The sequence below is a fragment of the Budorcas taxicolor genome, chromosome 15 (genome assembly GCF_023091745.1).
Source record: "Budorcas taxicolor isolate Tak-1 chromosome 15, Takin1.1, whole genome shotgun sequence".
Taxonomy (NCBI): Eukaryota; Metazoa; Chordata; class Mammalia; order Artiodactyla; family Bovidae; genus Budorcas; species Budorcas taxicolor.
In genome coordinates this window covers 46,662,475-46,734,563 of record NC_068924.1, presented here as the reverse complement: position 1 = coordinate 46,734,563, position 72,089 = coordinate 46,662,475, and the positions used below count along the sequence as shown (strand labels likewise).

Below are 72,089 nucleotides of genomic sequence, written 5' to 3'. Positions count from 1 at the left end.
TAAAATGTGTTTGGATTTGCCATTAATTTATAAATTCATTTAATAAGTTATAGCCTTTAAATAGTTGTGCTGGATTCCCTTGTGGTACAGTGGATAGGAGTCTGCCCGTCAATGCAGGGGAAATGGGTTCAATCCCTAGTCCAGGAGGATTCGACATGGCTTGGAAAAGCTGAGCCCGTGTGCCACAGTTACTCAGTCCATGGTCTAGAACATTTGAGCTCCAACTGTTGAGTCCAAGTGCCACAAACTACTGAAGCCCAAATGCCCTGGAAGCTGTGCTCCACAAGACAAGCCACCACATTGTGGAACCCTTGCACCACAACAAAGAGTAGTGCCTGATCTTGGCAACTAGATAAAGCCCATGTGCAGCAATGAAGACCCAGCGCAACCAATAAATAAATGAATAAATAAATTGTTTTTAAAGTTTTGCTTTTGGTGTCTGTATATATGGAAAACAAAAGCAAGTAAAATTTCACAAACTAGGATACATATTTAGCTAATATTTAAATGACACTATTTGCTTATTCATTCATTCATTCATTTGGCAATTATACCCACTATGTACCATGAAACTAGAGATCTCTTCAAGAAAATTAGAGATACCAAGGGAACATTTCATGCAAAGATGGGCTCGATAAAGGGCAGAAATGGTATGGACCTAACAGAAGCGGAAGATATTAAGAAGAGATGGAAAGAATACACACAAGAACTGTACAAAAAAGAGATTCACGACCCAGAGACTCACAATGGTGTGATCACTCACCTAGAGCCAGACATCCTGAAATATGAAGTCCAGTGGGCATTAGAGCGCATCACTAAGAACAAAGTTAGTGGAGGGGATGGAATTCCAGTTGAGCTATTTGAAATCCTGAAAGACGATGCTGTGAAAGTGCTGCACTCAATATGCTAGCAAATTTGGAAAACTCAGCAATGGCCACAGGACTGGAAAAAAGGTCAGTTTTCTTTCCAGTCCCAAAGAAAGGCAATGCCAAAGAATGCTCTAACACACAATTGCACTCATCTCACATGCTAGTAAAGTAATGCTCAAAATTTTCCAAGCCAGGCTTCAGTAGTATGTGAACCGTGAACTTCCAGATGTTCAAGCTGGTTTCAGAAAAGGCAGAGGAACCAGAGATCAAATTGCCAACATCCGCTAGATCATCGAAAAAGCAAGAGAGTTCCAGAAAAACATCTATTTCTGCTTTATTGACTATGCAAAGGCCTTTGACTGTGTGGGTCACAATAAACTGTGGAAAATTCTGAAAGAGATGGGAATACCAGACCACCTGACCTGCCTCTTGAGAAATCTGTATGCAGGTCAGGAAGCAGCAGTTAGAACTGGACATGAAACAACAGACTGGTTCCAAATAGCAAAAGGAGTACGTCAAGGCTGTATATTGTCGCCCTGTTTATTAACTTCTATGCAGAGTACATCATGAGAAATGCTGGACTGGATGAAGCACAAGCTGGAATCAAGATTGGGAGAAATATCAATAACCTCAGATACGCAGATGACACCACCCTTATGGCAGAAAGTGAACAACTAAAGAGCCTCTTGATGAAAGTGAAAGAGGAGAGTGAAAAAGTTGGCTTAAAGCTCAACATTCAGAAAACGAAGATCATGACATCTGGTCACATCACCTCATGGCAAATAGATGGGAAAAAAATGGAAACAGTGACAGATTTTATTTTGGGGGGCTTCCAAAATCACTGCAGATGGTGACTGCAGCCATGAAATTAAAAGATGCTTGCTCCTTGGAATAAAAACTATGACCAACCTAGAGAACATATTAAAAAGCAAAAGCATTCCTTTGCCAGCAAAGATCCATCTAGTCAAAGCTATGGTTTTTCCAGTAGTCATGTATAGATGTGAGAGTTGGATTATAAAGAAAGCTGAGCACTGAAGAATTGATGTTTTTGAACTGTGGTGTTGGAGAAGACTCTCAAGAGTCCCTTGGACTCCAAGGGGATCCAACCAGTCCATCCTAAAGGAGATCAGTCCTGAATATTCATTGGAAGGACTGATGTTAAAGCTGAATCTCCAATCCTTTGGCCTTCTGATATGAAGAACTGACTCAGAAAAGACCCTGATTCTGGGAAAGGTTGAAGATGGGAGGAGAAGGGGTCAACAGAGGATGATTTGGGTGGATGACATCACCTACTCAATGGGCATGAGTTTGAGTAAACTCTGGGAGTTGGTGATGGACAGGGAGACCTTGTGTGCTGCATTCTGTGGGGTTGCAGAGAGTTGGACACGACTGAGCGACTGAACTCACTAATGTGCCATGTGCTGTGCTGTGCTTATCTCAGTCGTGTCTGACTCTTTGCAACTCCATGGACTGTAGCCCACCAGGCTCCTCTGTCCATGGAGATTCTCCAGGCAAGAATACTGTAGTGGATTGCCACGCCCTCCTCAAGGGGATCTTCCCAACCCAGTGATTAACCCAGGGCTCCAGCATTGCAGACAGATTCTTTACCATTTGCACCATCAGGGAAACGCAAGAATACTGGAGTAGGTAGCCAATCTCTTCTCCAGGGGATCTTCCCAACCCAGTAATTGAGCTGGGATCTCCTACTTGCAGGCAGATTCTTTACCAGCTGAGCTACCAGGGAAGCCTACTATGTGGCGTATATGATGTTAATGAGAGGGACACACTATTTGCAGAGAAATCAGATGGGGCTATTATCCCAGAGTGGTGGAATTATCCAGAAAGTTAAGATGAAAAGTTTTGACTAAAATAAAAATCCTCTGGTTGATAATAGAAGGTGCTTTTGGAATTGGGGGCATACTATGAAGAAAGGTTTCTTTAGTAATTGTGTTCAGGTATTTGACAGGCCTGAGGATAAAATAATGACAGGCCCAAGACTAGGAAGAAATGGTTATTTTTGGTTATTACCTGTCATTCAGGACCACCATGGGACATAGAGAAAAACAAATGACTGAGCTCAAGATTTCTGCATGTTATTAGAGTCACAGCTTTCTGTAGGGGAAGCTGTGTGGATCTGTCTATGAGCAGGTGCGTCTATGTTTGCCCTTAGGGTGATGCAGTGGTAAAGAATCTGCCTGCCAATGCAGGTGATACAAGAGATGTGGGTTAGATCCCTGGGTCAGGATGATTTCTTGAAGTAGGAAATGGCAACCCACTCCAGTATTCCTGCTTGGAAAATTCCATGGAGAGAGGAACCTAGTGATCAACAGTCCATGGGGTCGCACAAAGTTGGACATGACTGAGCAACTAAGCACATAAGTACGTTGATGTACTCTTTCTACTGATGTACTACTGACCCAGCACATTAATTTTGTCACTCACATTCCTCTGCCGTTGTTTCACTCTTGTTGACACCTGACTGTGAACAAAGTCTCCCTGCAGAGCCTGTCTGCAGGCAGAACTTGCACCTCGTCAGGATTTAGAACCTGGCTCCCTGAGCCCCATTTCTGATACATCTTTGAAAGATTTTTATGATGGTTTTGTTCTGTCTTGTGCATTTTGCAATGGACTTGGAGAGATACTTTTGAAGACTTTAATAATTTGCTTTCTTTGGAACCATGAGAAAGGAAACACGGTCACATCTGGACTCAGAGATTGATAGGATACTGAGACAGAAGAGGCTGTGGGTGCTGAGCGAAGGAGGTGGTATCGAAGAAAATGCCCTGGAGACTGTTTGGATCAAAACTATTAACCTGAGAAAAAAGTTAGAGTGAAGTCAGAAAGCACTGAGGGACAGACAGAACTTGAGACTACTAACACCATTTTACCAGGGTCTCAACAACAGGGTTTGTGCCTCTGGCTATTTCATGCGCTTGAATACTTGAGCCAGGAAGCAAAGTCTCCCTGGTTCTCAAATGCTCACATGTGTGGGGTATCCAAACGGCAAAGCCCTAATCTAGTTCCAGATTCAGATTTAACTTCACCCCCCATCTCCAAGATCCCTTGGAGAAGGGAATAAGGACCCACTCCAGTACTCTTGCCTGGGAAATCCCATGGATGGAGGAGCCTGGCAGACTATACTCCATGGGGTCGCAAGAGTCAGACACAACTGAGTGACTTCACTTTCACTTTCCCCTCTCTCAAGCTCCTCTAGCACTGCCAAAAACAGGGTTATTCCCAACATCCCTAAGGTCTACCAGCATTATCTTTTGGGAGTTCAGGGCAACCTCCAGCATCAATCTTACAATTAACACCAATAGTGTGCATGTTTAGGGGATGAAGGAGTAACGAAGAGCTAATTTTGGACACCCTGGGGTCCTTTACTTAAATTATTTAATGAGACACACCATGGATTCTGGGTGCCTGAAAGAGAGGAGTGGAGAGATGCTGGGCCATGAGTGTGCTCTTCAAGAGGCAAATGAATGTTTGCTAAGACATGACTGCATACATGTGTATGTACTCACAAACAGACATTTGAAGACAGTGTGTGGGACTAGCTTTCCACTCTCTGATTGCCTCACATTCAGGTAAGTGATTCTAGGTGACTATGGACTTTATATTCACATTCTGGTGGCCTCATCTCAGAGACTCCAATGATCAGAATCTTACTGCCTGCTTTATTCTAATTCAGCTTTAGACAGTTGCCATGATTCCTAAGCCTGCAATAAATGTGTATTATTTAGCTGGATAAGAATTCTGCTATAAGTTTTCAAGTTCTCTTATTTTATAAACAGTTTTTTGTTGACCTGCTTATTTGGCCTTTGGTTTGTAGAGAAAGGAATGTGATACTTCATCAATTTTTCTCTGTATTTCTATCTACGTCTGTTTCATACACTTTGAGTTATAGTCTTTAAGTGAAAATACATTCAAAATATATGCAATGTATTCTTGTAAATTTAATGACATGTTTTGGTAATTATGAATCTGTCTGTCCTTAATAAAATAGTTACTATAAAATATATTCTCTCAGATATTAATTTTATGCCACATTATTACTAATCTATGACCGTAGTATATAATTCTTTTCTATTCTAATAAAAATCAGAATTATTTTTGTGTATCTTAAAATTCCAACTTTTATTTCTACTTTGAAAATCTTGATTCTTTTTAAAGTCCGGGCTCAGTTGTTTCTGAATCGCTCTTTTCAGGTGCTCCACCAGGGGGCCAGCATGACTGAGTGCAATGCCTCCCAGGGCCACCCCTCCTTCTTCCTTCTCCAAGGCATTCCTGGGATGGAGGACAAACACAAGTGGATGTCTATTCCTTTCTCTTCCATGTACTTTGTCACCATCCTGGGGAATTGCACCATCCTCTTCACCATCTCCACAGAGCGCTCCCTGCATAAGCCCATGTTCCTGCTCCTTGGCATGCTGGCCCTCACGGACCTGGGCATGTCCACAACCACCATCCCCAAGGTGCTGTGCATCTTCTGGTTTGACCAGAGTGGCATCAGCTTTGAGGGCTGCCTGGTCCAGCTGTTCTTCCTCCACTCCATCTCTGCCTTGCAGTCTGCCATCCTCATGTCCATGGCCTTTGACCGCTATGTGGCCATCTGTGAGCCCCTGCGCTATGCCACCATCCTTTCCAACAGCCGCATCGGGCTCATCGGCCTCGTGAGTTTAGTGAGAGCTGTCCTGCTCATTCTCCCCATGCCCATCCTCCTGCAGAAGATGCCCTTTCATGCCAAGCATGTCATCCCCACCACCTACTGTGAGCACATGGCCGTGGTGAAGATGGTGTGTGTGGACACCACGGTCAACAGGGTGTATGGTCTGGTGGTGGCCTTGTTGGTTGTTGGGGTAGACATCTTAGCTATTGCCTCATCTTATGTGCTGATCATCCGGGCTGTAATGCGGCTCTCTTCTGTGAAAGCTCACCAAAAAGCAGTAAATACCTGCACCACACATATCTGTGTCATGCTTACCTCTTATACTCCCTCACTATTTTCTTTTCTCACTCATCGCTTTGGCCAGGGAATCCCACCTCATGTGCACACAATTCTTGGCAGCCTCTACTTCCTTGTACCTCCAATGCTCAACCCTATTATTTATGCAGTGAAAACCAAAGAGTTTCGGGACAAATTGACAAAATATGGGTGCTGGAGGAAGGAGCCCATAAATATTACCTATGGTCAGAAACCTGTCTGATTATCAGGCACTGCTGGTTATAAGAAAATAAAAAATATCAACATAAATGAAGTTCCTTGAGGAATTAGCTCATGGAAGAAATACATCATATTACAAATTATCTGCCAAAATTCTTAAATTGAGAGTCTAAGACACAGGAGAACTTACTCTCACTATTTCCAAAGCAAGGCTACAGTCTCACATTAAATGAAAAAATCACATATTCTCTCCATCCTGACATGGTAATTGGGAAAACTGAATGCGACGATGTACATAAGAGAACTTTGAACAACACACACTGAATGCAAGTAACATGAGGTGGAATGTTTCCAAATAAAGAGAATATTGGTAGAAGAGAATAGTGGTAGAGCTTGTCTACCACTTTGCCAGGAGAAGGAAAGGGAAACCCACTCCAGTTTTCTTGCTTGGGAAATCCCATGGACAGAGGAGCCTGGCATGCTGCAGTCCATAAGGTCACAAAGAGTCAGACATGACTTAGTGACTAAAACAAAAACAACCACTTTGCCAAGGCTGGTCAAGTTGTGTGGGAAGAGGTTAAGATTATTTGAGGGTGAATGAGTAGGTCAGGGAAAGTACACTAATTTATTATACCTGTTGCAGGAGACTTAATGTTTGGTTTACAGGACTTGCTTTTTTGTATAACTAGGGGGAATATGAACAAGAAACATAATTCCCAATTCCTAGAGAAATTCCAGTGGAAAAGGAGAAATGGGAAGCTCCTAAGCTTAAAAGGTGAATGTGCCTTTAAGCTAATTTCATATTTTAAAAGATTCTTGTTGTCAACTCTCTTGCTTGTCTCTACTAATTCCAGTGTTTCTTAAGAATCTCTTACTGAGAAAATTTTGAGAATGTTTTGTTACTGCTTGTAGTTATGTCAGTTTTATACTGGAAGTCATTGGCTATAGACCTGTGAAAGACAATTTCTCTGGGAACATGGAAACAAGTTCTTGGACAGTTTGTAGAGCTCAGATTTTGTGCCCAAACAGGAATTCATAAAGTTCAGAAGAAATTATTCATCACTTTCAGACAATGATTTAGGATATAGTGCACGTCTTTCAAGATGTATGAAGTCCCCAAATTCTAGGGTTGGTCATTTTATTGTAGAACTAATATTTAAAGACAAAGCTCAGTGAAAAGACACCCTTGAAGCCACATAGCTACCATTTAAAGGAGACTTTTTTTTTTGGCCATGCCTCGCAGCATTTGAGATCTTAGTTTTCTGACCAGAGATTGAACCCATACCCTCTGCAGTGGATGCGCAGAACCCTAACCAACGGATCACCAGGGAATTCCCTAAAAGGAGACTCTTAAAACACTAATCTAGAGGGAAATAAATGATACTCCTCCAGAGGGTGATACCAGCTATAATAAATACTAATAAATTATTTATTGAACAATTATACATATTGTTCTTTGAACAATTCATTATATTGTTCAATCCAGTATATTGAACAATTCATTAACAAGGGCTGTGAAAGATGGAATATTTCAAAGCTTGAAATAATGGGTGCAACCTTCAGGAAGAAAAAAATATGAGGCTTACTAGGAAATATTTCTTCTACAAATGGAGAACTAGAGATGAAGGAAAGCTTACAGGAGAAAAAATGGTTGAGGTACAGAGTACTGCCCATCTGACACCACAAACTTGAGGAATAAACACACACATGCACAAATTACTCAGCATAATATTTTATGATTAAACATTTAATTGACAAATAAGTAGCAGTTTGTGAAGGAACCTGAGGTACTCATTAGCTGGAGGGGCTGTGGTAGCACAAAACTTAATTTTGCTGAGATCTCTGTCTGATTTAATGAGTTACAGAAGCAGAGATCTGCATAATAAAATATTGCTTATCTCTCATATTTATTTTCTTCCTTTTGCTTTATGACTCGATAGTTTATAAAAATAAGAAGTCTGTTTTTACTGAAATTATGAGCAAAACATTTATTAACTTGGGAATAAAATGCATATTGGGAAAACTGTGGCAGGAAAGCTGTCAACAGCAGATGATTCTGAGAAAACAGAGAGAGCTGAGAAACTCAGAAAAACAAGCAAGTCTGACTCGATCTGTGTTTTTTCTCTTGGCCTGTTTTCTTCTTATTTAAAAGTGTTTTATTGTTTCTACTGTAAGATCAGCTTGATTCATCTCCTGTAGACTTGCTAACAAGATAGTATATCACATAGATATAAACTATTATTTTTCTCATGTCTATAGAATTGTTCCTAGCCATGCAAAGCTAGAAAAATGTTCACATGTTTTGTATCATGGTCAAGTTTAAATCACTTTCTGTCTGCTAGGTATTCGGATTTGAGTTAATACAGAGATGACTACTCTTCTATCATCTCCATTTTATGGAGAACTTAAGGTAAAAAATCTGCCTGCAATGCAAGAGACTTCAATCCCTGATATGGGAAGATCCGCTGGAGGAGGAAATGACAACCCACTCCAGTATTCTTGCCTGGAGAATCCTATGGACAGAGGGTTCTGGTGGGCTACAGGCCATGGAGTCACAAAGTCAGACACAATTGAGTGACTAAACAGCAAATATTCCCAGTAACAGTCTCAAGCTCCTAAAATATAAACAATTAGAAAATAATTATATAATAGTAAATGTATAAATAAGTATCTTGTAATAAGTTTTCATGGAGGCAACACCTGACTAGACTTTCAGGTATTGGAGCAAAAGATTTTGTAACATTGGGGAATATAAATCTAGATTCCCCAGAAAACAGGCCTGAGACAAAAGCTTGCATATTGGCAGCTCATTTAGATATGTAGTCACAAAATATGGGCCTTTGTAAAATAGAGTGAAACAGGAAAGAGGAAAAGCCAGGATTTTTTGGTCCTGTTGCACACTGTTAGTGGAGACTATTGTCCAGCCCTGCCAGAACCATCTAAAGAGCCTTCTGAAATACATCTCAGAGTGTTTCATCCCCAGGGGATGAAAGGACTTCTCTCAATGGCTCAAACAGGGTTCCTGGCCTGCGCAACAGGTGTTAACTCCAGGTACTTACGCATGACAGCAGAGTTGTTTGCTAGGGGTATCCATGGACTTGGGGAAGCCCCATGGCAAGATGTTCCACATTACTAGGCATGACCTGAGCTTGACTGGCTGATTATACCTGCTAGGAACTGGTCACAGCAGCACTGCTTGAATGAATACAAGAAGATTGTGGATGGTGTGCAAGAACTGTCTAACGTAAAAATCTGCATGACCAAGGTCTCACAGGCTTCCCAGGTGGCACAGCAGCAAAGAATCTGCCTGCAATTGCAGGAGACACAAGAGATGCAGTTTCAATTCCTGGGTCAGAAAGATCCCCTGGAATAGGAAATGGCAACCCACCCCAGCATTCTTTCCTGGAAAACTCCATGACAGAGCAACTTGGTAGGCTACAGTCTATGGGGTCACAAAGAGTTGAACACAACTGAGCAAGTGAGCATGCAGGCGGCCTCACCATAAGCTGTGAAGTATCTTTGAGATTAAGAAGGGCTCACACCTTGAGTTCATCCAATAGATTCATTATTTTAATTTTTCAACTTCAAATAAAATTTTATCTCATTAGCATGGTTCAATGTCCATAACTATAGCTACTAAAAAGTATTCTTCTTAAAATATTTAAAAGCGTTCCTGGAAAGAAAAGAGCTTCTATAGATGTGTATAGTTCTTCTCAATTCTTACTTCTTTTTGTCTTCTCTTTTACACAGAATGAAATAAAGATTGCTACTTACTGTTGTTGTTATTTCTATTTTTGTTGTTAAAATAATACATACACTTTGTAAAGCAAACAAATGTGATAAGATACACAATAAAGTGTAAAAGTCTTCCTTCTCCTTTTACATGAAACTGGTCCCTGGAAGTAAGCCCTTTAAATAGATTTTATGCATAATTAACTAACTGTAATTACTTTGCTGTTTAAAGTAAACATAGCATCTAGATATGATTCCTCTTTTCATAAATACAGTTCAGTCACTCAGTCATGTCCAACTCTTTGCGACCCCATGAATCGCAGCACGCCAGGCCTCTCTGTCCATCACCAACTCCCGGAGTTCACTCAGACTCACGTCCATCAAGTCAGTGATGCCATCCAGCCATCTCATCCTCTGATGTCCCCTTTTCCTCCTACCCCCAATCCCTCCCAGCATCAGAGTCTTTTCCAATGAGTCAACTCTTTGCATGAGGTGGCCAAAGTACTAGAGTTTCAGCTTTAGCATCATTCCCTCCAAAGAAATCCCAAGGCTGATCTCCCTCAGAATGGACTGGCTGGATCTTCTTGCAGTCCAAGGGACTCTCAAGAGTCTTCTCCAACACCACTGTTCAAAAGCATCAATTCTTCATATTTATTTAACTTTGAACTTTTATGTGCAGCAGGATTTTAAAAATTTCTCTCTTTGTTGCCAATTGTGAATTCCCTTTTTCTGCCTCTTGACAAGACCAAGGAGCATTTTTCTTTGTTTTCATTTGGTTCATGGAGTCCTGAACTTTTCTACTTTGGCTCTTTGGTCAGCAACACTTCCCTATGTATAATTCATTCTTCTTCACCATACATGAGACAAAAACAGACCTACTTCAAATGAAAATTAAAGACAAATAAGTCTATAGTTTCCCTTCCCTTTGTATTATCAGGTTGCCAGTCACAGACTTCCTGTATTGAGCAGGACAATGTTTCCTCCACTGCTGCAGGGTTCTTTTACCTGAAGTGCTTTTTGTATTTTTCCTCCATTGAGAAATCTTTCCTAGTTGGAGCTCATGCTCCATTTTGATAAAATAAAAATGCCATTCCACATGCCTCTCCTGAGAATCTCCCATGTATATGCAGGAGAGCTGATTTCTTTGTTGGATGCTTGATGGTATTCTCTTCCTCCTATCCAATAGTGTCAAATGAAGCTTTCTAAGTTTACTGGTTTTAGTTTGTAGTTTAAAATAATAGTTTATTTCTGTTTGTGAGGTATCAAATTTCATATCATGCAACTGAATGTGCTTTTTCCAAACAAACCTATCATCAGTTTAACATAGATTTTTAGATAGGTTTTCTATGCCTTTACTTAAAATAATACTGCTCAGAAGTTCTTTTCTTAAAATGTTAGTCCCTGTTGTTGTTTTAATAAACCAACACATCTGAGAATAATCTAGCATATTCATAACTTCTCAGCTTTACTTTATTTAACTTTAGAGAAAAATATGTATTTATCTAGCCATGTATCTCATTGCATTCTTTGTTAACAACTCTATCAAAACATTTCAATATCCAATTCTGTGTCAATGATGTCTGCAGGTAGGTCTGTATATTTAGATCTAAATTTCAGAGTCTGATACTTTACATATGTGCAACTGACTGAGGGCCTATTATTCAGGTGGTGAATACTTCAGCTTCAGACAAACATTGTTTTATTTTTCTTTGTTTCTTCATTTGTTCACATTTATAAGGCTTTCAGTGATCAATGCAAAGAAATAGAGGAAAACAATAGAATGTGAAAGACTAGAGATCTCTTCAAGAAAATAAGAGACATCAAGGGAACATTTTTTGCAAACACAGGCACAATAAAGGACAGAAATGGTATGGACCTAACAGAAGCAGAAGGTATTAAGAACAGGTGGCAAGAATACATAGAAGAACTATTCAAAAGAGATCTTCATGACCCAGATAACCACGATGGTGTGATCACTCACCTAGAGCCAGACATCCTGGAATGCAAAGTCACATGGGCCTTAGGAAGCATCACTACGAATGAAGCTAGAGGAGGTGATGGAATTCCAGTTGAGCTATTTCAAATCCTAAAAGATGATGCTCTGAAAGTACTGCACTCAATATGCCAGGAAATTTGGAAAATTCAGCTGTGGCCACAAGACTGGAAAAGGTCAGTTTTCATTCCAATCCCCCAAAAAAGGCAATGCCAAAAATGTTCAAACTACCACACAATTGCACTCATCTCACACACTAGCAAAGTAATGCTCAAAATTCTCCAAGCAAGGCTTCAATAGTACGTGAACTGACAACTAAAAAGCAAGAGAATTCCAGAAAAACTTCTGCTTCTCCTTTATTAATTATGTCAAAGCCTTTGACTGTGTGGATCACAACAAACTGGAAAATTCTTCAAGAGATGGGACTACCAGACCTCCTTACCTGCCTCTTGAGAAACCTGTATGCAGATTTAAAAAAGCTACAGTTAGAACTGGACATGGAACAAGAATGGTTCCAAATAGGTAAAGGGGTACGTCAAGGCTGTATATTGTCATTCTGCTTATTTAATTTCTATGCAGAGTACATCATGCAGAATGGATGATGGATGAAGCACAAGCTGGGATCAAGATAGCCTCAGATATGCAGATCATACCACCCTTATGGCAGAAACTGAAGAGGAACCAAAGAGCCTCTTGATGAAAGTGAAAGAGGAGAGTAAAAGAGTTGGCTTAAAACTCAGCATTCAGAAAACTAAGATGATGGCATTTGATCCCATCACTTCATGGCAAATAGATGGAGAAACAATGGAAACAGTCACAGACTGTTTTTTAGGCTCCAAATCACTACAGATGGTGACTGCAGCCTTGAAATTAAAAGACGCTTGCTTCTTGGAAGAAAAGACACAGATGTGTATAGCGGACTTTTGGACTCAGAGGGAGAGGGAGAGGGTGGGATGATTTGGGAGAATGGCATTGAAACATGTATACTATTATGTAAGAATCGAATCACCAGTCTATGTCCGATGCAAGATACGGCATGCTTGGGGCTGGTGCACGGGGATGACCCAGAGGGATGTTGTGGGGAGGGAGGTGGGAGGGGGGTTCATGTTTGGGATCGCATGTACATCCGTGGTGGATTCATGTCAATGTATGGCAAAACCAATACAGTATTGTAAAGTAAAATAAAGTAAAAATAAAAATTAAAAAAAAGAGAGACAAAAAAAAAAAAAAAAGAAAGAAAAGCTATGACCCACCTAGACAGCATGTTGAAAAGCAGAGACATTACTTTGCCGACAAAGGTCAGTCTAGTCAAAGCTATGGCTTTTCCAGTAGTCATGTATGAAAGTGAGAGCTGGACTATATAAAGAAGAATTGATGCTTTTGTACTGTGGTGTTGGAGAAGACTCTTGAGAGTCCCTTGGACTGCAAGGAGAACCAACCAGTCCATTCTAAAGGAAATCAGTTCTGAATATTCATTGGAAGGACTGATGCTGAAACTGAAACTCCAATACTTTGGCCACCTGATGTGAAGAACTGACTCATTGGAAAAGACCCTGATGCTGGGAAAGATTGAAGGCAGGAGGAGAAGAGGATGACAGGATCAGATGGTTGGATGGCATCACCGGCTCAATGGACATGAGTTTGAGGACGCTCTGGAAATTGGTGATGGACGGGGAAGCCTGGAGTGCTGCAGTCCATGGGGTCATAAAAAGTCAGACACAACTGAGTGACTAAGCTGAACTGAACTGATGAAGATCTATCCAAATAGACGTCCTATTATAATTCTGGGAATTATTAGCAAGTTTTCAGAGTTTATATATTATTGCTCTATGGAAGAAGCTACAAATTTGATTCTTTGTCAAGAATGGGCAGAGGACCACAACTGAATATGTAAATATTAATTCAAATAGTTGATATCAGAAGAATAAGAGGAATATTCACATAGGTCATGCAAAACACTGCTGACCGCAATGGAAGGAAACCACATCCGAGCTTGGTAGATTTTGTGGTCTGTCAACATCAGTTGAACTGTTGTTGAGCTATTTCAGAAGTGGCCTGATTTCAGGGAAGTTCCACTATGGATTTCTGAGCTGTATACCTGGAATTTCATCAGAAAAAGTTTCAGTAATGGCTGATAGGTGAAAAATAAAAATGATTCCAATTTGAATTGTCTCCTTACCCTACATATTTGAAGAGTCTGCTCTTGCTTAAATATAGTAATGGTAAAACCAATTAATTTTGTGTTTAAATAGTCCAAAGATATTATTTTTATTTTTAATACCACAAAGCATCACAATACTCTTGTCCACTATACTGTAACCAGATTGTGTTGTTTAGATAAATTGGAATCTTGAAAACTAGGATCAGGACATGAAAATCTGGATAGATGTTACAGCTCAGCAACCACCATAAATCTGTTGGTAGAATATTCTAATTTTAGCTATTTACTAAATGAACTTAAGAAAAATGCATTTTAAGAAAAGGTGTCACTATATGTAACTTTGTTCTGTATTTTCCAAGTCTTCTGTAAATGTGTTATCATACTTTCATAACTTAAAAAATAAAAAAGAAAGGAAAAAGATAAGACAGGTATCTTTACATGTCTTCTATGGAAGAAATATATGCATTGGGAAAACTAAACTAGAGATAACTTGTTGACAGCATTACAGATGAAAAACATAAATGATAACACATTAGTATGTTTTTAAAATTTGTTTATTTAATATCTCTTAGCAATCATTCCATATGAGCATAGGTAGACCTATTTTATTCCATTTCATGATTCTATAGCATTCCTGTAGATGTTTGTCAGCATTTATTTCAGCAGTCATCTATTGATAGACATATATTTGTTTCCAGGATCTTGTTATGTATTGTGTTTTTAGAATTTTAAAGTGGCAAATGTTGTTGCCATTAGCTGTTTGGTGGCTCAGCCATGTCTGACTCTTTGTGACCCCATGGACTGTAGCCTGCCAGGCTCCTTTGTCCATGGGATTTCCTAGGCAGGAATACTAAAGTGGTTGCCATTTCCTTCTCCAGGGGATCTTCCCAGCCCAGGGTTGGAACCTTCAGCTCCTCCTGGGTAGGAGATAGACAGGCTGCAGGTTGAAAATTCCCAATCAGCTAGCCTCTTCTTTGCATTTCCTGAGATAAGAGATATGTGTGCTCCAGCTGAGGAATTTACAACCAGCTCCACATTTGGGAATGAAAGTAACAACAGTTCAGTTCAGTTCAAGTCAGTCACTCAGTCGTGTCTGACTCTCTGCGACCCCATGAATCGCAGCACACCAGGCCTCCCTGTTCATCACCAACTCCTGGAGTTCACTCAGACTCATGTCCATCGAGTCCGTGATGCCATCCAGCCATCTCATCCTCTGTCATCCCCTTCTCCTCCTGCCCCCAATCCTTCCCAGCATCAGAGTCTTTTCCAATGAGTCAACTCTTCACATGAGGTGGCCAGAGTACTGGAGTTTCAGCTTTAGCATCATTCCCTCCAAAGAAATCCCAGGGCTGATCTCCTTCAGAATGGACTGGCTGGAACTCCTTGCAGTCCAAGGGACTCTCAAGAGTCTTCTCCAACACCACAGTTCAAAAGCATCAATTCTTCAGCACTCAGCCTTCTTCACAGTCCAACTCTCATATCCATATATGACTACTGGGAAAACCATAGCCTTGACTAGATGGACCTTAGTCGGCAAAGTAATGTCTCTGCTTTTGAATATGCTATCTAGGTTGGTCATAACTTTCCTTCCAAGGAGCAAGCGTCTTTTAATTTCATGGCTGCAGTCACCATCTGCCATGATTCTGGAGCCCCCCAAAATGAAGTCTGACACTGTTTCCACTGTTTCCCCATCTATTTCCCATGAAGTGATGGGACCGGATGCAATGATCTTCGTTTTCTGAATGTTGAGCTTTAAGCCAACTTTTCACTCTCCTCTTTCACTTTCATCAAGAAGCTTTTTAGCTCCTCTTCACTTTCTGCCATAAGGGTGGTGTCATCTGCATATCTGAGGTTCTTGATATTTCTCCCGGCAATCTTGATTCCAACTTGTGTTTCTTCCAGTCCAGCGTTTCTCATGATGTGCTCTGCATAGAAGTTAAATAAGCAGGGTGACAATATACAGCCTTCATGTACTCCTTTTCCTATTTGGAACCAGTCTGTTGTTCCATGTCCAGTTCTAACTGTTGCTTCCTGACCTGCATACAGATTTCTCAAGAGGCAGGTCAGGTGGTCTGGTATTCCCATCTCTTTCAGAATTTTCCAGTTTATTGTGATCCACACAGTTAAAGCCTTTGGCGTAGTCAATAAAGCAGAACAGGGTAAATAGCTAGTCTTTGTCCCTTGTTTACACCTCAAGGGAATAATCATGGCAAGGACAAAGAGAGGCACAGATTCTTCTGAGTAAAAGGTAAGGGAGACAGTATACATGCACAGAAAGGCTCCTTGGAGTCAAAAGCCAAGGCATAATGCCAGGCCATAATGAGTCTTGTTCCTGCCAGAAGTCTTCACTTCGAGATCCATCTTGGCTTAGGGGTGCATGTGCACCCTAAGAGAGAGTCCCAGGGCAGGGCAGGTGCGGAAAAAGAAACCAGATAACTGGCCTGAAGGAAGGCAAAGTCAGAGGAATTGCCTTATACTGTTGTAGCCGTGTTCATTCCGGGAAACAAACACTCAGAAGGACAGTGCAGATAGTGGAATGCAGTTTATTATACCGGCGGGCCCAAGGCAAAGTCTCCTCTTAGCCAAGGACCCCGACCAGTTTTTGTGAAAACCTTATATACCCTAAGTGTACGTGCCCAAACCCACCTCTCCAAATTCCCTGAAACTAGTCTGAACAAAGGAAAAACAAATAGCAGTAGCATTGAATGCTGTGGGAGTCAACCCAGGCCTATGACAGTGGATGGCGCAGCGCTAAGTCATGTCCGACTCTTTGTGACCCCATGGACTGTAGTCTGCCAAGTTCCTCTGTTCATGGGAATCTCTGGGCAAGAATACTGGAGTGGTTTGCAATGCCCACCTCCAGGGGATCTTCCCAACCCAGGGATTGAATCCACGTCTCTTACATCTCCTGCATTGGCAGGTGGGTTCTTTTACCAGTAGCGCCACCTGGGAAGCCCCATGGAAAAGAAAGATACAATCAAAGTTAACCCATGAGTCAATGGCACCCCACTCCAGTACTCTTGCTTGGAAAATCCCCTGGGGGGAGGAGCCTGGTAGGCTGCAGTCCATGGGGTCCCGAAGAGTTGGACACGACTGAGCGACTTCACTTTCACTTTTCACTTTCATGCTTTGGAGAAGGAAATGGCAACCCACTCCAGTGTTCTTGGCTGGAGAACCCCAGGGACGGGGGATCCTGGTGTGCGGCCGTCTATGGGGTCACACAGAGTCGGACACGACTGAAGCGACTTAGCAGCAGCAGTAGCAACAAGCCTAGGTAGTTAACAATGGAGAGTTATCAGTAGGTCTGTGGTCATACCTCAATAAGCATAATAGAATTTATGACTGTATTCGATTACACAGATAATTAAGGTATTTTTTTTAGGCTACAGAGAGTCTAGGTATAAGCCCTGGGGCTCTTCCATTTGAGGGGGTCTGGTTTTCCAGTTGGTATGTTGCTTCCATAGATACTGGGCATATAGCTCAAAGTCCACAGTCCGGCCCAAGATGGAGGCCTGCTTTCAAGATGGAGCCTGTTCTGTCTGTTTCCTCCTTCAATATAAAAGACTTAACTGTCTCTTTGCTATGTTCTTCCTCACTAGAGGGGACACCTACACCCTTTCTCTCCAGGTATGCATCTCTGCCTTGCTTCTACTTCACCTAAACAAACTGCTTCTCTGTGTGCTCTCCTACTTGCTCTTGTGCTGTGTCTCTTATAATAAACTTTGTACCAGCATTTACAGTTTCTGTCTTCATGATAACTGCATTTTTCTCTGGGGGCAAAGATCCAGGGAAAATTAGCCTCTAGCTTCTAGCCCTTGTTGGTTTGGTGGCGAGGATTCCTGGTTTTCATCCAGGTGGACCCAGGTTCAACAACTGGACAAGGATTTAATCTCTCGCTTCTTGCCACCACTCACTGCTGCCTCACAGAGATCACTGCCACATCTCCTACATTGCAGATGGATTCTTTTACCACTGAGCCACCACAGCACTGTTGTGTACAAGGGCTATGTGAGTTAGACTACTATCATCTGAAGCATGGCCTTATTCAAAGATCTACTGGGAGAGTAGCACTGAAACATATGCATTACCGTATGTAAAATAGAAAGCCAACGGGAATTTGCCGTATGACGCAGGGAGCTCATCCTAGTGCTTTGTGACAACCCAGAGAGGCGGGGTGGAGGGGCAGGTTGGCGGGAAGGTTGAAAGGGAGGGAACATATGTATGCATACCTGTTGCAAGGAAAAGTCAGTTCAGACTCCAAGTTGGAACAGTTTCTTTGACTTGCTTTTGTTATTATAATCATATATAATGACTTACCTCAGAGAATCCTGCCCCTCTGCCTTGGTGTTAAGCTTAAGAGCCTTGGTTCAGGACTTTGTCCACCTGTGGATGTCAGGAAGGAAGGAATTAACACATCTCCTGCCTAAAGCTTGCCATTCTAGGAGATATTTGCAAGATTCATGGCCTTTTTACTTTGTTTCCTCACCTCCCTTCCATCTCTGATCATAAAGAAAGAGCACTTCTAGACCTCAATAAGATGCTTTTTTTGCGACATTAATCATCTGGCTCAGGATGAAGTAGTATTCCTTGCCTCAATATTTCATCTCTGATTCAATTCATTGGCCTCTTATGTGGTGAGCAGAATGAGCTTAGTCTTGTTGATACCTATGACTGATTCTTTTAATGTATTGCAGAACCCAGTACAACACTGTAAAGGAATTATCTTCCAATTAAAAATAAATATTTTTTAAAGAAATAGCAAAGAAGTCTATATTAAAAAGCTAAAGCTCTATCTGTAGGCATCCACCAAATTGAGGTTAAGTCATACAAAACCAACATTACATAAAAACTGGGAATGGTCAAAATTATCTCTTTTCCCCTGAGAGTTGCTTTTCAGGTTATGTTGTTCTTTGAATGAATCCAGCCCAGTGGGATACTCTAATGAACTAGTTTGTTTTTGTTTTGTTTTGTTTTTTTTTTTAACCCTCCCTCTTTCTTTGATCTCTATAGAATCAGGCTGTACCTAAGATCTTGGATGATGAAATCATAGAGTCCAAAATTTTCCTTATATTGTGTCAGAGCCTTAGTCCATGTAGAAAGGACGCTATATGTTGTGCCCCAAGAAAAAGAAACAGGAGGAGACCCAGGCTGGCATGGATCCCTTTCCCAGGGGCTAAAATTGACTCAGCGAAAAGAAAAATAGTGTTCTATGAAACATGAAATAGGCAGACTCAAACTGTGACTTTGGAATGACAAGCTCTGGTTATCAGAAGAAACGAAGCTGGTAAGACTATGGGAAAACTTTTTCAGGTAAGTTCTGATGTAAATCATTAGAACTACTCCTAAATCCCTTTCTTTTAATCAGACTGTCTTCTGTAAGTGCCTTCCATCTGTAGCACCCACTACTTTGAACTGGCCATTCATCTGCTAGTCACTTAGCAACCTCTACCCCAGATATCTGAAAGTAGTGCCTCACTTCAGAAAAGTAAACAGGTTTACAGGGTACATAGGAGGTAACAGAATAAAAGTTTCAAGAATCAGATGGCTTTCAAATAATGTAGAAATGTATTTATATATGAGCATGTAGGGCTGATTTATAAGTCCCAGCTCATTGTTATCATACAGTCAGTAAATTGTGTCTGACTCTTTGTGAGCCCATGAACTGCAGCATACCAGGCTTCCCTGTTCTTCATTAACTCTCAGAGTTTGCTCTAACTCATGTCTATTGAGTCGGTGATGCCATCCAACCATCTTATCCTCTGTTGGCCCTTCTCTTGCCATTAATCTTTCCCAACATCAGGGTCTTCTCCAATAAGTCAGCTATTCTTATCAGGTGGCCAAAGTATTGGAGCTTCAGTTTCAGCATCAATGCATATTCAGAACTGATTTCCTTTAGGATTGACTGTTTTGATCTCCTTGCAGACCAAGAGACCTTCAAGAGTCTTCTCCAGTACCACAATTTGAAAGCATCAGTTCTTTAGTGCTCAGCCTTCTTTATGATCCAACTCTCACACCCATAGACAACTACTGGAAAAACCATAGTTTTGGCCCATAATATACTTAATATGTATTACTTAAGTAGAGAAATTGCTTAAGAAAAGAAAACTTAGCTTAAATGCTACACAATAGGGCAGAGATATGGACAGAAGCATGATGTGGTTTCCCTGGTAGCTCAGTTGGTAAAGAATCTGCCCACAATGCAGGAGACCAGAGTTTGATCCCTGGGTCAGGAAGATCCCCCGAAGAAAGAAATGGCAACCCACTCTAGTACTCTTGCCTCGAAAATATTATGGACAGAGAAGCCTGGCAGGTTAGAGTCCATGAGGTTGCAAGGACCCAACTTAGCAACTAAACTCACCCCATGATGTGAGCAACAGGAGGAAAGGGAAGGTAACTATGAGGCGAGGATAATTCTTGAGTTTTCAGGAAAAAATGAAAGAAATTTTAGGTAAATTTTAGGAAAGCATTTTAGGTAATAGGAACTATCAGTCATAGATCCACTTCTAACCTTGTCTCCAGAACTCCACTCACTTGATAGCAAGGTCACACTGAATTTCTCACTATTCCTTAATATACCTAAGTTTCCTAGGAATCAGAAGCCTACAAACTTTTCAGATTCTCCTAATATGCAACCAAGACTGGGAACCACTCTTTTGACTCTATGAAGTATGAAAATAAGCCAGGAGAGGGAATAGAGAAGAATGGCTGCTTTAGAAGATGATATACAGTTATTGTGATAAAAACAGAAGTTTAATAAACCAGTATTTTTTTTTCTTTTTTTTGCAGACCTACATAAGGGTAGGCAGTGGGTCATGTGAAAGTACACAGAGAAGTTGAACAGTAAGGGCAAATACCCTGAAGCAGGAACAAACTGATCATGCTTCAGACACTTCATGATATGGCTGAAGAATAAATTAGTAGCCCAGTGGACTAATTTGAATTAAACTAGTCATGATTAAAGGCAATTCATGAGGGCTGACTGTAATGAAAGAAAGATGCACAAATCAGGAGAAAAACCACAGAAGACTGTCCATCAAGTGCATAAATACATAGCTTGAGAGAGAGAGTAGGAGATTGTTTTGTACTTGACACTACCTGTGGATAACCAGTGTGGTAGCTGGACCTGTCCTTGTAGCTCTTGGCATAAATGGAAGATGCCCTCAGCAATAGCCATCAGGAAACTTTGCAGCAAGTGGGGAAGGAGAAGAATGTTTATTACTAAGAAATGCTAGAAATTATATAGCAAACTTGGGACGACACAGTGAGGTCATGAGTAGCACCTAGATCTTGGGTTCTTCTTTTATTGGAGTCAAGTGTGTGGGCTTAAGATTTTGTAGGCTCACTGTTTGTTGATGAATTTAAAACATAGGAGCAAAAAAATAAATAAATAAAATAAAATAAAAAAATAAAACATAGGAGCAGAAATCTAAAGTGTGGGGATAGGGAAAACAAAGGACCCAAATGGCCAGATATCAAAAACAACCAAGAACTCTAAAATAAAGGAACCTGGCCTCCCTATTCATCTAGTCCTCTGGCTGCCAAGGTGTTTATGTGAGATAGCCATCTCTGAAGTGTATGCCTAGACAATCAAAGCTCAAGGCAAACACATTACAAAAAAAGAGAAAATCCAATTGTCAGGGCTTATCCTACAAAAGGAGCAAGCTGATGTTGTCTTCATTTAGATAACATATCTATGACATTTTGTCCAAAAAAAAAAAAAAACAAACAGAGGAATCCAGTGGGAAGAACAGAATCATAACCAGAGACTAGATTTCTGAAAGAAGGATAACATAAAGAACATGGAGACTCCCGACAACTCATCACTCTTGCAATAAAGGGTAAGCATATTTCCTCTCTGTAGGAAGCTTCCCAATGGGAATATTACAGTTCTTCTATCATGTTCTTCCATCTTTTAATCAAGGTTGAAAATCTTTTCTCCTATTCTTTCAGAATTTCAGACAAAATTTTTGATGTAGAGAATTGCTGAACTGAAAGAGGTGAGAGTCAAAGTCCTTACAACATTCCTTATACAGAAAAGAAGCTTGAGGCTCATAAAGAAGTGAGTGTGAAAATGATGTTGTGATAGAACTGAAGCCATGTTGAAAACTCCATGTTTCCAAAGGGGTACTCTTCCATCTTTCTCTGAACCCCAACTCAAGTGAGTCATTGAAAGCCAAACTGATATGAAAAAACAGCACACTGCCATGTCTCATTGGGAAGTGTCAAAACTTCCTTTATCAACCACCACCAGTTTCTACTATGCTGTCTTCAACCGCTCCAACTTTATGACCTTCACTTTGATGGGCATACCTGGCTTAGAGGCACAGCACTTGTGGTTATCTCTTCCTTTCTTCTCCATGTTTTTGGCTATCCTAACCAGCAATGGCGCCATCCTTTACATACTGGCCAGGGAGCCCACCCTCCACACACCAATGTACCTGCTCCTGGCTCTGCTGATGGTGGCTGACATTATATCCGCTCTAGCTCTGTTGCCTAAGCTCCTCTGCCTCTTCTGGTTCAATGATCGGGACATAGCTGTTACTGCCTGTTTCACTCAGATGTTTTTCATCCATGGAACATCCGTGGTACGATCAGCCCTACTTGTTGCAATGGCCTTTGACCGATATGTGGCTGTGTGTGAGCCACTACGCTACCACACAGTTCTGAGCCATTCCCTAGTTGGACGCCTGGGACTGATGGCTTTAGCCAAGGGGGTGATTCTTATCCTGCCCATGCCTCTTCTTCTGCAAAGGTTGACCTTCTGCCACATGGTCATTCCTCATACCTACTGTGACCACATGGCTGTGGTGAAACTGGCCTGTGATGACACCAGGCCTAACCTGGGCTGTTTGTGATTCTGCTTGTGGTGGGGCTTGATTTAGTGCTCATTGGCTTCTCTTATGGTCTCATCTTGCAGGCTGTGATACGTCTCAATTCTCGAGATGCCATCTGCAAAGCCCTTAACACCTGCTCAGCCCACCTCTTTGTCATCCTTATCACTTATGTCTCATCTTGCAGGCTGTGATACGTCTCAATTCTCGAGATGCCATCTGCAAAGCCCTTAACACCTGCTCAGCCCACCTCTTTGTCATCCTTATCACTTATGTGCCCGCACTCTTCTCTTCTCTCACCCACCGCCTTGGTCACAATATCCCACCTCATGCCCACATTCTTCTTGCCAATCTCTACCTTCTTCTACCCTCAATGTTCAATCCCATCATATATGGCATGAAGACAAAGGATATAAAAATCAAGGTGGCCAAATGCCTGTGTGGAAGACATTCATAGGTTATAAGTCTTGATCATGTACCTGTGAGTAAGTGAACAATGAGGACGATTATATATACCTTTGCCCAACCACCCAAGGTCCAGTTGTATCTCCAGATGAACTGTGGAGACCATGAAGAAGTGTGTGTTGCATGTGCTGGCTTATATGAAGAACAAATATGATTGCACTTTCATTGATTTGTCAACTAGAAAGGGGAAAGCCAAGATAGCTCTTTCTATGTCTATTTAACAGCACCACCCTTATGACATGGGTCTCTTTATAATTTTTACATATGTGTTCATGTTTGCTAACTGCAGACAAAATTTTTCTGTGAATGATCCAAGGTAAACTTTTTCTATCTTGTGGAAGGTTTGTATTTGTTTCAATTTTTTATTTCTCTAATTCTATGCCTGTTTTTAAATAGTATTGTATTGTTGCAAGGGACTTGACATACTCATTATCTTAAATATCACCTTAACATGTAATATTTCTGAACTTTTTACTGCAATCAACCTGGAGGGTACTTTGCTTAGTGAAATAAAGCAGAGAAAGGCAAATACAGTGTTATCAATTATCATGAATGAATATCATGAATGACTAGCAAAACAGAAAGAAACTCCCAAACATAGAGAACAATCTAGACCAGGCTTGATCACTCAAGAGCTTTTGTGTAGCAGTTTTATTAAAGTGAAAAAGGATAGAAAGCTTCTGCCATAAACATCAGAAGGGGGACAGAGGATGCCCCCCTCGCTAGTCTTTGGAAAGGGAATTACATACTTTTTCAACTGGTTATTACAATAAATCAAAAGAATGTCTCAAGGTTGTAAAGATCTTACTAGACCTCCCAGAATTTACATTTTAAGATGACAGGATTAGAGTTAATAATAGAAAGATCTTACCAGACCCAATCCCATTATATACATTTTAGGATAATAGGATTAGTCTGAAATTTCTCAAGAAGGAGAAATGTGTCCTCAAGCAGGATACATTGTTGTTATACAATCCTTACTAAGACTAAAGTGAAAGTGAAAGTGAAGTCTCTCAGTCGTGCCTGACTCTCTGTGACCCTGTGGACTGTAGCCTACCAGGCTCCTCTGTCCATGGGATTCTCCAGGCAAGAATACTGGAGTAGGTTACCATTTCCTTCTCCAGGGGATTTTCCCGACCCAGGGATCGAACCCAGATCTCTCACATTGCAGGCAGATGCTTTAACCTCTGAGCCACCAGGGAATCCTTAGACTAAGGATGTAGAAAAAAAGTTTGTCCTTTCCTTCTCCTTGAGAATTCCAGACTCCTGTCTCCTTTAGAGCTCTAGACCTCTTTCTCCTCCTCAGGTACCCTGGACCTCTTATCAACCTGCTTTGGAATTGACTCTCTCAACTTTCATGACCCACCTCTCAGAGTAATGGAAATAAAAGCAAAAATAAACAAATGGGACCTAATTAAACTTAAAAACTTTTGTACAATGAAGGAAACTATAAACAAGGCAGCCTTCAGAATGGGAGAAAATAATAGCAAATGAAACAACTAACAAAGAATTAATCTCCAAAATATACAAGCAGCTTATGCAGCTCAATTCCAAAAAAATAAACAGTGAAATTTAAAAAATGGGCCAAAGAACTAAACAGACATTTATCCAAAGAAAACATACAGATGGCTAACAAACACATGAAAAGATACTTAAAATTATCATCAGAGAAATGCAAATCAAAACCACAATAAAGTGCCATCTCATGCCAGTCAGAATGACAGCCATCAAAAAGTCTATAAATAATAAATGCTGGAGAGGATGTAGAGAAAAGGGAGCTCTCTTACACAGTTGGTGGGAATGCAACTAGTACAGCCACTATGCAAATGAGTACAGTGTTCAGTTCAGTCGCTCACTCGTGTCCGACTCTCTGTGACCCTATGAATTGCAGCACGCCAGGCCTCCCTGTCCATCACCAACTCCCGGAGTTCACTCAGACTCGCGTCCATCGAGTCAGTGATGCCATCCAGCTATCTCATCCTCTGTTGTCCCCTTCTCCTCCTGCCCCCAATCCCTCCCGGCATCAGAGTCTTCCAATGAGTCAACTCTTCGCATGAGGTAGCCAAAGTACTGGAGTTTCAGCTTCAGCATCATTCCCTCCAAAGAAATCCCAGGGCTGATGTCCTTTAGAATGGACTGGTTGCATCTCCTTGCAGTCTAAGGGACTCTCAAGAGTCTTCAACACCACAGTTCAAAAGCATCAATTCTTTGTGGAGATTCCTTAAAAATGGAGATAGAGCTGCCATATGACCTAGCAATCCTCTTGCTGGGCACACACACTGAGGAAACCAGAATTGAAAGAAACACATGTAACCCAAAGTTCACTGAAGCACTGTTTACAATAGCTGGACAAGGAAGTAACCTCTATGTCCATCGGCAGACGAATGGATAATGTTGTGGTAATGTATACACAATGGAATATTACTCAACTATAAAAAAGAACGCATTCGAGTCAATTCTAATGAGGTGGATGAAACTGGAGCCTATTATATAGAGTGAAATAAGTCAGAAAGAGAAACACCAGTACAGTGTATTAACGAATATATATGGAATTTAGAAAGATGGTAACAACGAACCTATATGCAAGACAGCAAGAGACACAATGTAAGAACAGACTTCTGGACTATGTGGGAGAAGGCAAGGGTGGGATGATATGAGAGAATAGCATTGAAACATGTATATTACCATATGTAAAATAGATGACCAGTGCAAGTTTGATGCATGAAGCAGGGCACTCAAAGCTGGTGCTCTGGGACAACCCAGAGGGATGGGGTGGGAAGAGAGTTGGGAGAGGGGTTCAGGATAGGAGGACATATGTACATCCACAGCTGATCCATGTCTATGTATGGCAAAAACCACCACAATATTGTAAAGTAATTAGCCTCCAATTATAATACATAAATTAAAAATAATAAAGATGGATCTCAAAAAGAAAAAAAAAAAAAGGAAAGATATATACTTTAACCTTCTTCTCTCCCTCCATGAGAGCAAATAATAAGTTTCTCATGTCAAAAAGACAACCTCCTCACCAGAGACAGGATGTTGGGGCCAACCAAGAAGCCTGTATAAAGAAATGCTGTTCCTTTTCTAATTTACTACTTCAAGCCCACACTCTGTTTAGATTCCTCATTAATTATTTCAAGTTTCTTTGTCTTATCAATTCTTCACAAATTTAGTTTCCTTCTCTAAATGTATAAAAACTTCCTGCTTTGCCATTTGTTAGGTTCTACTTCTACAAAACCTCAGTGTGCATGGATTAAATTTGTTTCCTTTTCTCCTAATCTTTATGTGCCAATTTTATTATTCATCTGGCCATAAGAACTCAAGAGGAATAGAAGGGACAATTTTCCCCTATCAAACCATAGTTTAGACTATCCAAGTTGACACATCATAGCACTGCTGTAAGCTCCATAGAATGCACCACCCAGGACTTTTCCTGTATCTTGCTGAGAACTAGACTTGGTTGGGGGGAACAAAGGCATTGCAAACCTTTATTTCTCCCTTGTTTTATTTTTATTTTTCATTTAACTAAAAGGAGTGAAATGGATTGAAAGTTTCTCTAAAGCACTTTTAGCTGTAGACAGATAAGAACATTCAAGGCTGGTTTCAGGAAAGGAAAGTTGCTGCAATCCTGTTCTGCTCTAGGTTTTTAAGGTAACATGTTAAAGGTGTTTATGATAGCTACATTGTCCAATAGCACTCACCAGAAGTGCAGACCATAGAGCAATTTGATAAGGCAAATCCAACCAAAAGATTTTTTTCAATGTTCATGTTCTTAAAGCAGTGTTTCTTAAAGTGTAATTCCTTTACCAGTGACATTTGCATTAATTGGGAAGTCATAAGAAAGGCACGCATTAGGACCCTGCTCCAAATTTAGTGAATCGGAAATTCTGAAGGTATGGACTGGCAACCTGTGTCTTAACAGGAGCTACAGGAGATTTTGAAGAACATTAAGTCTGAAAGCTGTTGGCTTTGGAGAGACTCTCCAAATCTAGGATCAAGAGCACGCGTGCAGTTGATTGAATGCAGATCTAGTCTAATTGCGGGAAGTGTCTACAAATGAAAGTTGATCTGTTTGAATATGGTGGGACTAGAGGAGAAGCATTTAGAGTGGTGATAAGGAGACCAAATCTTGCAGGAAATTATGGATAGAGACCATAATTCTACAGAGAATTCTTAGAATATCCCCACATAATATAAGGCCCTAGATGATGGCTGGGGCTGGTTTCCTGGAAATAGAAGTTTCAGACATTTTTTCAAGAGTCTTGGGATGCATGGTAAGTAAACTCTATGAGTGGTAAAGTTATATCAAATAAGTAGACTCTTTACATAATGAGAATGAATTAGACCCAGAGAAGACAGGATTGTGGCTTTAATGCAAATGAGCTCTCTAACAGTACAGTTTACTGAGATTTGTTGCTTAGTCACTAAATCATGTTGAACTCTTTTGTGATCCCATGGACTTCAGCCTGCCAGGCTCTTCAGTCCATTGGATTTTCCAGGCAAAAATACTAGAGTAGGTTGCCATTTCCTCCACCAGTGGATATTCCTGACTCAGGGACTGAACCAGCATTTCCTTCATTGGCAGATGGATTCTTTACCACTGAGCCACCTAGGAAACCCTCATTGAGATTAGCGCAGTTGATAAATTCTCAGCAAAGAACAACAGGAGATAGAGGTTTAGTAATGTTTAATGTATAGGACTTTTTAATATAATTACTTCATATGGTGAAAAACTGCCTTTAGTATTCACATCTCCTAGATACCAGTATAATTTCCTATTGAATTCCATTACCAGCTTGCTACATCATGCACAAGTTAAAAAAAAAAAAAAAGACAAAGTGTCTAACAAAGCCAATTATTGTGCAACTATGTAACAGTGAGCGGTCTGGGGACATGTGCAATAAATCCTCTAAAACAGTGTAGTCCCAGGAAAAAGTAAACAAGGCAGAATGACTCTGGGATAAACAGGGACATGAAAGAGAAAGCATATCCATCCTGGGATCCTTGGAAAATGGAGCTGCTTTGGAAACAGGGATCCAGGTCAGATAACCATAGCACTTGTATCTGCAAGTTAAAAATGTTAGGTGCCCTTAGATAAATAGTCCCATCTCTGAGAGGTGGAGAATTAGAAAGAAAACAAAACAAAAATAGAGAAAGAATTTCAAGGATATAGACTATAAATACTCCTTCCCTGACTCTTTAACAAAAGCCTCTAGCTTCACCTCTATAATCTGATCTGATCATCTGGAAAAGAAAGGCTTGGATGTTCTGTTTCCTGGGAAACACAGATGCTCCCTAGATGGCTCTGGCCTTAAACACAATGCAATCCACCTAACTCCCAAGCGGGACTGTGAGACAGATTTCATCAGCATAACAACCTCTGGGCTCAGCATTCAGAAAGTTGAGGGAGGGAGACTAGTAATGTTCTTTCCATCTTTGGAGAATATTTCTACAATGTTGTACCTTCTCTTCTCTGCTGTCCTGCAGTTATGTGAGTTTGAGCTAGGGAAAGATTCTAGGAAAGATGTTTCTTAGTCCTCAAGAAAAACATTTCTGTGTAGATGGTGGTGGAAAATTTACTTCAAAGAAGAGAAAGTGAGATTTAGAGGTATGGAAAGGGGATTTTGCTAAATAACAATTCTATGTAATCTAATTTGGAGTTTGTTCAGCAGATTTCCTAAAATGGGAGTTTTAATTTGTCATTAAGCCCTCTAGTTGGAAAGGGAAGCTGAGTGGAGAGCCTTCAACAAAGCAAGTAGCAAGTGATTTATTAATCAAACCAGAGAAATGGGAGGCATTATGAAGTAAATTCAAGACATTTGCTAAGAACTAATTACTCACTAAGCACTTGAGAGGAATGTGTGTGTAGTGACACTTTGCAGAGATCAACAACAGGGCAGAGGGATCAGCAGAACCTTATTGATTCCATTGACTTTTTTCATGTTTCAATGGTCTTACAATTGCCAGAGGTACCCCAGTTTAGCTGTGCTCTTACACAGACAGAATGACAGGCTTTGATTTGTGCTGCAGTTTCAGGCATGGAAAGTTTTCTCCAACCTGTGTTTCTCCAAATGATGATGTTGGAACTTTGATCTTACTGAGGGCATTGGCTTTAATGTCACAATAAGAATTGGATTAGAAATTTAGTCAGCAGGCCAAGTTCAAACTGCGGTGTGAGTAAGAATGATCCCAAATATTTATCAAAATCATAAAATATTTTATGTAAGAGATGGTGTGAGACAAGGGTTTATTCCTGTGAGCTGGATGAGATGATAGTGGGAGAGAGTGACATGATAAGAGGACATGGCCTTATGAAGGTGGTGGTATGCATAAAGTTTGGGATTCCCTAGATGAAAACTATAGGAACTACAGGTCGTGTTCACTTGCATCAATCAAATTATGAGCCAATCTAGTCAGGTGATATGAGCAACACGTGATAAGTCCAACTTCTACAAGAAAAAAAGTCTTAAAACACAAAGTCAGTGACTTAAGAAGTAGGAAGGAAACTCAGAGAACCATCCTCAAATTAAACGTCAGGCTAAGGGTGAGTGAATTTGTGAGAGACTGAAAGCCATAGGGATGTCTGGCATAAACTAAGTGGTTGGGATAGTGCTGTGAGCAGAGGTTTACTGCTTTCACAATCTGACTCCTGCTCCGCTATCCTTGTTGAGTACTTCACATTAGCTCAGTGAGCAAATCTGTGTCATAAAAGTAAGACCTGAAGACATATAGTGTAGCTGAGATCAGACTGGGAAGCTGTTTTCCAGTCTCTGAATGATCATCATTTAACTGTAGAGATCATATCGAAAACAGAAAGAATATGTATTTTGTCAGTAGGTTTACCTTCTAATTCTTATTGTATAAATACTCAAGATGAGATTAGATTCTAATAAATAGCAGGTTAAGGAAGCTGTGTTAAGGTAGGATATGAAGTCACTGACCTATTAATATGAAAGCAATGGTAACAGCAAATGACATTGTTTACTGAACACCTTCTATGAGCCACACACTGTACAAGGTGGTGTTTGCATTTCAACATCTTTACAAAGTATTATTACCATATTCCAGACCAGAAATGGAAATCTGGTCTTAGAGGAAAATTAGCTTGTCCAAGGCAATACTGTCAGTAGAGACTTGTTCCCAGTTATATGGGTCCCAAGCTTTTTGTGTGTGTGTGTGACCACACCTTCCAGCTATAAAAATTCTAAGTTTCTGTATCTCTAAAATATTCCTGCCTCTCTTAGAAAATACTGCTAAGTCACTTCAGTCATGTCCGACCCTGTGCGACCCCATAGACGGCAGCCCGCCAGGCTCCCCCGTCCCTGGGATTCTCCAAGCAAGAACACTGGAGTGGGCTGCCATTTCCTTCTCCAACGCATGAAAGTGAAAAGTGAAAGTGAAGTCGCTCAGTCGTGTCCGACTCTTGGCGACCCCATGGACTGCAGCCTACCAGGCTCCTCTGTCCATGGGATTTTCCAGGCAAGAGTACTGGAGTGGGAGAAGGCAAAAAAAAAAAGTCTAGAATATACTCTCACTTGAATATTTGGTGGTGATCTAGAGAGCTCAAAGTTCACATTTTTGGAACAGTAAAAACTTTTACCTCAATGACTTTTCATTTAGGAGTGAAAAGATCCTAAGTTAAATAGATCAGAACATTAGATCTTTGCTGTCTCTGCCTCCTCAGATATAAGTTCTTGGGACAGTGTGTCCAACAATACTCTACATAAATACTTAATGGAATAAGCCATATTTATCCACCTTCTGTGGAGGTCATGTAGTTTATTGGTCTTGACCTGTTGATAGAATAGTGCTTGTCACCAACCTTCTCTCCTTTTGATCCCTATGTTTATGAGAACAAACAACAATAGTTGATCTTGTTCTACACATTTGGGCTATCTGGTACATTATCTCTTAAATTCATCCACGTTGTAAGGAAGGATATTCTGTGATGTCCAAAATGAAAAAGTTTCTTCCCTGATTTTTCTTATCCTGTGACTATGCACATGCAGTGTCTGGTCTACTAAGCAATAGGAGAGTTCACTTCGCTTGTATTCTGTTAAATACAAATGTGGAGTAAGAAAGAGAAATGTGGCTCTAGCTGATTCATATCCCGTTCTGTGTTGTTTCCTTAGGTGATGTCATACTGTATGAGGGTTTCTGACCCAAGAAGTTGCCCAGTACTCTTGGCCAGACCATGGAGTCTCCTAATCATACTTCCCTGGACTCTTCTGTTTTCATACTCATGGGCATCCCAGGTCTGGAACAGTTCCACCTGTGGCTTTCACTCCCTGTGTGCCTCCTGGGCACAGTCACGATTGTGGGGAACATAACCATCCTGGTGGTCATTGCCACTGAACCAGCCCTGCACAAGCCTATGTACTTGTTCCTGTGTATGCTCTCAGCCATTGACTTGGCGGCCTCTTTCTCCACAGTTCCCAAGCTGCTGGCCATCCTCTGGTGTGGAGCTGGACACCTGTCTGCCTCTGCATGCCTGGCACAGATGTTCTTCATTCATGCTTTCTGCATGATGGAATCCACCGTGTTGCTGGCCATGGCCTTTGATCGTTATGTGGCCATTTGCCACCCACTCCGCTATACCACTGTCCTCACTGACACCATCATTGCCCGCATTGGGGTGGTAGCTATGGTACGAGGTTCCATTCTCATGCTCCCATGCCCCTTCCTCATTCAACGCTTGAGCTTCTGCCAAAGCCATGTGATCCCACACACCTACTGTGAGCACATGGCTGTAGTGAAGCTAGCCTGTGGAGACACCAGGCCTAATCGTGTTTATGGGCTGACGGCAGCACTTTTGGTCATTGGGGTGGACTTGTTTTGCATTGGTCTTTCCTATTTCCTCATTGCACGAGCTGTCCTTCGCCTCTCATCTCATGAAGCTCGGTCCAAGGCCCTCGGGACCTGTGGTTCTCATGTCTGTGTCATCCTAATCTCTTATACACCTGCCCTCTTCTCTTTTTTCACCCATCGCTTTGGTCACCATGTTCCACTCCACATCCACATTCTTTTGGCCAATGTGTATCTGCTCTTTCCACCTGCTCTTAACCCTATGGTATATGGAGTTAAGACCAAAGAAATTCGGGAAAGAGTTGTCAGGGTGTTTCAAAAGGGGCAGGGAACTGGGCTCAAGGCATCAGAGTGACCTAGGAGTATAGAAGGGACTTAGTCCATATGGTAATAAGCTTTTCAAGATTAAACTGTCCTTAGTGTTTGATACTTGGATAGAGGTTTAAACAAGGTTATGTTGGGTTACAGTATTTTCTAGACCATTCTAAAGCATACAAAATCCCAGTGAAGGTCAAGTTGGTTCATGCTTCTTAATTTTCATCCAAGGAAGTATAACATGGGGAGATTCTTCCAAACTTGGTTAGAGGAGCTTTGGCATAGTCATCAGAACTCTCCTCGCTACCTGGCCCTCTTCCAGTTCTGCGGACATGGATTTCTAGTCTCATAATTTAGGCAGGTATATTACCAGAATTCTCTGGTGGCTCAGGCAGTAAAGCGTCTGCCTACAATGCGGGAGACCTGGGTTCCATCCCTGGGTTGGGAAGATCTCCTGGAAAAGGAAACGGCAACCCACTCCAGTATCTTGCCTGGAAACCCCATGGACGGAGGAGGGTAGGCTACAGTCCATGGGGTCGCAGAGTCAGACACGACTGGGAGACTTCACTTTCACTTTCATTACCATCAGAAAGATCAAATAATAGGACCATACACAGTTAAAGAAATCAGAACTGCAAGGGACTTATGCGCTTTTGCATTAATGGTATATTTCCCCATTAGAGCTTGAAGGCAGGAAGAGAAAAAAGACTAACCAATACTCTCAATTTTAGCAAGTGGCAGATCAAGGGCTTGAAACCTAGACTCCTAAAACATTAAGGCCTTCATGGATGAGGGCACAGCATAGGTAAGGAAGAGCTGTTTCTAAACTTGGAATATTCATCTCACAGATACATTTCTGACTCCAGTCTCTAGGGATCCAACCTAAGTCCAAGTGACCTGGAAATCATTCTGGGACAAAGGTTTCTAAATATTATGATGCATTCATGTAATTAAGAGGTCCTTCCAGAGATCGTTGACTTGTAACTCTGAACCTAGGAGTCAGGATAATCACTTGCTCAAACTAGTAGGGATAGGAAGTCTTAGCCATTCATTCATACATTTACGTAGAAGGAAAAAGTCCCAAGTTGATCTTAATCTTTCAGTCTTAGCTAACACAATGTAGTGGAAAGGTCTTAATCTCATTTTTGAAACTGGGCTTGGAAATTGTTACTGTACAGCCTAAGTCTTCTGCTTTCCAAAAAGAATAGCTTCAGACAATCAGCCTGACACATTTAACTGACAAATTAATTTTCAATTGTGAATTTATAGATGGTTCTCATTGTCTGCTTGTCATCCTCTCAGTTCGCCATCTCACACTGTTAGGTGGAAGAGACATGAAATTCCCTGTTGTAATTAACAGATTTTTCCACACCAGTCTCAAGGGAAAAATACTAAGATGAGCTTCTAAAGCTTCCATTCTCATGAATATGAATAATTCTGATACTTCACATAGATGAGAATAAACAGTTTGCAAATATTAGAAGTCAATAAAATATGTCGAACACTATTTTTCAAAGGAAAGGTAATCATTACACTGTTCTATAGGAAGATTGCCATTGCTTGGAGTGGCACTGACTTTATTTTTTTTTTTTTTTAATTATAGTCCTCAAATGGAAATGTTCTTAGCAGACTTTTAGGAATTGCATACAATTCTTAACAGCATGTTTCCTCAACTAAATTTCTATTTTATCCTTCAAAATGACCATCATACTGGCACACAAGCCCTACAACACCAACTCTGGAACAATTCTGTGCTCTGTGTTACGTGTTGCTATATATGTTGCTCTCAGTATGGAGCACTTCTGAAGAAAATATAAGAATGGGCCGATTTCAAGCACCATTTGCTCATAATTTCAGATTTTAACTCGTATCTCATTTCATAACTATGCTTTACCTATTACATGGTTTATAGCAATAAATTTTTTATCCTACTAAATCTGTTATGTACCTCCTGCCCCTCGTGGCTTCCATATTCCATTAATTTCTATTCCATAAAGAAACTGGACTTCCCTGGTGGCTCACATGGTAAAGAATCTGCCTATTATGCAGGAGACCCAGGTTTGATCTCTGAGTAGGGAAGATCCCCTGGAGGAGGGCATGGCAACCCACTCCAGTATTCTTGCCTGAAGAATTCCATGGACAGAGGAGCCTGGGAGGCTACCGTCTAGGGGGGTGCAAAGAATTGGACACGACTGAAAGACTAACACTATCTCACTATCACTATAGAAACAAACAATCTCAAATTCCAATCTTTTGACATCTACAGTCATTATTTTCTCATATTATTGTATTTGTTTATTACTAATTTATTTTTCTGATCAAGCAAAGTTCTCAAAACATGCTCTTGGGAGCTCAGACCATCAGTCACTTTCTCTGTTTCTTGTGTTCACAATGTGTTTGAACTTACTGACTTTTATATCTAATAGCAGACACCTTGTGACTTTTCATTTTTATGCAAGTTTTTGATACATATATTTGGAACTTATAATTTCTGCTTTCTTGCTTCCCATCTCTTCCCTCCATTATAATCTGGCTTCAAATGCAGGTTGAAGTTTCCAGTGAAGTGTGGGTCATCAAAGTCAGCAGTATCTTGTCTAATTGGACTACTTTTCAACAAGCTGTATTATTGACCAATGTACTTCTCCACCATCTGTCTGCTATTGACTTCCTTGATAGTACACTATCCTATCTTTTCTTCTAAGTCTACAACGTTTTCCTTCATGTTCTGAAAAAAATGATATTAGATCAAAAAGAAAACCTCAATGAGGTCCACAGGAGAAATAATAAAAAATATTTCAAAACTGAGTACAATAAGACTAGAGATTTTTTGAAATGTCAATACTATTGACCTGAAGCAAATAGACTGACAGATATTTTTCCAGTACAGATAGGTCTATTTGCAATCACCAGGGAATTGCAATCTGGGCTCTGAAACCCTACTGAAACATATGAGTATCTGGCATATCAAGGAAAGAACTTTTTTGCAGCAGGAGAAAGAAAGTTGGGAGAGTCATAGTGAACTAAGGCTTCATGCGTTTTTTACTGGCTGAATCCTTGCCTGAAAGAATCAAGGTCTTTCTTCCTGTTGGGCTCTAATCTGTGAAAGCTTCCCTTTCTGAACTCCCAACTCTATTTAATTGAAATTTCTGTTTGTTAATTTTTTTAAACAAACTCTTTGGTTATTAAGAAACTCTAAATTTGAATGTCCATCTCCATGATATTTTTTGCAGAATACCAAGTAAATTTCATGCGATCTTACCCTCCACATGAGTTCTCCCTGTAATTCAACTCTCAATAAGATCAAGTTCCAGGAAAGAAAAATATGAATGGGAAACTGAACAGTCATCTTGAAACATATATCTACAGAAACCAATGATCTGGGGCCAGATGACTGAAATTGCTGTTTTCACTTGTGAAAGAAATTTCAATTTAATAACTGTGATTTAACTCTGAACAAAATGTACTCTACATTCTTATTTTTCACCAAAGTTCTCTGTTTTCTCAATGATATCTTAAAGATGAAATAGAGAGTTTACCATCAGGTCAATAATATAATGAATTGTAAGCCTCTGTTTGTCTTATGAGAAACATAGTGACTTGATATCTGACCAGGTCTCTCCTTGCATGAGTCTTACCTGTGTTTCCTTATTCCCACCTAATGAGTTGTCTCCTTTCTTTAAGAGGGCTTTCAAAGAATGCACATTTTGGAGGGAGAAGTACAATAATGAAATTTATAAAATATTATAACAAATGTATTTCTATGAGTAGAAGGTTATGGAGAGCAGTGGTCACTTTTCCCATTGAGCTGAAAATGAGATTAGTAGATTGACTTAAATGTTTTCTGTATAATATTCTGGATCTTTTAAAATTAATATGAAGGTGAGACACAATGAGTAATTTTACTTTAATAGACTTGTCACAGGTATCATAGCAAAGATTTCAGCATTAATTCTTCCTGCCCAGTTTCAAGATTTCACAATACTTTCCCCAATGTTGTTACACTAATTTCTATGTTTTGATATATCATTTTGTGTTTTTCACTTCTTAAAGGCACAAAGCAATCTTTCATCACAAACTCACCATATTTTAATAGTTTATTTTGAAAGCAAAATTTAATGAAAGATTGCCGTGTTTATTCTCTCTACCTATTCATCACAAAATAATTTTTAGCCACCTCTGGCTTTCTCCAGAATACCTTACATCTGAACATTTCACTGAAATAGCATTTGTCAATTTCAACATATTACTCTCATGTCATTAAATCTAGCACTTTCACCTCTATGTCAATTATATTCTACTTCTCAACAATCCTAAATATAACTGATTTGTCCCTTTGTCTAGAAACATTTTCTTTGCTTGACTTCTGGAGCATACCACACATTCAAACTTACTTTTCACTCTCATGAAACACTTCTGATCATCCTCTGGCCCTTTATTTTTTTCTGGATTTCTTTACACCAGGACATCCTTGGACTTAGATTTCTTTTTCACTCTTTCCCTAGGTCTTCCAATTTAAATGGCCATAAGCATCAATATATGCTAGTGACTCCAAAACTGATTAATAAATTTATTGAAGCTCAGTTGCAAGTTCAAGGTGAAGTAAGCTTCCTAATATCTTTTTCTTAATGGTACACAAACTGCATCTTTTCTGAGTCTAGTTCTCGTTTTGCTTTTTGTTTGTACTTTTATGCTCCAATTTCACTCCTAATCCTTAGGCCCATCAATCATTGGCATCCTTGGGCTTCCCTGGTGGCTCAGAGGTTAAAGTGTTTGCCTGCAAGGCGGGAGACCCGGGTTTACTCCCTGGGTCGGGAAGATCCCCTGGAGAAGGAAATGGCAACCCACTCCAGTATTCTTGCCTGGAAAATCCCATGGACGGAGGAGCCTGGTAGGTTACAGTCCACGGGGTCGCAAAGAGTTGGACACGACTGAGCGACTTCACTCATACTGTGTTTGACGTATGTCCTCAGATACATAAATATAAAGTCATTTACTGAATGCTTATTTTAGAAACTTGTATTCATTATATTGTGTTAACTATTATTATATTGCTTACTTTCAACTCAATCATTTTAAATGTGTTTATGTAATTTATATTTCACTTTTGCTTCTAATTACTTTATAGACTTTCATAACATGCAACTGACACTATTTTTAAAAATTATTATCTGATTATTGATATCTAACCTTTTCTAATCTCTCTGTCACCAGGAATAATTTTATGACAAACATCTCTTACATACACACATACACACACGGGCACGTTCTTATGAAACAAGGGATATTTTATTTAGAATATACACAAAGAAGTGAGCTTGCCGAATAATAATCTCTGCACACTGCTTTTAATACAGTAGCCTTTATACATGCAGTCAACTTTGCAAAAGACACCATCGAAAAGCCAGAAGACCTGAAATTATATTTTTGAAGTGCTGAAAAACAATTTCCATCTTAGAATTCTAATCCAATGAAAATATCCATCAAAAATAAATACTTCTTTGCATAAATTATGTTATTCAGAGTATAGAGTAATGATTACTAATGGAAGAAAGAACTACAGAAATTAAACTGCTAGAAAGAAAAAGCTGAGGATATTAATGGCAAATATTTATCTTTTAAATGGGAAAAATAATACGTAAGCTCTAAACATATATAGAGGTAAAATATATAGCAATAAACAGCAAGAGCAGGAATGGAGTTAATGGAGTCAAAGTCTAGTAAGGTTCTTATATAATTACAGTGATAAATGTGCTACTTTGAGCACTTTAGACACTGGGAGGTAAACTACAATGTGATACCTATGTTAACCTCTACAGAAAAGTAAAGGAATGGATAACAAAAACTACCATTGGAGAAAAATACAATAACAATAATAACACCTATTTTACTGGTCTAAAATGGCAAGAGGAACAAAGGAAAAAGAGAACAGAGGAAACTAAACTAAGATGATAGAAACATAGTAAACCTGAAAAAAGGTCAGAAACTATATAATGTAAGTTGCCTAAGCAATCAAACTGATAGAATATGAAATAAAAGTTTAGAAAATATATTCAATAAAAATATATGATTTTAAGAGACATCAGGTGTATACAAATACAAAAAGAACTTGGGTTCTGCCTATAACAGACAAAGTAGATTTTAACATAATAAATATTAGGAGTGATAAACTGCAGCATTTCATAAAGATTACAGTAGTATTTCAACACAAAAATATAAAATGACTCAATTTGCATGTGTTTAATATCATTATGGACACATATGCATATACACATAAACACAGAAGAATTTAACAGAACCAAGCAAAATTAGCAAATTCACAGTGAAATTAAAGTTGGATCTTTAAACAGGTCTTTTCAGTAACTGAGGATTTCCCTTGTGGCTCAGCTGGTAGAGAATCTGCCTGCAACGCAGGAGACCTGGGTTCGATCCCTGGGTTGAGAAGATTCCCCTGGAGAAGGGAAAGGCTACCCATTCTAGTATTCTTGCATGGAGAATTCCATGGACTGTATAGTCCATGGGGTCACAAAGAGCTGGACAGGTCTGAGCTACTTTCACTTTTTCAGTAACTGAAGAACAAGGGTTAGAAAGGTCAAAATGCCTGCAGAGATCTGAAGAAGATAAACATCTTATTTTGACTAGTTCATGCAGAAAACAATAACCGACAGCTCTATGGTACAGTGTTTATTTCTCAAATGCAAAAACAAAAACAAAAACAAAACAAAATTAGAAACTGGACAGAAAATACAAACAGAAATTTCAGTGATAAAATATACAAATGGTAAGTGTGCACATGAAAAATGTTTGGCATTATTAAGCATAAATTAAAACAGAATACGAATGCACAAATATGAGAATGGATAGGTATAACTTTAGATGAAATTCAGGCAAGGATATGGAAAAACTGAATGGGAATGCTGAATGCTGGTGGGAATGTAAAATGATACAGCCACTCTGGAACATATTTTAGAAATTTGTTTAAATCACAGTCTGTAACTATTTCAGCTTAGCGTTACATCTCTGGATACTTATCCCAGAACAATGAATATTTATGTTCACATAAAAGCCAGTAGATGGTGAATGACATCAATAAAAATAGCAAAGTAGGAATATAAAAGTTTGTCTCTAATAAAACAATGGATAACCTGAAAAAGTAATTGTCAGAATCAATCTTTCAGAAATCTCAATACTAATTAAAAACTTGTTACAACTAGGGGAAGGCTTAACCAAGAAAAAACATAGCTTAATCTCAGTAAGAGAGGTGGGCTTTCCAGGTGGTGCTAGTGGTAAAGAACCTGTCTGCCAATGCAGGAGATGTAAGGCACATGGATTTGATCCCTGGGTTAGGAAGATCCCTGGAGGAGGGCATGGAAACCCACTCCAATATTCTTGCCTGGAGAATCCCATAGACAGAGGAGTCTGGTGGACTACAGCCCATGGGGCCACAGAGAGTTGGACACAACTAGCATGCACACAATTAGAGAGGTATATGACATTTTTTTTAATGTTGTAAAACTCATATAATATAAAATTTGCTCTTTAGAGCATTTTAAAGGTGCAATTTTAAATGTACAATTCTGTGACTTTTAGTACACTCACAATACTGTGCAACCATACCACTAGAATCAGTTGTTGAATTTTATTATTGCTTCTTTCATAGTCATCATCATCACATTAAGGTTCAGGCATCTAATTATTTTTAACTTAATATGTATGCATTACAAACCTGAATTTTTGATGACTTTTTAGAATGCCATAATATGCATTATCTGCTTCAGTTGAAAGTAAACTTCTTGAATAACAGGGCCAATGTTATCTATCCTCTACACATTTCCTAATATGATTTGGAAGGCACTAAGTACACTACGATGTTATTTACAGACATGACAAAATAAAAGTTTGATGGATATGTGAGCAATTGAAACATTCTTCTTTAAGAGCTTTTGACTTGTGTCTCAGAATGCCTCCCACGGAAAGACAATACTCTGCAATAAATACTAAAAACATTCACTTTTACTAAAATTAGTTTGTATTCATTTTACTTTCTCTCCTTTGAATACATGCACATACATAAGTACATTCATAGATGCCAAAATATGGAATAATTCACTTATTTAAGTATTATACAGCAGTAAGTGTGGAAGGCTTGTTCCTTTCTTTTTCCCGTGAGGTTAACCTGATGGCTGTACTAGCATCTGTGTCTCTTATCATCTGAATTATCCTCTTGACATATGTGACACAGATTTTCCTCAAATACACATTCAATAGTACAGATATCAAGGGATTTAGAAGTTGAGGACTACGCATGTACATATATTGTAGAAGCATGATAGTTTCTGATCAAGATTCTGAACACCTAGACCAGATTACATTCAGCTCACTGTTCTTCTATCCAGAAGCTAAGGTATTTAAGGAAATAAAAAGTGCAGTAGTGATAGAATTATTAGGGAAGTAAGATAATGTGGAGAGAGGTTTTGAATGCATATGAATTGTTTATGATATTTTTCAGAAATGTAGCTTTGAGTTCATTAATTATGTTTGAAGGCAGAAATGTACTGGGAATTTGGGAGGCTAGAAAATGCTTATTCCTTCAATTCTCAGATTGCATTTCAATGTAAATTCCCATCTTGATTATGAATAGCTATGTTATTTCCCTCACCAGTAGGAATGATTGGTTTAGTTGTGGTAGAAGTTAGATACAAATCATCCCCATGACAAGAAGAAATAGGGGGATAGTCAGAGAGTATTCCTCAGTTATAGTCAGAACACTCTTGACTTTTAACTGCCCTCCTCTTGTTCTCAAATGACAGTCTAATTTTCCTTGGTTCGTTTTTAGAGAGATGTAGTTATGACTATATTTCATCCATTTTAGGTAACACTTGCCTAGAGGAGCCCACTGACGTATTGAGAGAAAATCATGAGTTTTTAAGATTGAGGACCTCCTAGTGAGAAAACATGGAGAAGGCAATGGCAACCCACTCCAGTATTCTTGCCTGGAAAATCCCATGGACAGAGAAGCCTGGTGGGCTGCAGTCCCTGGGGTCGCGAAGAGTTGGACACGACTGAGTGACTTCACTTTTACTTTTCACTTTCATGCATTGGAGAAAGCAATGGCAACCCACTCCAGTGTTCTTGCCTGGAGAATCCCAGGGATGGGGTAGCCTGGTGGGTTGCCGTCTATGGGGTGGCACAGAGTCAGACACGACTGAAGCAACTTAGCAGCAGCAGCAGTGAGAAAACAAGCTTGTTGTCTACAGGGTTTAGGAAAAATATATAACAGATGATGTCAAAATAGTGCTTTATAAAGTATTATATTCATGTGTTAATGTTACTATTCCAATATATGCTGTCCACATTCATAGCATAATATTAATTTTCCCTGTAATAAAAATTAAATTATAATGTACTTGAATGATTTTCAATTTGTTTTAGAAAATGTCTTATTATGTGGTATAAGGATGGAGCTCTGACAATGCTGCAAATGTGTTGAAGATGGGACCTAAAATTATTATATAACAAGAAATTAGTTTTAGTAATGAAAAAATATCTTAAAAAGCACAAAAGTATAAATAGGATATTTATTTGATATTTAGGAAAGATATTCTTCAGAATGCAGCACTTTGAAATTTGTTGTCTGTTTTTAAATCATAAATACCTATCAGTCAGTTCAGTCATTCAGTCGTGTCCGACTCTTTGCGACCCCATGAATCGCAGCACACCAGGCCTCCCTATTCATCACCATCTCCCGCAGTTCACTCAGACTCATGTCCATCGAGTCCGTGATGCCATCCAGCCATCTCATCCTTGGTCGTCCTTTTCTCCTCCTGCCCCCAATCCCTCCCAGCATCAGAGTCTTTTCCAATGAGTCAACTCTTCTCATGAGGTGGCCAAAGTACTGGAGCTTCAGCTTTAGCATCATTCCTTCCAAAGAAATCCCAGGGTTGATCTCCTTCAGAATAGGAGGTTCTGAAGGTTTATAGGTTGGATAAATACCTATACTTTTCTTGATTTCTTTAACTGATTACATGGAGTTAAGAGTTGACTGTTCAAATGTATTAAGAATAAATGAGTAGTGATGCCATTTTTGCAACAATTAATAACAGTTTAGAATACACTATCCAAACATTTGACGTCACCAATGCAATGAACATGAACTTGGGCAGACCTCTGGAGGTGATGAGGGACAGGGAGGGCTGGCATGCTGCAGCCCATGTCGTGGCAAATGACAAGATCGGGCAACTGAATAATGCAGCTACATTTATCAAAAATCAATTTTGGTGTCTATTTCAATGGTACTTTTATATTTATATATACACATATATACATATGTATGATTTTTATAGTTTTTTTATTTCTTTCAGTACATCTGTGAAAGTAACTTGAAAAATAGAATGCATTCAAACAATTGTACCTTTACTAGCCTGACAGAAAGAGTCTTAAGTGTTAGTTGTTCAGTCGTGTCCAACTGTTTACAACTCCAGGGAATCATATCTACCCAAGGACTGAACTCAGTTCTTGAGCATTTGTGGCAGGTTCTTTACTATCTAAGCCACCAGGGAAGCCAGAAAGAAAGCTGTTGACAATTTTGGTATTCATGGAAAAACAACTGTAAAATTGTAAATCCAAAGTATTCTTTTTTTTCAAAATGCAAAATTTAAGGCTTTTGTTAACCTTTTGATTATTACTTTAAAGCAACACCAATGACATTAAAATATAATTGAGAATCAGCTAATAAGCTGCAATGTGATTTCAGGAATTGTACCATTTTAAAACTTCTACTGTGGACCAACAAAGTGAGTAAGAGAACTTATTTCTGTACTCTCTAATGTTCTGGTTGTGAAGAATCTTTGCCAAGCCTAGAAATGGAATTGTTTGGTACAGCAACTTATTTGCACTTCATCATACCTTCTTTTATTTTTCCCAAGTGTGAACTTGATCCAAATTTTTCTTGCTTTTATTTCTGCCTTGTCTGAAATTAATATTTGGTATCTTTCTGCTATTTTGGTGTTTTCTGTTTAGCATAAAACATTTCTACCTGCTTTGAGCATGATTTTTCTTTCTGATACACTTCTTTATTTTAATGCACATTTTTAAAAAATGACTCTGAATTAAGATAAATTTATAGTATAATTGTGAGGGGCAAGGAGGCCTGGCATGCTGCAGTCCATGGGGTTGTAAAGAATTGAACACAGCTTAGCAGCTGAACAACAATAACAACAAAATGGTATCATTGATCATATTTACCAAATAATTGATCCTATTTACCAAATCAATGTATTTTTCTTTTGCCTACTTTTTTTTTCTACTTTCTTGAGATTATTTTCTCTTCTTTATGATGGGTCTTCTTTGAAATTTAGAATATCTAGTAATTTATGAGCTATAAATTATGGTTTCATTTCTTCTGGTGGTTCCTTAGTATTTTCCAAGTAAAAATATTTAGATCACAGTGTTTAATTTAATAATGCTTAAAGTATAAAAAGTATAATTCATTAACCTGTTCATTCTTTGAAAAATACAGGCATGTCATATTTAGTAGGTGTCTTGCTATATACTTCAGGTTTAAAATACAATCTGTTCTAAAATTAAGGGCTTTATTAAACTGGATGATTCAAGGATATAACAATATTTTCATAATACCCTATAGGTAAAATAGTGACAAAATTGATTTCATCAACAAATCCATTCCTTAACTACAAGTCTGGTACTTTGCTAATTATATGAAATTAGAAAATGTATACGTATATAACAAATATATATTATATAAACTTTTGGAGGTTGGCACTCTAACCTGATCAAGAGACTGGAATTTTCCTGAAAAATATTATTCTAGAGGCTATTTTGGCTGTGACAAGGAGAATGTCAACAAAGGAGAAAAGATTGCAAATTCACAAAGCAAAACATGTTAGTATGACTTGAGTAGGAAATAGTGAACAGCAACAAGAAAGAACACTGCTCTCCTTATTTTGCTCTGGTAGAAATATAAGCATGCCTCAGATCTAAGAGAAATGGCAATTTCTTTCCGGAAATTTTCCTAATATAACTCAATATTTACTTAGTTTTCATTCCTACAATGGCAACTCACTCCAGTACTCTTGCCTGGAAAATCCCATGGATGGAGAAGCCTGGTAGGCTGCAGTCCATGGGGTCGCTAGGAGTTGGACACGACTGAGCGACTTCACTTTCACTTTTCACTTTCATGTACCGGAGAAGGAAATGGCAACCCACTCCAGTGTTCTTGCCTGGAGAATCCCAGGGATGGGGGAGCCTGGTGGGCTACCGTCTATGGGGTCGCACAGAGTCGGACATGACTGAAGCAACTTAGCAGCAGCAGCAGCTCCTATTTGACTCTAAGATTTCTGTAATGGCATAAGAAGAGGTCTTTGAAGAACTCTATTATGAACATGTTTATTCCATGTTGCTTTACTGTTTCCTAAAAAGTTTCCTTTTGCAATATTTAATCTGTCATCCTATGTGCAAATACATGAAAATAAAACCAAGACACAGGCAGAAAAACTGCCTAAGGAAATATTTGATACCTCTGATTAACACATTATTCTAAACATTACTTCTCCTCTTATACTGACTGGAAATTTATCCTAGGAAGAAATTTTAACATGTTCTATGAATACATATATACAGAGTGTGACAAAGGTCAAAGATCAGCATCATTAAATATGTGAAGGCTGGATCCAGTATTCATATTCAAGTGTGAGATCTTCAGTAGCCTACTACTTATCTCCAAAAACACAGGCAACCAATTATATAATCCTTTAGGATACAGATTATTGCATTTTTCTTTCCCAGAGAAATTTAGTCATTAAATAAAAAGAAAAACAAACAAAAGTTTGAATCTGATGCCTAAAATGCCTCGAAAGAGGCAGAGATCCCTACTTCAGCACTTAAAGTGAATGAAACCAATTGATGAGGTTCACTCATCACCTGGAATTTTGAATTACTTTTCTGTAGTCTCTTGTGTTTGTGTGTATGTGAGTGTGCACGCACGTGATAAGTCACTTCAGTTGTGTCCAGCTCTTTGCGACCCTATGGACTTTAGCTCACCAGACTCCTCTGTCCAAGAGATTCTCCAGGCAAGAATACTGGAATAGGTTGCAGTGCCCTCTTCCAGGGTATCTTCCAGACTTAGGGCTTGAACCTGTGTCTCTTACATCTTTTGCATTGACAGCCTGGTTCTTTAGCTGTACCTGGAAAGCCCCTATAGTCTCTTGCTGTGCTGTACTTAGTCGTTCAGTCGCGTCCAACTCTTTGTGACCCCATGGAACTCATGGACTGTAGCCTGCCAGGCTTCCCTGTCTATGAGATTCTCCCAAGCAAGAATATTGGAGTGAGTTGTCATGCCTTCCTCCAGGGGATCTTCCCAACCCAGGGGTTGAACCCAGGTCTCCCTTGTTGCAGGCGGATTCTTTACCAGCTGAGCTACCAGGGAAGCCCCTGCAACCCACTCCAGGGTTCTTGCCTGGAGAATTCCATAGACAGAGGAGCCTGGTGGGCTACAGTCCACGGGGTCACAAAGAGTCAGACACAACTGAGTGACTAACACACATAAGTCTAAAGTAATAGTCTAGCCAAGGGTTACCATACATTTGAGAAATAACTCCAAAGTAAAAGATTTTAAAAAGATATAAAAATAAAACATTGAAACTTCTACAATATAAAATAATATATATAAAGCACACATTTGTGTAATATATATGTATAATTATATGTTATTGTCAATTCACAAATTTCAAGGAAAATAAGATCAAACAGATTTAAGATCAGATTTTTAAAATGCTAATATATTTGGAAGATATGATTGATGAATTTTTAAGAAAAAGAATCCAAAAAATAGAGAGATGAGGTTCAAGGGGAAAATTTTTAAAAGAAACCAGTAGGAAAAAAAAAAAAACAGAATAGACAGTATCTGGCTAAAAACAAATATAAGAAAATAACAAGGACCGCATTTGGGAAGAAATAATCCAAAATTAACAGAAGAAAATTTCCAAAACCAAAGATCATAGATTTCCAGATTCAAAATTCCCAGTAAGTACCTGTACAATAAAAGATGCCAATGCATATTTATATCTCTATCATCACCATCATAAGCATTAATCTTGAAAGCACAGACATTTTAAAATGGTATTAGATATTTCCAGAGTCAAAAAGTAAATAGCATAAGAAGATTAAACTTAAAAGCCTTTACACAACGAAGGAAACTATGAGCAAGGTGAAAAGACAGCCTTCAGAATGGGAAAAAAATAATAGCAAATGAAGCAACTGGCAAAGAATTAATCTCAAAAATATATAAGCAGCTCATGCAGCTCAATACCAGAAAAATAAACGACCCAATCAAAAAATGGGCCAAAGAATTAAACAGACATTTCTCCAAAGAAGACATACAGATGGGTAACGAACACATGAACAGATGCTCAACATCAGTCATTATCAGAGAAATGCAAATCAAAACCACTATGAGATACCATCTCACACTGGTCAGAATGGCTGCTATACAAAAGTCTGCAAGCAATAAATGCTGAAGAGGATGTGGAGAAAAGGGAATCCTCTTACACTGTTGGTGAGAATTCAAACTAGTACAGCCACTATGGAGAACAGTGTGGAGATTCCTTAAAAAAATTGAAAATAGAACTGTCGTATGACCAAGCAATCCCACTGTTGGGCATACACACCAAGGAAACCAGAATTGAAAGAGACACGTGTACCCCAATGTTCATCACAGCAGGTTTACAATAGCTAGAATATGAAGCAATCTAGATGTCCATTGGCAGATGAATGGATAAGGAAGTTGTGGTACATATACTCAATGGAATATTACTCAGCTATTAAAAAGAATGCATTTGAATCAGTTCTAATGAGGTGGATGAAACTGGAGCCTATTATGCAGAGTGGAGTAAGTCAGAAAGAAAAACACCAATGCAGTATATTAATGCATATATATGGAATTTTAAAAGATGATAATGATGACCCTACATGTAAGACAGCAAAAGCAACACAAATGTAAAGAACAGACTTATGGACTCTGTGGGAGACGGCGAGGGTGGAATGATATGAGATAATAGCATTGAAACATGTATTTACCATATGTGAAATAGATTGCCAGTCCAGGTTCAATGCATGAGAGAAGGTGCTCAGGGCCGGTGCACTGGGAAAACCCTGAGGGATGGGATGCAGAGGGAGGTGGGAGGGGATTTCAGGATGGAAGACACATGTACACCCATGGCTGATTCATGTCAATATATTGCAAAAACCATTGCAATATTGTAAAGTAATTAGCCCACATTAAAAAAAAAAAAGAACAGTGTAAAAAGGATCAAAATCGGAATGGTCCTCTTAATAGCTATAACTGAGGCCAAGAGATTGAGAAAGGCTTTGAAAGTTGTACATGAAGAAACCTCATATACATATGATCTCCATTTACTCAATTACAGAGTGCAGATTAATAGAAAAAAGACTTCATGATCTTGTAGTGAGGATTAAATGAGTTAATATTTATGAAGTTCTAAGGCTGTGCTTGGTGTATATTAAGCATGAGTATGAACCAAGAATGTATTTAAACTATGTTTCTATTGTAAATTCCTGACATTCAAATTTTGGGATTCTGTGATTTAAAGTGCAATACTGAACAGAGACAAAAGACACAGAGAGAGAAGATCTACAACTGAGACTTTTTTTGTTTTTCCAAATCGAGGAGGGTTAAAAACAAAGCAATACAGACATAAAACTAAAATCATACACTTTTCTTAATGACTACACCAGCCTGATCATGATAATGCTGAACCAAACAGATGTGACACCAGCCTCTTTCATTCTTAATGGGATCCCAGGACTGGAGGACATGCACGTGTGGATTTCTCTCCCATTCTGCTCCATGTATGCTGTGGCTGTGGTAGGGAACTGTGGACTCCTCTACCTCATCCGCTATGAGGATGCCCTGCACAGACCCATGTACTACTTTTGGGCCATGCTTTTCCTAACTGGCCTTTTCATTAGCTCTAGTACAATTCCCAAAGCCCTCAGCATCTTCTGGTTTCATCTGAAGGAAATCAGCTTTGATGGATGCCTGATCCAGATGTTCTTCGTCCACACCTTCACAGGAATGGAGTCTGGGGTGCTCATGCTCATGGCCCTGGACCGCTACGTGGCCATCTGCTACCCTCTGCGCTACTCAACTATCCTCACAAATCCCGTCATTGCAAAGGCGGGTCTGTCCACCTTTCTTAGAGGGGTGTTGCTCATCATTCCCTTCCCTTTCCTCACCAAGCGCCTGCCCTACTGCAGAGGCAACGTAATCCCCCACACTTACTGTGACCACATGTCTGTGGCCAAGTTGTCTTGTGGCAACATCAAGGTCAATGTTATCTATGGTCTGATGGTAGCCCTCCTGATTGGGGGCTTTGACATCCTGTGCATCACAGTCTCCTACACCATGATCCTGAGGGCAGTGGTCAGCCTCTCCTCAGCAGATGCTCGGCAGAAGGCCTTCAGCACCTGCACTGCCAACATCTGTTCCATTGTTTTCTCCTATAGTCCAGCTTTCTTTTCATTCTTTTCCCACCGCTTTGGGGGTCACAGGATTCCTCCTTCATGCCACATCATTGTGGCCAATATTTATCTGCTCCTACCTCCCACTATGAATCCTGTTGTCTATGGGGTGAAAACTAAGCAGATACGAGATTATGTCATAAGGATTCTTTCAGGTTCCAAGTATATTAAATCCCATAGTATATGAAAGAGCTGTTTGCCTATGATGAGATGTGAAAGGAAAGAATGCTCCTGTCTGTTTGTCTAAGGAGAAAGCTTTCCAAGAATAGGTATCTGAATTTGCCAAGTGAGTGGATAATAATCCATCTCCTTATTTTTTTGTTTTTGCAGAATTCCAAAATTTTTCATGTCAAATCACCATCCATATGAGTTTTTAAAGTCTAGGTTCTCTGTATAACTCAGATCTCAATAATGTCAAATTCCAAGAATGAAAAAAATACTAATGGAAACTGGTGCAATTATCCAGAAAACTGAATTAGGCAAAAGCAATGATCTGGAACCAGATGACTGAAACTGCCGTTTTTGATTGTGAATGAAATTTCAATATAGTAACAGATTTAACTGTGGAAAAATCACAGTATATTTACTTTATTCCATAAAACCTTCTGTTTTCTCAACAACTTCTTAAAGGCAAGACTGTGAAGTATACCACAGGGTCAATAATATTATGAGTTGTAAGCCTTTCTGTGTCTTATGAGAAACACAATGACCTGGAATCTGACCAGGTATCTTCTTGTATGAGTTTTTCTCATAATTGCTCACTCCTCAATGAATGTTTTGTCTCTTTTTTCAAAAAAACTTTAAAAGTTTGCACACGTTGGAGGGAGAAGTAGAGTAATGAGATTTTTAATATATTATAATAAATGTGTTTCTATGAGTACAGGGTTATACACAGCAATGTTTACCTTTTTGCTTTTGAGCTGAAATAAAATGAGATTGAACAATAAAATTAATTGAACACTTTCTGGAAAATATTCAACATCTTCCTAAATTAAAATTAAGGTGAGAGATTATGAATATATTTTTAATAGCATTGTCACAGATATCATAAAACGAATTTCAAAGTTGATTCTCCTTAACCAACTTCCAAAATTCTACATTACTTTCCCCTGATTCTATGACTTACACTAATTTATTTCCATTCTCTAATTGATCTTTTAATATTTTTTATTTTATAAATGCATTAAAAAATCAAAAAATCATCCTATTTGCATATTTAATTTCTGTGCTCATCTGGATAGTAAAATGTATTAAAGGTTGCCAGTATTCTTTCTCTCCAGTTGCTCATCCCAAAATATTCTTCCCGACCTCTGGCTTTCTCCAGAATTCCTTCCCCCTCAGCATTTCACTGAAATTGTTTTTGTCAGTTTCACCAATGAGTTTATGTTAAACCTAGTAGGTCTTTCTCTGTGTCAACCTTGTCATAGTTTTCATCTCTACTGAATATAATTGACTCATCTCTTTGTCTAGATAGAACACTTTCTTTGCTTGATTTCTCAAGTGCCACACATTCCAAGTTGTTCTTCATTATCACTTTTCTTTTCAACAGTGTCATTTGCCTGTTCTTTTCTTCTGGACTTACCATGGTTTCAGGTCTCTCCATTTTGCACTCTTTCCCTAGGCCTTTCAGTATAATTGACTGTAAATATCATTGCATGCTGATGACTCCCAAGTTGATAGACTCATTAATAATTTTATTAAAGCTCAGGTGTGTGTTCAAGGTGCAGTAAGCTTCATGATACTTTTTTTATTAGTGGCACATTAACTGTGTCATTTCTGGGACCATTTCCTGTTTTGTCTTTACTTTAATGTGCTTATTTCAGTCCTAATCCTCAGCCCTGTCAATCATAGAAACCACTGTGGTGTGTTTGACATGTTCTTTGATTTGTAAATGACTTACAAATAAGCCATTTACTGAATGTTTATTTTAGAAACATATCCATTTTTACTGTATTAGATGTCACTTACTTTTAACTGAATTTTTTGAAATGTACTTTTGCTATTATCTGTATATTTCTTGCTTCTAATTATTTTATAGACTTTCATAACATGCAACCAACAGTATTTTCTTAATCATTTCCAGACTATGGATATCTAAGCTTTTCTCTTCTGTCACCAGAAATAATGCTATGATGAACATTTTTCTTACATGCACACATATATCGCATATATATACACGTGTATATATTCATGAAACATGGAATGTGATATTTTATTTCAAATATATGCAGAGAAGTGGGTTTTTCTTCTCATAATCTCTGCACATTGCCTTTAATGAAGCAGTCTTTAGATTGGTGGCCATCTTTTCAATAAAAATTATGGAAGCCAGAAGACAATGAAATTATATTTCTGAAGTACTGAAAAATTATTTTCAATTTAAAATTATAATCTAATTAAAATATCCTTCAAAAAGAAGATAAATGTTTATTAATATAGACAAATGTATGTTATTCAGAACATAGAATAGTGATTACCCGTGGAAGACAGAATGACAGAATTTAATAAAACCACCAGAAAAAGTGAGAGTAATTCGAAGAACATTTACTTTTTAAAATGGGGAAAATAACACATAAAGTCTAAACAAATGTAGAGGTAAAATATATATAGTAATAATTACACAAATGGCATGAAAGAAGTTAATGGAATTAAAATCTTGTAATATACTACTGCTGCTGCTGCTAAGTCGCTTCAGTCGTGTCCGACTCTGTGCGACCCCATAGACAGCAGCCCGCCAGGCTCCCTGTCCCTGGGATTCTCCTGGCAAGAACGCTGGAGTGGGTTGTCATTTCCTTCTCCAGTGCATGAAAGTGAAAAGTGAAAGTGAAGACACTCAGTCGTGTCTGGCTCTTAGCGACCCCATGGACTGCACACAGCCTACCAGGCTCCTCCGTCCATGAGATTTTCAGTTAAAGTGATAAGTATACTGTTTTAACATACATTGATAATTAAAAGATGTGTTTGACAAAATCTAAGTTTATCTTTGCACCAACATAAAGGAATACATAACAAAAACCAAAGTTCGGGAAAACTGCAACAATAAAAATAATAACACCTATTTAATTGGTCCAAAAGTGGCAAGAAGAACAAAGGAAAAAACACAGGTGAGACTAAATTAAACCAGTAGGAGCATGGTACACCACTAAATCTGAAAACAAAAGGCAACAATTACAATAATGTAATTTGACTAAACAATTGAAAGAAAATGAAATGAAAGATAAGAAACTATCCTCAATATCAATATATATTACTTAAAAACATGTATGTATAAATACAGGAAAAGTTTGTGTGGCTATAGCGAAGTAGATTTTAACACAATAAATATTAGGTGTGATAAAGTGCAGCGTTCTGTAATATTTATAGTAACAATTCAACAGGAAAACATAAAATAACTAAATTCACACGTACTTAATATAATTATAGACATCTATGCTTATATACGGAGAAGGCAGTGTCATCCCACTCCAGTACTCTTGCCTGGAAACTCCCATGGACGGAGGAGCCTGGTAGGCTTGCAGTCCATGGGGTCGCGAAGAGTCGGACACGACTGAGCGACTTCACTTTCACTTTTCACTTTCATGCATTGGAGAAGGAAATGGCAACCCATTCCAGTGTTCTTGCCTGGAGAATCCCAAGGATGGTGGAGCCCAATGGGCTGCCATCTGTGGGGTCGCACAGAGTCGGACACGACTGAGACGACTTAGCAGCAGCAGCCGCAGCATGCTAATATACCAGAGAAGGCAATGGCACCTCACTCCAGTACTCTTGCCTGGAAAATCCCATAGATGGAGGAGCCTGGTGCACCGCAGTCCACGGGGTCGCGAAGAGTCGGACACGACTGAGCGACTTCACTTTCACTTTTCACTTTCACGCACTGGAGAAGGAAATGGCAACCTACTCCAGTGTTCTTGCCGGGAGAATCCCAGGGATGGAGGGGGGAGCCTGGTGGGCTGCCGTCTATGGGGTCGCACACAGTCGGACACTACTGAAGCGACTTAGCAGCATGCTAATATACACACACATAGAAGAAATTGTTAGAACTAGAAGGAGAAATCACTAATCCACAGTGAAATTATAGATCTTTCAACATGTGCTCTCAGTACATGAAGAACAAAGAGCTAGAAAGCTCTAAATGGCTTCAGAAGTTCTGAAGAAGATAAGCATCTTAAACCAATTGGTCAATACAGAAAATAATATCCAATAGTTCTAAAGTAGTTTTTATTTCTCAAATGCAAATACATTTACCAAAATAAACAGTAATAGAATATTAGAAACGAATTTATGCCAATGCTCTTTAAAATGTAGATGAAATAGATATATATTTAAAACAATACAATTGATCTAAGAAGAAGTGTAAAGTCATAGTAGTTACAGACCTACCAAGAAATTTAATCAGTTACATAAAAATCCCCATAAGCATTTGTGTTTGTGTGTACATGTATGTGCCAGGGGTTTTATGATAATAAATTAAAACCAAGTGGGATTTATTCTAGGAATTCAAAGTTAATGAGAACACAATATGTTTTCAATTCAGAATTAAAAGAGAAACAAAATCATAAGATTATTTCAATAGACAAAGAAAAAAATTGTTCAATTAAACATCCATTCTTGATAAAAACAAAGTAAGTTAAATTTGGAAGGGAATTTCCTTAACTTGATACTAAAAAATCCCTGTAGCTAACATCCTATTTATTGATGAAATATTAAAATCATTCTCCACAAGCATGATAAGGCAAAAACAATAATTGTTCACTCTTCTATCCAACATTGTACTAGAGTTCATGCAATAGAATAAAATAAAGAAAGGAAATAAAATACATTTGATATTCAAAGATATAAAAAAAAATGAAAATGGAGACACAGCACACAGGAACCTAGGGGATGCCACAAAAGCAGCTCTAAGAGGAAATATTATAGCAATAAATTCAGGGATTAAAAAAAGATCTCAAATAAACAACTTAACTGTATACTTCCAGGAACCAGCAGAAGAAAAAAATTAAATGCAAAGTTGGCAGAAGGGATAAAATAACAAAAATCAGAGTGGAATAAATAAAATGGAAACCAGAAAAAAACATGAGAAACTAAAAACTAAGTTTTTGAACAGATATGCAAAATTGATAAATCTTTAGTTAGACTAAGAAAAGAAAGGACTCAAAAAAGTAAAATTCTAAAAGAAAGAGATATCACAACTGATATCACCAAAATACGCAGAATCATAAGAAATAACTATGAACAATTATATGCCAACAAATTGTATAAGCTAGATGATCAAATAATATACAGACCATTTATTGTTTTATATTCAAATTGCTTCTTTGCTCTCTGGGACCACTTTTTTTGAAAAAATTTTAATTGAAGCATAATTACAATATTGTGTTGGTTTTTGCCATACATCAACATGGATCGGTATATGTATGTTCTCTCCCTCTTGAACCTCCCTTCCACCCCATCCCACCTTTCTAGATTGTCACAGAGCCCCAGTTTGCATTCCTTGAGTCATACAGCAAATTCCCACTGGCTATCTATTTTACATATGTTAGTGTATATATGTCTATGCTACTTTCTCCATTTGTGGGACCACTTTTCCATGTGGCTAAACAGTTTTCACGTGGATGTTTCAGAGGCATCTCTGCTTGACATAACCTAATTTGAACTCTCTCTTGCCCTGTAACTTGCTCTTTTTCCAGTCTTCTTTAAGAATGTGAATAGCATCACCTGTCATCCCACTGCATATACCAAGAAATTAGAATTGTTCCCCATGTCTCCTGCATATCTTGCATTGCAAGCAAATTCTTTACCATTAATACCACCTGGGAAGTGCACTTCATGTATAAAAATGATCAGTTTTATCTCTAACATACCTTCCAAATCTATCTGCTGTTATTCATTTTCACTTCCCCTATCCCGGTTCAAGACACAGTCATCTCTTCCTTGGATTACTGTTGCCTATCTGATCTGTATCCCTGTTACATTTAATCTCATCTTCACATTGCTGCTATTGTGAAACCTCCACTTTCAGTGATCCCTTGCTATTTTAACATTAATTTGCTTGTTAAGTTTCTGGCCTCTTTTATCTTAACAGCACTCAGTTCAGTTCAGTTCAGTCGCTCAGTTGTGTCTGACTCTTTGCAACCCCATGAATCGCAGCACGCCAGGCCTCCCTGTCCATCACCAACTCCCAGAGTTCACTCAGACTCATGTCCATCGAGTCAGTGATGCCACCCAGCCATCTCATCCTCTGTCGTCCCCTTCTCCTCCTGCCCGCAATCCCTCCCAGCATCAGAGTCTTCCAATGAGTCAACTCTTCGCATGAAGTGGCCAAAGTACTGGAGTTTCAGCTTTAGATCATTCCCTCCAAAGAAATCCCAGGGCTGATATCCTTCAGAATGGACTGGTTGGATCTCCTTGCAGTCAAAGGGATTCTCAAGAGTCTTCTCTATTTCCCACCATATCTCATTCTCCACCATATCTCAGAGCTAATGCCATATTTATCCTTTTTTATTACATTGAAAATGCCAAGATCCTTCTCATTTTGGCATCTGAAACTTCCTAGAATATTTCATCCATTTCCCTTTTCACCCACTAAAAACATGCCATTTTATATTCACATTGAAATACTTGTCATCAACATAAACTGGTATTACTTCAGGAAATCCTTATCTGACATCAAAACTAAGTTAATTCTTTTCATTTTAAGTTCTTAGATCTCTGGATACTTTTGTTTCAAAGCAATTCTTCAGTCTATAATAATGTTTGCTTGATTATTTACCTAATATTTTATCCCTTGGCTCCAGCTAGATCACAATTTCCATGAGAATAGGGACTATGGCAGGTTTATTGGTTATTTTATCCCTACCATGAATTTTCAGTTCAGTTCATTGCCAAAGAAAGGCAATGTCAAAGAATGCTCAACTGCTACTGCTAAGTCACTTCATGTCCGACTCTGTGTGACCCCATAGACGGCAGCCCAGCAGGGTCCCCCATCCCTGGGATTCTCCCGGCAAGAACACTAGAGTGGGTTGCCATTTCCTTCTCCAATGCATGAAAGTGAAAAGTGAAAATGAAGTCGCTCAGTCGTGTCCGACTCTTAGCGACACCATGGACTGCAGCCTACCAGACTCCTCTGTCCATGGGATTTTCCAGGCAAGAATACTAGAGTGGGGTACCATCACCTTCTCCGAAGAATGTTCAAACTACTGCACAATTGCACTCATCTCACATACTAGTAAAGTAATGCTCAAAATTCTCCAAGCCAAGCTTCAGCAATACGTGAACCATGTATTGAACCTGATGTTCAAGCTGGTTTTAGAAAAGGCAGAGGAACCAGAGATCAAGTTACCAACATCCGCTGGATCATGGAAAAAGCAAGAGAGTCCAGAAAAAAACATCTATTTCTGCTTTATTGACTATGCCAAAGCCTTTGACTGTGTGGATCATGATAAGCTGTGGAAAATTCTGAGAGAGATGGGAATACCAGACCACCTGACCTGCCTCTTGAGAAATCTGTATGCAGGTTAGGAAGCAATAGTTAGAACTGGACATGGAACAACAGACTGGTCCCAAATAGGAAAAGCAGTACATCAAGGCTGTATATTGTCACCCTGCTTATTTAACTTCTATGCAGAGTACATCATGAGAAACGCTGGACTGGAAGTAACACAAGCTGGAATCAAGATTGCCGGGAGAAATATCAATAACTTCAGATATGCAGATTACACCACCCTTATGACAGAAAGTGAAGAGGAGCTAAAAAGTCTCTTGATGAAAGTGAAAGAGGAGAGTGAAAGTTGGCTTAAAGCTCAATATTCAGAAAATGAAGATATTGGCATCTGGTCCCATCACTTCATGGGAAATAGATGGGGAAACTGGAAACAGTGGCAGACTTTATTTTTTGGGCTCGAAAATCACTGCACATGGTGACTGCAGCCATGAAATTAAAAGATGCTTACTCCTTGGAAAAAAAGTTATGACCAACCTAGATAGCATATTCAAAAGCAGAGACATTACTTTGCCGACCAAGGTCTGTCTAGTCAAGGCTATGGTTTTTCCAGTAGTCATGTATGGATGTGAGAACTGGACTGTGAAGAAGGCTGAGCACCAAAGAATTGATGCTTTTGAAGTGTGGTGTGGAGAAGACTCTTGAGAGTCCCTTGGATGCAAGGAGATCCAACCAGTCCATTCTGAAGGAGATCAGCCCTGGGATTTCTTTGGAAGGAATGATGCTAAAGCTGAAACTCCAGTATTTTGGCCACCTCGTGCGAAGAGTTGACTCATTGGAAAAGACTCTGATCGTGGGAGGGATTGGGGGCAGGAGGAGAAGGGGATGACAGAGGATGTGATGTCTGGATGGCATCACTGACTCGATGGACGTGAGTCTGAGTGAACTCCGGGAGTTAGTGATGGACAGGGAGCCCTGGCGTGCTGCGATTCATGGGGGTCACAAAGAGTTGGACATGACTGAGCGACTGAACTGAACTGAACTGAACTGAACTCAGTCACTCAGTCCTGTCCGACTCTGTGACCCCATGGACTGCAGCGTGCCAGGACTCCATGGCCACCACCAACTCCCAGAGTTTTCTCAAACTCATGTCCATTGAGTCAGTGATGCCATCCAGCCATCTCATCCTCCATTGTCTCCTTCTCCTCCCACTTTCAATCTTTCCCAGCATCAGGGTCTTTTCAAATGAGTCAGTTCTTCATATAAGGTGCCAAAGTATTGGAGTTTCAGCTTTAGCATCAGTCCTTCCTAGTGAATATTCAGGATTGATTTCCTTTAAGATGGACTGGTTGGATCTCCATGAAGTCCAAGGGACTCTCAAGAATCTTTTCCAACACCATGCATTTTCAGTACAATAGCATTCAGTATATATTTTGGGGTCAGTGTGTACTTTCTACTTTAAGAGTATTTTTTTCTTTTGAGTGCAACACCCTAACTACAGTATTTAGGAACATGTGAATTTTTGTACTCAACAATTCAGACAGTCTAATAGAATTACCCACCTCTATAGAATCATCTTTGTTTCATCAATGAAGATTTTGTTTGTTTGTTTGCTTATGGAAGTTCTCAGGTTATGTTACTGGGAACATCGCTAAGTTAATCTCCTTTCCAACCTTTCAGGATTTAATATCTTGGGAATTCAGTTTCTCTATGGGCCATTGTCTTCTCAAGTCTCCAAAGGAGATCCATTATCCTTAGGTCACTAAGCTAGTACTACTTCCCATAAATTCCAGAAACATAATTTTTGTGCTGTGAGTCATCTGAGAACATGTTTTCATCTTATGTGAAATCTTTTTTAAATAGTTGTGCTTTTTTCCTTCCTGCTGGAAACCTCTCCTCTTCCTAGGAACTTAGACTGTGAGTCTCAGCATAAAACCATGGTAAGTACTAAGCCTTGACATAGTCACATTGGTTAAATACCAGAGCATTCAATGGCTAATCATTACACTTTTCTTATTCTGTTTTTGGCAATACTGTGGACAAGAAAGTGACCCTTGCTTCTACCCTAGAAGGACATCGAAGCTTGGAGAACTTATTCAAGGGAATTATGGCTAGAATTTTTTTTGAATGTCTCCTGTGGAAGTATGGGTCAGCAGTGGACTGCCACAGGGACAGGGGTTCTGGGTGCAGCAGACTTGGGTATGGCATAAGCCCTCTTGGAGGAGGTTGCCATTAACCCCACCATAGAGCTAGACTCTTGGAGGACACAAACAGAACCTTGTGTGCACCAAGACCCAGGAGAAAGAAGCAGTGACCCCACTAGAGACTGATCCAGACTTGCCTGTGAGTGTCTAGGTGTCCCCAGCAGAGGTGTGGGTCAGTTGGCGGCCTGCTACAGGGTTGGGGGCACTGAGTATAGCCATACATGTGTGGGATCTTTTGAGGGCAGTTGCCATTATTTTCATTACCTCCACGATAGTTTAAAGTGAGTGAAGTGAATTCGCTCAGTCGTGTCCAACTCTTTGCGACCCCATAGACTGTAGCCTACCAGGCTCCTCTGTCCATGGGATTTTCCAGGCAATAGTACTGGAGTGGATTGCCATTTCCTTCTCCAGGGGATCTTCCCAACCCAGGGCTCGAACCTGGCTCCCCCACATTGTAGACAGATGCTTTACCATCTGAGCCACCAGGGAAGTCCTTATCTTGGGAATTCGGTTTCTCTATGGGCCATTGTATTCTCAAGTCTCCAAAGGAGATCCATTATCCTTAGGTCACTAAGCTAGTACTACTTCCCATAAATTCCAGAAACATAAACATAGCTCCACCCATCAACAGAAAATTAGATCAAAGATTTACTGAGCATGGCCCTGACAATCAGAACAAGACCCAGTTTCCCCCTCAGTCAGTCTCACCTTCAAGAAGCTTACATAAGCCTCTTATCCTTCTTCATCAGAGGGCAGACAGCATGAAACCCACAATCACAGAAAACTAACCAATCTAATCACATAGACAACAGCCCTGTCTAATGCAATGAAACTGTGAGCCATGCTGTGTAGGGCCACCCAAGACGGACTGGTCATGGTGGAGAGTTTTGACAAAATGTGGTCCACTGGAGAAGGGAATGGCAAACCACTTCAGTAGTCTTGCCTTGAGAACACCATGAGCAGTATGAAAAGGCAAAAAGATAGGACACTGAAATATGAACTCCCCAGGTTGGTAGATGCTTGATACGCTACTGGGGATCAGTGGAGAAATAACTCCAGAAAGAATGAGGGGATGGAGCCATAGCAAAAACAACACTCGGTTGTGGATGTGACTGGTAATGGAAGCAAGGTCTGATGCTGTAAAGAGCAATATTGCATAGGAACCTGGAATGTCAGGTCCAAGAATCAAGGCAAATTGGAAGTTGTCAAACAGGAGATGGCAAGAGTGAACGTCGACATTCTAGGAATCAGCAAACTAAAATGGACTGGAATGGGTGAATTTAACTCAGATGACCATTATATCTACTACTGTAGGCAGGAATCCCTTAGAAGAAATGGAGTAGCCATCTTAGTCAACAAAAGAATCCTAAATGCAGTACTTGGATGCAATCTCAAAAACGACAAGAATGATCTCTGTTCGTTTCCAAGGCAAACCATTCAATATCATGGTAATCCAAGCCTATGCCCCAACCAGTAACGCTGAAGAAGCTGAAGTTGAATGGTTCTATGAAACCTAAAAAATCTTTTAGAACTAACACCTAAAAAAGATGTTCTTTTCATTAGAGGGGACTGAAATGCAAAAGTAGGAAGTCAAGAAACACCTGGAGTAACAGGCAAATTTGGCCTTGGAATGCAGAATGAAGCAGGGCAAAGACTAATAGAGTTTTGCCAAGAGAACGCACTGGTCATAGCAAACACCCTCTTCCAATAACATAAGAGAAGACTCTACACATGGATATCACCAGATGGTCAACACCAAAATTAGATTGAATATATTCTTTGCAGCCAAAGGTAGAGAAGCTCTATACAGTCAGAAGAAAACAAGACTGGGAGCTGACTGTAGCTCAGATCATGAACTCTTTACTGCCAAATTCAGACTTAAATTGAAGAAAGTAGGGAAAACCACTAGACATTCAGGTATGACATTAATCAAATCCCTTACGATTATACAGTGGAAATGAGAAATAGATTTAAGGGACTAGATCTGATAGACAGAGTGCCTGATGAACTGTGGACAGAGGTTCGTGACATTGTACGGGAGACAGGAATCAAGACCATCCCCAAGAAAAAGAAATACAAAAAAGCAAAATGGCTGTCTGAGGAGGCCTTACAAATAGCTGTGAAAAGAAGAGAAGGGAAAAGCAAAAGAGAAAAGAAAAGATACACCCATCTGAATGCAGAGTTCCAAAGAATAGCAAGGAGAGATAAGAAAGCCTTCCTCAGCAATCAATGCAAAGAATTAGAGGAAAACAACAGAATGGGAAAGGCTAGAGATCGCTTCAAGAAAATTAGACATACTAACAGAACATTTCAAGCAAAGATGGGCTCAAAAAAGGACAGAAATGGTCTGGAACTAACAGAAGCAGAAGATATTAAGAAGAGGTGGCAAGAATACTCAGAAGAATTATACAAAAAAAAAATCTTCATGACCCAGATAATCATGATGGGGTGATCAATCACTTAGAGCCAGACATCCTGGAATGTGACGTCAAGTGGGCTTTAGAAAGCATCACTTCGAATGAAGCTAGTGGAGGTGATGGAATTCCAGTTGAGCTATTTCAAATCCTGAAAGATGATGCTGTGAAAGTGCTGCGCTCAATATGCCAGGAAATATTGGAAAATTCAGCAGTGGCCACAGGCCTGGAAGAGGTCAGTTTTCATTCCAATCCCAAAGAAAGGCAATGTCAAAGAATGCTCAGACTATGCACAATTGCACTCATCTCACATGCTACTAAAGTAGTGCTCAAAATTCTCCAAGCTAGGCTTCAGTAGTACGTGAACCGTGAACTTCCAGATGTTCAAGTTGGATTTAGAAAAGGCAAAGGAACCAAAGATCAAATTTCCAACATCTGTTGGATCATTGAAAAAGCAAGAGAGTTCTAGAAAAAATCTATTTCTGCTTTATTGACTATGCCAAATCCTTTGACTCTGTGGATTGGCATGAACCGTGGAAAATTCTTAAAGAGATGGGAATAACAGGTCACCTGACCTTCCTCTTGAGAAATCTATGTGCAGGTCAGGAAGCAACAGTTAGAACTGGACATGGACAAACAGACTGGTTCCAAATAGGAAAAGGAGTACATCAAGGCTGTATATTGTTACCCTGCTTGTTTAACTTATATGCAGAGTACATCATGAGAAATGTTGGGCTGGATGAAGCACAAGCTGGAATCAAGATTGCTGGGAGAAATATCAATAAATTCAGATATGCAGATGACACCATACTTTAGGCAGAAAGAGAAGAACTAAAGAGCCTCTTGAAAGTGAAACGGAGTGAAAACGTTGGCTTAAAGCTCAACATTCAGAAAACGAAGATCATGGCATCTGGTCCCATCACTTCATGGCAAATGGACAGGGAAACAGTGGAAACAGTGTCAGACTTTATTTTGGGGGGCTCCAAAATCACTGCAGATGGTGATTGCAGCCATGAAACTAAAAGACGCTTACTCCCTGGAAGGAAAGTTATGACCAACCTAGACAGTGTATTGAAAAGCACAGACATTACTTTGCCAACAAATGTCTGTCTAGCCTAGGCTATGATTTTTCCAGTAGTTATGTATGGATGTGAGAGTTTGACTAGAAAGAAAGCTGAGCACTGAAGAAATGATGCTTTTGAACTGTGATGTTGGAGAAGACTCTTGAGAGTCCCTTGATTGCAAGGAGATCCAACCAGTCCATCCTAAAGGAAATCAGTCCTGAACATTCATTGGAAGAACTGATGTTGAACATGAAACTCCATTACTTTGGCCACCTGATACGACGAACTGACTCATTTGGAAAGACCCTGATGCTGGCAAAGATTGAAGACAGGAGGAGAAGGCAATGATAGAGGATGAGATGGTTGGATGACATCACCGAGTCAATGGACATGAGTTTGTCCAAACTCTGGTAGTTGACGATGAACAGGGAAGCCTGGCGTTCTTCACTCCATGGGGCTGCGAAGAGTCGGATACGACTTAGCAACTGAACTGAACTGAACTGACAGCTAGAGTTATAAAACATTGTTTGTATGGTTGCCCCCTCTTGGTGCAATGGTAAAGAATCCTCCTGAAATTTGTCAGAAATATCCCCTGGGGCAGAAAGTGGCAACCCACTCCAGTATTCTTGCCTAGGAAATGCCATGGACCGAGGAGCCTGATGGGCTATAATCCATGGTGGGGAGTGTGGGGGTGGCGGCGAGGGTTACAAAGAGTCGGACACGACCTAGAGATTGAACAATGGTTGATCTAGAAACTACCTCTTCTAAAAACTATTGCCAGATTATCTTCAAGATTCATATATTAACTGCTAACCTCAAATTGCTGAAAATTTTTTGAAAAAATTATTTTCTTTTTGTGAACTCAGACTCACTCCTTCTCTTGAATGTATCATGCAAGCAAATATCAATCAAAGGAAAAAGTTTAAAGAAAATGGGAAAAATGGCAAAGCTACAAGAATGATACAAGAATGCATGGTAATAAATGAGTGTTTGAAAAAAATACCAGACTTTGAGCGACCAAATGGGCTACAAACCTCCAAACTCTCATGATGAAGGTATTGTACTGGGATCCTTCAGAACTCTCATCTAAGAGTCCACAGTCAAACTAGTTTTATCTCCAAATCTACTTGTCATATCCATTAAAATTTGCTTAAAACACATTTAGAGGATTTTAATGTTCATCAAATCATAACAGTCATTTAAAAAGGGTGATTTGTATCGTGATTAGGCCATGCATGCTTATTCAGAGAAGTAGCAAAAAATATCTGAAAAGAATTCATTTAGTTTTTGATATGAATCTTCTTTTGCTGGTAATGTCAGAAGGAGAATGTTAATTTCTTTTTAGAATTTTTTTCTGATTTAAAAGCGATTGTGTCAAGAATAAATGTATAGATAATTTAACTAAATTATTAATGCATACTGCAAAGTCGCTTCAGCCATGCCCAACTTTTTGTGACCCAAAGGACTGTAGTCCACCAGATTCCTCTGTCCATAGGATTCTCCAGGCAAGAATACTGGAGTGGGAATCCCTGCCCTCTTCCAGGAGATCTTCCTGACCCAGGAATCGAACCCACGTCTCCTATGCCTCCTGCACTGGCAGGCGGGTTCTTTAGTACTAGCACCACCTGGGAAGCCCAAATGGTTAACTAAAATTACTTTAAGTATCTTATTTCAAAACTTTCTCATACGATGTTTTAAAACATAATTTTCCAGTCTCTGTTTTCTTGCTCATAAATCTGCAATAGCATTTCACATGGTCAAAATATTGATAATTAAATGTCTTGCAAAATAAAAAATTTTAGTTAAAAGCAAATATTTTGTGTATCTGAAGTATAAGATACAAAGAGGTAAAACCAAGAGATGATGCTCAGTTGACTCATTCATGTCAAAGAGTGCATTCTGCACATAAAGGAATTTGAATTATATTTGAAAGACAGTGCAAGGGCATACATTGTTTTAAGCAAGGGAATATCAATTTTAGAAAGGTAAGATTGTTGACAAAAAGAGAGAAGCATGGGGAGGGAAGGTGTGACTAGGTGAGATGACAGAAGCAATAATACTGAAGAGAAGGGGTGTATGAGTGCAACAAAAGAAAGGCATCAACAACAGAGTGAGGAAGCAATTGTTTGTGGAAAGGAAAGCCCAGTTAGTCAATTTCAAGCTTGTCTAGTTGGGCCCTTGGACAGAATAAAAGTTCATGAGGAGCAGTCCTGGCAGGGCTTTTCTTTAGAACTCTGTAGCAGGCACGATGCAGACATAGAAAACTCGGCAGGAAGGAGAGGGGGAAACGAATTGAGACAGTAGCATGGACATATATATATATATACACTTCCATATATAAAAGAGATAGACTGTGGGAAGCTGCTGTATCGCACAGGGAGTGTTCTGTGATGACCTAGAGGGGAGGGGTAGAGGGGCCATGGGAGAGAGGCTCTCGAGGAAGGGGATGTGTGTATACCTATAGCTGATTCATGCTGTTGAACAGAAGAAACTAAAACAACATTGAAAAGCAATTATACTTCAATTTTTTTAAAGCACGCGAAAAACAATAGAGTCTGAGAAAAGCCAATGAGTCTAGTTTTAAACATGATTCTAAATCTACACTGGCCACTGTGAAGACACATCATTCTTATTCATTAAGTAAAATCAAAAGCACCTTATTCTCTGCCCCTAAATCCTGTTTTACATGTCTTTGTATGTTCTTTAAGAGTCAACTAAAAAATAATAACTTGCTAAGGTTGCTTCCTATATGAGTACTTATATTAACAAACTCAGTCATTATCATTTAACTTCTTTTAAACTATACTTCTGTGGCCACCTCAGAAGTCCATACAAAGTCAAACATCAAAGAAAGCTTTCCCCTTTCAATCTGCAACATGCTTAATGCCTACAAATCTTTAAAAGTCTGTAATACCAAATTATTGGAATGGTATATAAAATATTAATGCATATCGGTTACAAGTTCAAGTGGTACAGTAAGAAAACATAGCTAATGTTCCAAAATGATACATAAAGGAAATAAATCTAAATTTACAAAATCAATCTACTTAATGTCACTTAATGATAGTCTGAAACAAGAAAGATATATATGAAGAAAACAAACACATTTGCTTGATTTCACAGAATTTTTGAAAAGAAAATGAAAGGTTTAAAAATCAAATCAGCAACAGCACCCAACAAACCCTAGAACTATGTTTATGTGCTGGTCCCAATCTGAAATAACTGAGGACAGTGTACATAAAAATGTGAGATTCATGAAGAATTTTCTCTGAGTAAACAATACTGATAATTGCTATTTTTATGTTTACTATCCACTTTGATTCCTGGGTCATGAAGATCCCCTGGAGAAGAGCATGGCTAGCCACTCCAGTATTCTTGCTGGAGAATTCCATGGACAGAGTAGCCTGGCAGGCTACAGTCCATAGGATCACAAAGAGTCAGGCACCACTGAGCGACTAACACTTTCACTTTCACTTGCACTTTTCCACTTCTAAAGTACTAGAACTTCATTGTAATTTATTATGAGATGTGCTACAGAATCATTTCATTAACAGCAAACTACAAACTATGCTATGCAGAGACCGTTTCAAAATGATGTTCAGTATAATTAAGCTCAGAGAATGCAACTTTAAAAATATATTTGATTTACTCTCAGGAAAATATGTCTGCATCCCCTAAAGTCTCCAATAGCTCTAAATTCCAGATCTCTGAGTTCATGCTGATGCGATTCCCAGGAATTCACCGTTGGCAACACTGGCTTTCTTTACCATGGCGTTACCCTACCTCTCAGCAGTCGGTGCTGATATCCTCATCCTCACCACCATCTGCCAGGACCCTGCTCTTCAGCAGCCCATGTACCACTTCTTAGGCATCCTGTTTGTGTTGGACATGGGTCTGGCCACCACTATCATGCTCAAGATTCTAGCCATTTTCTGGTTTGAGTCCAGGGTCATTAGCCTCCCTGAGTGTTTTGCTCAAATTTATGCCTTTCACTGCTTTGTTGGCATGGAGTCTGGTATCTTCCTCTGCATGGCTTTTGATAGATACATAGCTATTTGTCACCCTCTTCACCATCCATCAATTGTCACCAATGCTTAATCTTCAAATCTGCCTTGTTCATGGTGCTTCAGAATGGCTTGCTTGTCATTCCAGTACCTGTGCTTGCTGCCCAGCATAATTATTGCTCCAGGAATGAGACTGAGCATTGCCTATGCTCTAATCTTGTGGTCACTTGCCTGGTTTGTGATGGCAGGAGGCCAAACAGCATTTGCCAAATGGTTTTGGCATCTGGAATCGGGAATGATCTAAGTCTTATACTATTGTCATACACTTTGATTTGCACTCTGTACTTAGACTGAACTCAACTGAAGCTGCATCTAAAGCATTGAGCACTTGCAGCTCTCATCTCATCCTCATCCTCTTCTTTTATACAGTTGTTGTAGTGATTTGAGTAACTCACCTGGCAGAGACAAAAGTTACTTTGATTCCAGTTCTACTAAATGTGCTGCACAATATTATGCCCCCTTCCCTCAACCCTATGGTGTATTCACTTAGGACTAAGGAACTTAGGGCAGGCTTTCTAAAGGGGTTTCGTTTGAGTTTAGAAAAGAAAGTAAGGCACCCGAGGCCTTCTCCATGATGTATAGGTACTTCAACATCTTTAAGAGTAGATATTAGACATTCAGAGATGATGGGAAATGTGAATGCCTTTGAGATTCCTTTCTCACATTTTCATATAAACAACTGTGAAATTACTTGAAAGGAAAAAAAAAAAAAAAAACCCTTCACAGTAGCTCCAAATTATGGACAAGAGCTAAATATATGTGAGGAAAGGAAACACTTCCTAACAAACAAATCAAATGGAATAAAAAACTGTAATTAATGATTTAGCTCTTTCCCCTACATCTGCTCTCTGCCCTTTCTACACTGTTCTGTGCCCTAGAAGTCTGAAGCTCATATACCATATGACCCAGCGTCCTTTTGCCGGGGTCCAGCCCTGGTGGATCCAGGGTGATTCGAAGGTGGGGACGGAGTCGGCGTCTTTGGGAAAATACATATTTAATCACAGATATAGAGAGATTAGAAACGGATAGTGTAGTAGGAAGATTAGTGGAGAAAAACAGGCTGAATAACTTGGTGTAGAAGAAGAGGCTGAATAACTTGGTCTACGTGGAATAGCATCCATGCTCCAGACGGGAATTCAGCCAGAAAAACAGGGAGCAAGAAAGAAACGACATGAGCGAATCAGTCTTTCCAGAAACTGATCCGATTTCTTTAGTTTTGGGTTTGCTTATATACCTTTTGTTACACATAGAGATGAATATAGAGTCACGCGGGAGTCAGCAGTCCTGACCTTTATCAAAATCAGGTGCTTCACATAAATGTATTAAAAAAGGTACATCATCTTCTGGCCATGAGTGAGACCTGCTGACATTTTATGATCCTTTCTTTTTGATAACCAAAAAACTTCTTTCTTCCAAGCGTGTTTTTTCTTAAACCAGGCACCACCCTCCAAATAAAGTTACATTCCTATAGGGTGAGGGTGTAGTGAGTTACAATCAAGAAAGGAATTTATTTAACCCAAGGTTAACATGATTAGTCTTAAAAGTTAATACTTATTTCTCCTATATGTTAGTTATATTTATTATAAGGGTAGGGAACATGGAGATTTAGCAGCAAACATCAGCCCAACAAATGAAAATCCTTTCACCAATGTTCCCCTTAAGATCTATTTGGTCTTAAGATAGTGATAAAGTTACATTTTTACATAACAAGGACACAGTGATTTATAACAAAGCACAGTGATCTATTACAAAAGAGAAAATACATTAACTCAAAAAGTCTAGTATTGCTAACATCAAAAACTACTGTATTTCCTTTTCTATATTCCAAATACATTGATTAATATATTCCCAGGTGCTTAAGGATATGGAGGCCTGGCAGCAATCATTGACTCAAGAAGAAGAAAAAGCCCTATGCTAATTAAGACTCTCAAAATATTTCAAAACTCTCTGTGCTGTTTATGGTTAAGAGGTAGTAAACAATCATGTGCATAGTGGCAGGAGTATGGATAATCCTGTCACACAAGCTAGTCTGTCAGCACAGAGGTTTGACCTGAAACATCCTTGTCCCACCCAGAGCAGGGAATTAGCAGCAATTATTGACACAACAAATGAAAAACCCTTCACAAATATAATTCCTAACCAACCCACTATACTAGTAATTTCTAACTCCCCCAAATAATTTGCCTTTAGTAAGTCTAAAACATCTCGTGCCTCTCAGATTGGGAGGCTGTAAACAATCACATGTGGCCGGACGAACCTATACAGGTGGGCTAGATAACCTTCAGAGGAGTCCATAAGCTGAAACATGCTTGTCACGCCCAGGAATTTTTATTGCCTTGGAGCTGCACGTTTACTCCTTCTCTGAGAGAAACGGTTATGGGGGAGAGCCCCCTGTAAAGTCAGAGGTGTCGGTGAGAGCATAAAACAGACTCTGGGTTTGGGGTTAGATGCTCGGGAACAGGGAGTTTCCTGAGGCTTGATCACGCCTTTGCATATGCCAAGCCTCTTTTCTCATGACCTTTGCCATGAGCGGAGTTCCTCACGCTGGCTCCCAGCATCGTTTGTTGTCTAGCATTCAGTTGGATTGAGCTCACTGGCAGGAGATTACTGTTCACGAGTTGAAAGAGTTTGTTTGTTTGTTTTTTTCCTTTTCCTTTTAGCCTGCTTTGACATCAGGGCTCTGATGTGTCCCTTAAGGTCTTGCCTTGCCGACCATCTGCTTGTGGTTACAGTTCTTATGATTTTTACCCAAGAACACTTTTTTTCTCTCGTTTTCCCTTAAGGGCAAGGGAGCGATTAAGTTCTTATGATCTTAGTCTCTGGATACCCAACCAGTCAATCCTAAAGGAAATCAACCCTGAATATCCACTGGAAAGATGATTCTGAAGCTGAAGCTCCAATGCTTTGGGCACCTGATATGAAGAGCCAACTCACTGGAAAAGACCCTGATGGTGGGAAAGACTGAAGGCAGTATAAGGGGACGACAGAGGACGAGATGGTTGGACGGCATCACTGACTCGATGGACATGAGTTTGGACAAGCTCCAGGAGATGGTGCGGGACTGTGTGCTGTGTGCTGCAGTCCATGGGTAGCAGAGTCAAACATGCCTGAGCAACTGAACAACAACAATCCAGTATTTATTGTTTTCTCAACATTTGTTTTTGTTTCCTTACTCCCTCCTACAACTCTGTTAATATCAACTTCACTGAATTCTTTTCTGACTCACATTGTTTGTGAGTCCTTTGTTTATTTTTGTGGCTGATTCATCAGCTTTACCTCTATCACCACACCTCTGCTACAAGCTACTTCTCGGCCTCTATGACAACAGTCACACAAAGATATAGGCTGCTTGAGTAAGAGAAGAATTTATAGATGATCAAACCAGAAATATCTGTAAGGCAGGAAGCAGATGCAGAATTTTCATCCCAGTGAAAAATCTTGCCCTGAATTTTATTTTTTTCCATGATCTTATAACAAAAGAATAGCAGAAACAAAGCTTAGGCTATTACTGTTCTATATTTCACTATGTTCTGGGCTGGTTTTCATTGAGCTCATGCTTGCTATCATTGTTGTTCAGTTGCCAAGTCCTGTCTGACTGTTTGCAACACCATAGAGTACAGCATGCCAGGATCCTCTATCCTCCACTATCTCCTGGAGTTTGTTCAAATTCATGTGCACTGAGTTGGTGAGGCCATCCAACCAACTCATCTTGTTTCATCCCCTTCTTCTTTTGCTGTCTAATAATCTAATCCTCTGTCACCACCTTCTCTTTTTGCCTTCAATCTTTTCCAGGATCACAATCTTTTCCAGTGAAATAGCTCTTTGCATCATATATTTTGTTATGATCTGGGTTGGTTTAGATTGAGCCCATGCTTAGAATGTTTCATTAACTTGCTGAGATATGTTATGGGTTACCACTTGAAAAATGAGGTCTAATTTGTATGCAGGCCCACCAGATGTTAGTAATTCTATTTCACATTGATTATAGTTACTCATTTTATAGCTAGAATTAAAAAGTAAATTCTATCATTCTCAAGTATTCTGAAAACAGCATGGAGTATTTTTCCTTATTAATCTTGCTTTTCACACAAACTTGCATTTATTTATATTCATTTAGAGGCTGACAAAGAGAAAATCCAATGTTCCATGCATTCATAAAGCTGTGTTCTTTAAAATAACATATTTCAGAGCATTAAAATAATTTAAGTAAACATATGCTTGGTATTTTCAATAAAGATACAAGAAAATGGCATTTCTGTTAATAACAATGACACCATCAAAGTGCCATGAAAGGAAACAAAAATTACATGTCATTCCAGCAGAGATAACCTACACATTACAGTCTAACAGAATTTAAATGTCAAGAATTTATGCAAGAGTAACAGTGAGAACTTTCAAAGACATTAAAAAAATGAAGAAAAATTTATGAGAAGCAGTAAGAAGTGCAGACCATGAATTTTTCAAAATAACCCATTAACTTTGTTACAAAAAAGAAAATCAATCAGCTGTAGAGGTTTTGAGCAGCAGAAGTTGTCTTGGTGCACTGGTGAGAGGCTGCTGGGCCAGAACTGGTACTCTGTGATGCTACAGCCTGAGCAGTTCTGAAAGCTGTTTTTACCCAACTTATCTACAGAGTTGTTCATCTTTAGCAGCATTTCAATATCATAGATCTTCTTAAAATGGGCGAGATGATTCTAACTCAGATTTGATGCACTTGAAGAGTCATTTGCAGTAGTTGACCTCAATAGCAATGGATTCATTTGTGACTATGAACTTCTTAAACTGAAGGAAGCCAATATGCCATACCAGGATATTAAATGAGAGAAATTATGCAAAATTCTATGTTGGATAGCAACTTTTTAAATAAGTATGGGAAGATATGTTTGACAAATTTATTTATATTTTCCAAGAGGTAAAAAGTAGTGATAATTGACAAAATCTCCCCCAAAGCAATTAACAGGGAAGAATGGATTTGCAGTCAGGATCTTCAGAGCCACCAGTGAAGGAATCAGTTTATGCTCTCCTTCTAAATTGCTGCCCTTTACACTGGCCTGTATTTTATCTCTGTGTATCATTTTCCCTGTTAGAATGTCCATCTCTTGAAGCTTGTTTAGATGATTAGATATGAATATTATTAGACAGCAATTTTGATTGCCATACAGTGTTCTATTTTTCACTTGAGAACTCTGGTCAGAGGGTATGTGGATATGAGTGTCCTTTGCTTATTGTTATAGCAGTAAAAATTTGCCAGTGTCACTAACTATGAAGAATATAAAGCAAGTTCTTTATAGTCTTTAATTATTAAAATCCGTGGATTTTTACAATATTCTATCTACCTGATCCTATTTGTTCCTTTAACAATATTTTGTTACATTAAATAAGTGCAGATTTTTCTACTTTTTAAAAGGGAAAAGTAAATAAGTAAAAGCATATATTATGTAAGAAGTTGGAGGAGGACATGGCCACACACTCCAGTACTCTTGCCTGGAGAATTCCATGGACAGAGGAGCCTGGCAGGCTCAGTCCATGGGATCACAAAGAGTTGAACATAACAGAAGCAACTTGGCATGGCATGTGAAAAGTAAGTATAAATGGATGTTATAGAGAAAAAAGTACCTTAAAAGTGCATTTTTCTCTCATATCCAAAGTGTAAACAATTGACATAATTTCTCCAAAATACTTGATTTGATACATGCTTATTTGTTTTAAAACTTTGTCATCAAACTCTCTTTAAATTTGAAATGGTGTTGAACATGACACTTTTGAGGCGAGACTAGCTCAAACTGAAACATGTGCGGCAGTCAGGTGTGCTGCGTGTACACACGTGCTCAGTCGCTTCAGTCGCGCCTGACTCTCTGCAACCCCAGGGACTACACTGTCCATGGAATTCTCCAGGCAAGAACACTGGCGTGGGTTCCCATTTTCTACTCCAGGTTATCTTCCTGGCCAGGGATCTAACCCGGGTCTCACACACTGCAGGCAGATTCTTTACCATCTGAGCCACCAGGTATATGTA

At 39.3% G+C, this 72,089-nt stretch overlaps 4 protein-coding genes and 1 pseudogene across 4 annotated transcripts; all 5 read left to right on the top strand.

Annotated features, from left to right (window-relative positions):
* Nucleotides 1-5,098: 5,098 nt before the first annotated feature.
* LOC128060960 (olfactory receptor 52E4-like) lies at nucleotides 5,099-6,076 on the top strand. The gene has a single exon (XM_052653321.1). The coding sequence runs from the start codon at nucleotides 5,099-5,101 to the stop codon at nucleotides 6,074-6,076; it is 978 nt and encodes a 325-aa protein (XP_052509281.1).
* Nucleotides 6,077-22,123: 16,047 nt separating this feature from the next.
* On the top strand, nucleotides 22,124-23,207 carry LOC128061009 (olfactory receptor 52P1-like). Its single transcript, XM_052653370.1, is given in 3 exon segments — nucleotides 22,124-22,757; nucleotides 22,760-22,836; nucleotides 22,938-23,207. Coding segments are annotated over 3 exon segments (981 nt in total).
* Nucleotides 23,208-31,394: 8,187 nt separating this feature from the next.
* LOC128060924 (olfactory receptor 52P1) lies at nucleotides 31,395-32,378 on the top strand. Its single transcript, XM_052653288.1, has one exon. The coding sequence runs from the start codon at nucleotides 31,413-31,415 to the stop codon at nucleotides 32,376-32,378; it is 966 nt and encodes a 321-aa protein (XP_052509248.1). The 5' UTR covers nucleotides 31,395-31,412.
* A 15,735-nt stretch (nucleotides 32,379-48,113) lies between these two features.
* Nucleotides 48,114-49,079, top strand: LOC128060568 (olfactory receptor 52N4-like). Its single transcript, XM_052652971.1, has one exon. It carries the CDS (start codon nucleotides 48,114-48,116, stop codon nucleotides 49,077-49,079), a length of 966 nt encoding a protein of 321 aa, XP_052508931.1.
* Nucleotides 49,080-65,670: 16,591 nt separating this feature from the next.
* Nucleotides 65,671-66,648, top strand: LOC128059858 (olfactory receptor 56B1-like; annotated as a pseudogene).
* The last annotated feature ends 5,441 nt before the right edge of the window (nucleotides 66,649-72,089 follow it).

Bases quoted from the DNA above. Each gene is read 5' to 3' on its own strand.
- LOC128060924 (XM_052653288.1), top strand. From the start codon at position 31,413: ATGGAGTCTCCTAATCATACTTCCCTGGACTCTTCTGTTTTCATACTC.
- LOC128060568 (XM_052652971.1), top strand. From the start codon at position 48,114: ATGATAATGCTGAACCAAACAGATGTGACACCAGCCTCTTTCATTCTT.
- LOC128060960 (XM_052653321.1), top strand. From the start codon at position 5,099: ATGACTGAGTGCAATGCCTCCCAGGGCCACCCCTCCTTCTTCCTTCTC.